We start from the raw sequence: 72,089 nt of genomic DNA, 5'->3' as shown, positions 1-72,089 counted from the left end.
ATCAGCTTAATGAGAGTAAGAATGTGACCAAACCATGTTTAAATAGTGATTTTCAATCTTGAAAATGTCAGGTATGGACTCAGCATCTCCAGTAACCCCTAAAAACATACTAACATTGTCCATTTTGCCCAAGCAGCTCCTATAATATGATCAATATAGGTGATTATGCTAATTTATGCTAATTAGCTGAATTACACAAATTGCCCAACATATGCAAATTAGCATCCGGCAGTTTCTGCATGCTGGGGACCCATACTATATATTTCTATCATAAAACTTTGGTGTACTCAACATTTCGGGGTTCACCTTTCTGTCCACCGGACTAAAATTAGCTATGTACCAAAAATGAAATTTTACCGTGACTCAAAGAGCTGTAAACAGTGTTGTAAGGCTGAGTGTACACAACCGCTTGGAGCTCCAGTGGAATTTTAATTTCACGACAAGAATTCTCGGTCTAACCGCCCATGTGCCGTTGAAACGGTGTAAATAGGCGACCCATCAGGCCAGCACTATAACTCTTGAGCGTGGTAAACAAAATCGGATATTCCAGGCAGTAAATGCTCCCGTTAAGAACCAAACCAGATTTTGTTCAAATCTACACACCTATGGCTACTGAAAAATGGTTAATTTAGCAAATGCTATTTTGCTAAAATGGTTAATTTAGCAAATGTTATTTTGAAGTGTTAAAAAACATCGTTGGTTTTAAGAATTTCTGAACAAAAGTGGTGATAATTGGGGGTGTTACGATACATCTGTCCTTTGTCAAATATGTTCCAAGTAGCCTATGCGTAATTCTGCTGCATAAAGTTGTATGTTTATGACATTCAAGCAAGGAAAACGATGATTTGAAGACATCTGTTTCGTTGGAAGGGCAAGGGGTAGCAACAGGGCAACACAGAGACAGGCCCGATGGCAGGGTTGTTATGAGAGTATTAAAATATGGGATAGCCTATTCTACGGCAAGACAGCGGGGGAAAGTTAAAATAAACACAGAAAAAGTTGGCATGCATTGTTTCGGTCCCCATGCACAGGGATTATTTGTCATATTATTAATCACATATGATTATTTGTGAAATTGTGCAAACAGGCGCAACACATTTGAAAAGGAAGGACTGGTAGCATGCAAGCTTACGAAAGATTGATTTAAGAACGTTATCACAGTGTGTGGCTGTGGCGCAAAGCAGCACGGGCGGAAGACATACGACAATTGGCAAGGGGAGGGTCATGTCTTTTTTAACAATTCTGTCGGAGGGTCATTGAACAATTTCTAGCAGGCAAGGGAGGGTCATGCAACTTTTGACTGAAGCACTCAAAATTCCTCCGGTGGCCCCTTCAATAAATAACGAACAGTCCCTAGATTGCTGCTGGGCTATATGTCTTGGTTCATGTCCGTTAACAACTCATTGCCGTCAAACGCGTAGCCTATCTCGCGGTTGCATCCATTACAAACAAACATGCAATGTGAACGTCTGGGATTGGGAAGAGCACTAAATGCTCTACTGAATAAGCACGAAGTCAAACCTTTAAATGAAAAACACTCTTTAATAATCAAAAAAATAAACCGCTAATGAAGTAAACTTGTGACCATCAAAAATCTTTATCGCCTGTAACTCCGTGATAACAGGACGTAACAGGAAGGCATTTGGCTGAGCAACGGAGGTTAATATGCTCTATATTTTGTCCAAATGATGTCTGTCTATCATCGTTGCACTCGGAGAAAACCAGAATGTTTAATTTGTCCTGCGTTTCTTTCTCGGCTGCAAACGGGATTCAATCGCAGTTAACCAAATATTTCTTTATTAGGGCAGGGCAGGCATATTTCTGGCTATTAAATTATTTCTAAACCAGTCTGCTAAAGTCTGTAGTGAAGTCTGTGTAGGGTTTTCCAGGCTCCATTTCTTTTTACGAGACACCCTGCTCACTTGAGCCATCTACCGGTTGTTTGGGTTGTTGCAGCGTCTCACTGGGAAAATACAAATTAAAGTTGTGTGATACCGCGTGATCCCACGCGCAGACCGCGAGTAAAGCTGGCCAAGTCGAAGCACTGCCCACTGTAAGAACCGTACATTCCTAGACGATGGAGAAGGCCCGTCTTGCAGTCCAGAACCTAGGACTGAGGAACGGCATCTCTACAAAAGACCGGCACACAATGAGGAAGTGTCCTGTGGCGGGTTGTGAGAGGGTTGTCAAAAGAATGTCCCAGCACATGCGCCTCATGCATAGTAGCATTAAAACCAAACGTGAACACACAAAAAAAGAATTGGCCCCCAAATTTAAAGAGTTTATAAATTGGCTTTCCTCTCCTGATAGCGGGGCAAAATAAAAAAAATCAGCCTACCAGCATGCCAAACAGGCAAGGATAATTGAATTTACTGCTGGAAGTCCCCTCAATAAACAAGGTCTCCGGGACCAATTCCTGGAGACCTACTGTATAAGAAATAAGTTCCTTCCAGGTACTATTCGATCTTACCTCTCCAGTTTAAAACACTGGATATCCTATCTCCTAACTTCAGTGGACCCAGAAGATAGACCCCAACTGGAAGACCTGAAAGAGATAGTCACACGATGGATCGCTTCCTACAGAAAAGCAAACCAAAAAAGAGTTCTGCAGAAAATGGATTCCGACATACAAAACCTACTCACGGCCGAGGACATAAACATATTCAAAAAGAGTAATGCGGCCATGGATGCAATAAAGGTTCTGGGTCTGGCTGCAACACACAAAAAAAAACAATCAGCCAGACTGAATATGTGTTGGTCCGTGATTTTTTAATGACCAGCATTATCCTACAAAATGCCAACAGGACTGGAGTCCTGGCCAACATGACGCACCAGGAACTCATGTCATCCCGAGACTTGGAGGGTGCTACCATAATCTTGGTTAACCCTTAAAGGAGTACCGTCACACCGGTGTGACGGCAATGTTGGGAAATTAACGTTCTAAAGAATAGCTGGGTTCATTGAATTCAACATAGAATTTTAGAACCTTCAATTGTTGCGGAACTTAGAATGTTCAAAAACCTACACCTTTAAGGAGCACAAAACGGCTCACATTGCAGGGCCTGCCAAGGTTGTGGTACAGTAAGCGAGGAGCTGAAGAGATGGCTGCATCTGTTTGCAGACATTTTTCGGCCACATGTCTCTCCTCAAGCCGATGCAGTGTTTTTGTCATGGCAGGGAAAGGCTCTGGAAAGCAGCCAAGTCGGCCGGGCAGTCCAGTCCATTTCGGAACAAGGCTGGACTGGCCAGCTCTGTAACATGCACGTTAATGCAGAAGACTGCAGTAACACAAATCCACCAAAACTGCCCTGAACAGTCAGCCAACTTGTCTGACCTAATGTGCTATCGGCAACAAACAGCGGCCAAGTTTTACAGGTTAGTATAAACTAAAAGGCACTGTAGTCCAATGATGACATTATCTACCAAGGCAATGAGTTACAAGACAGCAATGTATGTATCTTTATGTCTTACAGACTTGTCGAAAGGGAGAAGACAGCAGTAGAGGCATCAAAGGCCCTGTCTGGCTTGTTGTCTCTACCAGCTGATGATGAAGATGGTCCTAGATCAATAAACACACACACAATTGCAACAACTTAATGTGAGTGTAAGACTATTCCACACAGTTAAAGGAATTATCCGGAGAAAAATGCACTTTAGATCAATTTACGGATGATTGGGAGTGCATACATTGAGTTGACATCAAAATCATGTAATTCGGATGTGTTTTGAGAAAGTTCGATTTTACCGTTTTTAGTCAAAACTCGTTAGCCTGGAAGTGACCAGGGCATGTCATTTCGCCGCTACAAACGCTATTTTTATACCTCTTCTACAGTTCCAACCAACATTACACTTACGTGGTAGTGAGTAGAGGGTCCCTAAAGCCAAACCGAAGTATCCCGAGGTCTTTATGTGGTCGGATAGAGAGTCCAGAATGAATTTCATCAAGCCAGTACCTTTCTGGAAATGCTGCTGCAGCTGGCATCTTTAGGGGAAAGTCCGTAGGAGTCGATTGCATTTCATGTGACATTTCAAAATTCCAACCTGTTAGTAAGCTAGGGTTTGCTGTTGCATACAACTTCATTTCAATTTCGAAAGAAATACTGGACTATGTTTTTTTTTTTTGTGAATTTCCAGAGCGTGTTACTCCACACTCGGCAATCGACCAGAGCTCAACGTTGTATCCAAAAAAATATCAACGTTTATTTACACTTAACTCAGAATTTCAAGAAAGAAAAATAATAAAAAATAATTCAAAATAGCACAATGCTTTTAGCTCCAAACGATAGCACAGCAAACAAAATACTTTGTACATAGCCTCACAGCAAGCTAGTATTCACCCTCTTTCCCCGTACATGCCCCCTTTTAGGGGAAAGATGACTGATGTAATGGACGTAATGCTGCATCAAAGTGGGGAGCGAAAAAGGCTTATAGTATACTTACTAAATCTTGAAACAAACATGAATAAAAGGTACAAAATAAGGTTGGTGTAAGAGTTATCTGTGTGTTTATGGGATTAATGTGACCATGTTCCTATGTTTTGCTCTTTCCAGTTTACTAACAGGAGTGTCACGAATGTATCGATAGGCACTGCCCATGGCTGACTATAATTAAGTTCAGCAAGCTTAACTTTACATGTCATAACATCAACAAAACATAAGTCACACATTCATTCTATCACTTGTAATATGAACGTAGCCTATTTCCTACAACTAGGTGAGATAATTGGCTATGTTACACTGAAGTTCCACGGTTAGCTAGCTAGCAAGCTAACCGTTTTGCATTAGCCTGGCTAGCGCCACCACTTCTCAATGAGACGTGGTCTGGAAACCAAACGTTCATTTTCTCGTATTTGAAAAAAATGCCCAGATCCGTTTATTGGGTGCCACGGATGTCTATCAAATGCGTCTGTGCATAGCTCATCATCGTCTTGCTTTCCCCCTTGTTCTGTGATTGGTCCCCTATCTCAGGCGAAAATTTGCTCCATGGTCTCCAGGCTGCCTTAGCAGCGTGAATCAAATCGCGCGCAAGGCAGCATGGGAACACCCAGGCTAGTTTTGCATGGGATATTATGGTAAGTGTAGCTACATGCAAAATTTGTACAATACATGGGGTATTGCAAACGAATTAGGTTGGTAATGTACATAGTTTCGACATGAGTAAGTTACATAAACATAGTTCTTCATAACTGTCGTGTTAGTAAAATGATTGAATGTCCTGTGAATTAATAACTAGATGTAACGTCAACGTGTGATTACTAGCTGTCTTTCCCATTGGAATCAATGATATAATGTTAACATGTTTTCTGCTAAAATGGGTCGTAATGCAGATTAAATGTATCTTTATGATGATGCGCCGTTAGTAGGCTACGTAAATGCATGCTGCACACACGCTGTGCCGTCGTGTAAATCACGATTCAGTTATATTTGGTCGACTCTGTTCCATAAAATCCATTGTTCATCCAGTGTTTGCCTGTTAAAAACTTCGGCATTGATGTGTGTGGCAAGTGACAGTGCACCATAGACTGTAGGCCTATAAAATGGCAATGCACTCATGTTGAAAAGTTCCTTATTTTCAACTGAACTCAAAAATAATGAATATAGTATGAATATAATATTTTCTGTTTGTTATGCCCTTTATAATGTGTGTAGGCCTACATTTTGTGGATGCAGTTCTGCGGTATCATTTATTTCAGTTTATATCAGCTATATTTCTGAAGAATATATTGTGTTGCCTCAGGTCTGCTGCACATCTTTTGAAATTTGATTTGAAATAATCAAATAGACCTACGTCTTAAAGTTCAGTTAATAAAGTGTATTAAGATCGTCTTGGTAGTGTATAGGTCTAATTGAGTGCCTGTCACTTTAAGACGTTTGAGGGAACCCTATAATTGTAACACAGTTGAAAGGCTGCTGATGTGTGGATGCAATTCATAACGTTTTCTACATAGTTAAAATAAAGGTTTGTACTTCTCCTTGTGACAAGCACTTTTGAATTTTGGAAAACACTTTTCCATTTACATCGGGATTTTGCAAACATTCAGTGTCAGAGTCAATAAAATGAGCCCAGCATGCTAAATTCGACATCCAAACAGTATTCTAACGTTAGCTTTGAGATACTGCTTGATTTCATAACTTAACTTAGTTTAGTCTCTTCAATGTAGCCTACTATGTTGTGATAAGACCTTAGCAGAGTTCACTTTAATGCAGCGGTTTTGAACAAATTTGTCACGATGCTAAGCGGATTTAATAGCAATTTAGCCAGACGTCTTCTATGCAATGCTTCTATGTGGCAACAACAATCCTTTAACAATCGTGAATATTTTGTTAAATGCACATGCGGAGGAGTGGCAGCAGGCTACGAGAGAGAGCGGGGCGGGGCAAGAAAAGGCTGCGTGCGTAAAAAGCGCAGCTCAATGGCAATGCAAGGATTTGACCTTATATTTAATTTAAATTAAATTAAACATAGAATATTGATCTGTGGCGGCCGATTTTTATTTCGTGGCGCCCCGCCACAGATTAGTCAATGTATGGGAAACACTGGTTTGACAGCACTAATAAAAATACATTTTAATGACCCTGACTTGTTCTACATTCTTAATAGTACTCCTGGAAGGTATTTTTTGATTCATTAAAACTTAATATAAAGTGGTTTTGGGCCATTTAAAATCATGTAAGCTTATAGCTTAGCGTTGCGCGTTCGTAGACTGTGTGCTCCTCCGTCTGCTGACAGCCAGGGCGTCATTTCCTCCTGCGGGACAATCCGTGTGGGAGAAGTTGACAGATGGAGAGATACAACAACTTTGTCCTCGGGACAACATAGGCTATCAGTGATTAGCCTAAGACCCCGTTTACACGAGCATGTGTATTTTTATAAACAAAGACATTTCCCTACATTCCCTTTCATTTAGACGCAAACAGAGAATTCGCCCCGTAAAACGGTTATCCAAAAAAAAACGTATGCGTTTGGTTCTAAACTGTGGTAAACAGAGTTTTGGGCAGCCAACGTCACAGTATGCGACAGAAGTACACCAAATGTTTACATTTACATGTTCTCACGTGCGACTTTTCAGGGTTCTGATTGGTTAATGTGAGCTTGAGGCTATCGTTAGACTGCCACTGTGGTTTGGCGTGCTCATGACAGCATGTATGTACACGGGTTCGTGTAAACACATTTAAAAAAAAACGGTCTCGTCTACATGCAGTTTTATTTGCAAACGTAGATGGCCAGATATTCGTTTAGGAAAATACCCTGCTTCGTGTAAACGTAGACTAAATGCAGAACAACCATTGACCAATGGATCTCTAGGCTACTACTACTACTACAGGTTAGGTGGCGCGGGGCCCCGGCTCAGCTAACACCTACTTCAAATGACTCAAAATAACTTTTAAGTTTAAATGAATCAAGGACTTAATCAAGCACCAGGACTGCTATTAACCCGTTTACTGCCAACGGTGCATATATGCGCCCACAATAAGTGTGTTCTAGAATGCCAAGGGTGCATATGTGCGCCCAAGGAGCATCATCATTGCCAATTAAAACATCGTTACTGTGCTGTTGCTATGATAGTAAACATGTTCTAGACAGATCACGATTGGTATATATTTCACAAATATGCTAATTACGTCATTCACAAACTTCAAGAAACAAATTAGCATCAGCTAAATATCAAGCTATCTAGCTAGTACATAGAGAGAGTTTGCGATTGCGGTACCGTGAATTTATGACCATGGAGGAGAGTTTTAATTTCAACTGGGACAGTGACAGCGATGAGGAGTTTTTCGGATTTGGAGAGGAGGACTTGGGAGGGAGTCGAAGAAGGAGGAGCGGCCGGCGACTTCACTGGCTGTGGTGAGGGAGACGCCCCGCGGGAGTGGCTAGATGTGACAGACAAGACGGTGGCCACTGAGGGGGAGAGAAAGCGATCTGATGGGAGGATCCCTTTTGTACACACCAACCCACGACCTGGTCCGCAGAGAGTTTGGGATTGTAGTGATCCATACCTTTTTTTTAAAGCCTTTTTCAGCGATTGTGCTGTTGATCTCATGGTGGCTGAGACAAACCGCTATGCTGAGGCGTTAGCTTCCACCGAGCTAGAGTCACTCACGTTTACGTGATTATAAGCCAACTGATCGTTCTGAGATGGAGGCGTTTTTGGCCATTCAGATCATAGTGTTAATTTTGTCACCTATTTTTTATTTAGTCTTAGTCTTGTGACGAAATGTCCTTTTTAGTCTGTCATATTTAGTCATTCAAATATCATTTTTGTTAAGTTTTAGTCGACTAAAAGTCTCGTCATTTTAGTCTAGTTTTAGTCAAAAGAAAACTAAAGGTATCTTAGTCTTAGTCAGTTTTAGTCAACACATTTTAGTCTTTTTTTTATAACATTATTTCTGATTACCATTTGAGTCAAATAGTGTTTCACACATCTCAATTTTCCAACAATATTGTGTGTCCACAGGGCTACTCGTCTGTTATAATTACTCATTCTGATTTTTTGTCAGTCAGTATGTTTACATGCACAGGTAAGTCGAGCTACAGTTATAGCTCGGCTGGGATTTGACCATAGACAGTAAAAGATTTGACCGGACCACTGTCATATTCGTAGACCACTGTTTCTTAAAGTGTAGGTCCAGGGATCACTGGTGGTCCGCAAGCTATCCCAAGTAGTCCGCGAGCAGACGTGGTAAAATATAATATAGATGAGTTGTTTGCAATATTGAACCAACTTGTATGTAAAAACAGTTCTACAACACTGTCTATCATACAGTATGAATCCACACAATAAGCAAAGTGCAAAGACAATAAGCAAGGTGGTTCAGTGAGTAGGCCTATTGTGTAGACTAATTATAGGCTACTGTTGAAGTAGGTATAATCTTTTTTTGTTTTAGCTAGGGTTAGTTAAGTGGTCCTGAAACTGAAAAAGTTTGAGAAACACTGTCATAGGCCAAAGTATTAATGTTTTACTCCGCCTCGCTAGATGGCGATATGCGCCCAAACACAACACATTCCCCAAACAGACTCTCCATCTTAGCCATAGCTAACTTGCTAGCGAACTTTCCATATTAGCTTACTTGCTAGCAAACTTTGCATCATCAGTCTAACTAGTTAAATAGTTGACATTACATGATGAACATTTTCGTATGGACATTCTGGGGGATGTTAATTTGTATGAGAGAAGCTTCAACTTCTGGGTATGTAGCATTGTGGCATAAAGCTTAGGTAGTTAGCTTGCTAACTCTGGCAGAAATCTCCAGTGTTCTTGTTCCATGTAGTTTTGTGTTGCAGCCACAGGGTTGCAGCAACAGCACGTAGACTAGCCTACAGGAAAGCTGTTGCGTATGAACTCATTCGGAATATTTTGAAAACATAACAGCTAGATATTCTGTCTTCTCATTTTGTAGACGAAAATGAAGAGAGATTTTATCTTAGTTTTTATTTCATGCAAAACATTTTAGTCTCGTCTTTTTTCGTCAACAATAATGCATCTTAAGATATTCTTAGTCAGTGTTTCAGGACATTACTGCCGTCTCGTCATCGTCTCAGTCATGAAAAAAAAGGTCGTTGACGAACATATTTCCTCTCGTCTCGTCTGACGAAATTAACACTAGATCAGCATGGGTCTGACTAGAAAGCCTCAAATCTCAGATTAATGGAGCACCCAAAATTCACTGGGCTTGACACCAAATTTCGCTCGTGTAATGACACGCAACCTAGGGCTGGGATAAACGATTATTTTTTAAACGATTAATCTAGCGATTATTTTTTCGATGCATCGATTAATCTAACGATTCATTTTTTCAGTCCGATTCGATTTTGATTCGATTCGATTATCTCCCCATTAATTGACTAATAGCAACGCATACATGTTTATTTACATATCTGATTGAAAAAACATGAATTCTTTAACATTGCAATATATATGTTTATCACTTTTGAGTCTTGGAAAACACTTTTCCATTTACATCGGGATTTTGCAAACATTCAGAGTCAATAAATTGAGCCCTGCATGAGTAACGAATACAAGCAGCTGTAAGTAAGCATGCTAAGCTTGACATCCAAACAGTATTCTAACGTTAGCTTTGAGATATTGCTTGATTGCATACTGTAACTTAACTTAGTTTAGTCTCCTCAATGTACTATGTTGTGATAAGACCTTAGCAGAGTTTACTTTAACTTTAATGCAGCAGTTTTGAACAAATTTGCGCAGCATGGTCACGATGCTAAGCGGATTTAATAGCAATTTAGCCCACTGTGTTCTATGCAGTGCTTCTATGTGGCAACAACAATCCTTCAACAACAACCGTGAATATTTTGTTAAATGCACATGCAGAGGAGGAGCAGCGGGCTCGTTAGGAAAGAGAGCGGGCGGGGCGAGGAAAGGCTGTGTGAGTAAAACGTGCAGCTCAATGAAATTATTTTATCTTATCTTTCATTTAAATAGTACAACATAGAACATCAATGTGTGGTGGCCGGTTTTGTTTTCGTGTTGCCCAGCCACCGATTAGTCAAAGTATAGAAAACATTGAAGGTGTAAAATTAAAAATATTTAGCAGCACACGTTATGCTTGACGAATCGATGCTCATATTTTGCGTTGACGTCATCGATTACGTCGACGCGTTGTCCCAGCCCTAACGCAACCGCTTTCAGCTCTTGTCCTCCTGCATCCATTTCAATGACAACTCTCTGAGGTTGGAGAGGTCAGCCGGGTTATGATCCACTTTTTAAAATCCGCCCACTGAGTTTTCAGAGCGAGTAGCCTACTACCCCCACGAACACCTGTCCATTGACGAGTCCATGGTTTCATTTCGTGGAAGGGTGTTTTTTCGTCAATTTTGTCCTGTCAGACGCGACAAGTAATTACACATACCTGTGGCACGTTTATACTGGAGGGGCCTTCAACTACGATCGCTGTCTGGGTATTGGCCATAGTTCAGTTGTCGGTTTGCTAAGGGAAGCCAAGTTTTTGGGGAAGGTACACACTCTGTATACTGACAGCTACTACACCTCACCCGCTCTTTTCCAAGAGCTCCACTGGCAAAACACCGGCGCGTGTGGAACTGTTCGTGTGAACAGGAAAGGTATGCCCCCTCAACTCCATGGTCTGAAACTGCGGCCTTCAGATCCCCCTGTGTTTTTTGAAAAACGTCCACTTTTCGTGATGCTGGTACAGTCACCGTCCTCTCCACAGTGCACGATAATCTCGTTATCACCAAACGAGTGCGTAGCAAAGGGCCTGATGGCTACAGAACTTTGCGCAAGCCAAAGAGCGTGGAGGACTACAACCGCTTCATGGGAGGGGTAGATAGCGGAGACCAGCTATGCTCCTATTACAGCTACCAACACCGTGCAATGAAGTGGTACCATCGGTTGTTCCATCATATCCGAGAGGTCGCACTTCTTGCACAAAGAAAGTGTCAATACAATGCAGTCGGCTGGATTCTGCGAGCTTGTGCTGAAGGGGCTACTGAGACGGAGGCAAATTGAGCTCACTCCTCCTCCCAGGCCAATCAGCACATTGTTAGTGCCCGTGCGTCTCACTGGTCGACACTTTCTCGGACAACACGAGAAATCGCGTCCGGACTGCAAAGTCTGCTCCACGCGGAAGCGCAGTCCAGATGACGCACAAAGAGGGAGGAAGCAGACACCTTTCTTCTGCAAGACCTGTCCAGACCACCCTGCACTGTGCCCCACTGACTGCTTTGAGATGTACCATACAAAGCTTGTGTACAAACACTGGTAAGATGTTGTTTGTTTATTATAGTAGGCTATCTAGTATGCGTATCTAGCCTAGAAATCTAGACGCACCCTAGCGGCGGCAAATTAATTTGCTCAGCCTGTACGTCTAGTATCGAACCATAGGAATTTCTATTGGCTTAACACCGTGGATGTTCTCCAATCACAGCGCTCTATTTCGTTAGAGAGTCTTAAGGCAGGCTTAACAGGATAACGACATCCTGCGACGGTGAACAACAAGGAAGGTGGCTATGGCGAACGAAGAGCGGTTGTTTGAATCGACGTTGGCGTCAACTTTGGAGGAGTTGGACTTGTGCTTTTCTTTGAAAGTAGAGCAACACAATGCACTTAAGTCATTCCTTTCGAAGAAGGATGTATTTGCCGTTTTGCCGACCGGATACGGATATGGTCGTAGCGCTGGCCTATTGCATGCCTAGGCAGTTTGAAAGACAATTCTCTGCCCGCCCCTTGGATTAAGCAGGTGAATGATTCGATTCCAGACTATACATTTCAATGATATAGGATGGCCCGCCAGGCTAATGCGTATCTGCTAGTATCTGGTAAATTACATTAATTTTAATATGCACATGTTGATATGCATTTTCCTTGTTTCATACAACGTAATAATTACTACTATTGATTATATAAAAGTTATTTATGCACGTTAAATTACACTGCTAATAACTATAAATGTAGACATTTGCCAAAATGTTCCATTTTGTTTGAATTTTCTTCTCTAAATATAGTTTTTTTTTTCTTTTACAGAATCCTCCATCTCAGGCATCCACCACTACCAGCCTAGGTCGTCTAGGAGCACTTTCAATCAGTTCAAAGGATCAGTTCTTTCAATCAGTTCAAATTATCAGTTCTTTCAATCAGTTCAAATGATTAGTTCTTCCAATCAGTTACTGTTCATTTTTAGAAATCTATACAAAACTTGAACTGATATTTACTGTTTGTTTGTTCAAATCTCTACCAGTGTGGAGGTTTTACTGTTCGTTTTTAGAAATCTATACAAAACTTGAACTGGCTAGTAGCTGGCTAGCAAGTAGCTGGCTAGTAGTACACTAGTTTCCAAAAGATGTTCCGAGTTCTTTTTTGTTCACTTCAACAGTTATTACATGTAGCTGTATACTCAAATGAAACATGGATCTAATCCAATGTGTTTTCAAAGGCAAAATAGGAAATTAATCACAGAGAACATGAGCCACATAGGTTGCTCCCCGGGCACAATACTGGATGGATTCTCAATTGAATATCAAATGAACGAATGATACACGGACCCACGAGGACTGTTTTTTGATTGGTGTAAATTTGAAATAAACTTTAAATTAAATATTGGAAATAGAGGTTGAAATCTGTTTTTTTGTTTGACACAAACGGAATAATGAAATAACAAATTGTTTTCCCATTTTATTGTTTTTCGTTCTTAATTGAAATTCAAAAGAATGGTCCGTGTATCATTCGTTCATTTGATATTCAATTGAGAATCCAAAATGAAAAAAACGAAAAAAGGACTTGTTTTTTCATTATTTGTTTATGAATGTGATACAAACCAACAAATAATGCTTTGTTTTTCAGACTTTTGATTTCATGATCAGATCAAAAGTAGAACGTTTAAAAAACGGCCTCAGGGGTCCGTGTAAATCCGTGTACTTTCCGTTCATTCGTTTTTAGTAGTGAAACCAAAGAGAAAAAAACGAGAAACCACTTATTTTTTCGTTTCCCAGTAGTTGAGTTTGTATGATTCTAATTTGACCGATTCATTTAGCTATGTGAGGGACGTCTGGACCATTTATCAACAATAAGCTCGTATGGGCTGTTGTGGCTGTAAATAAGTCTATTGTTTGTCAGTCTAGTTATTAAGTTGATGTGAAGAGTCAACTTAGTGTTCAAAAACCTGCTAGCTAGCTATGTGATTAGCTTTTTGGTGAGATGGATAGCTCGCTGGTCCTTGCATGGTGAGAAAATACATGAAGTGATAGTAGCACTAGCTAGAATAGTTTACTTCAGTTGACACCAAACTGTGGCGATGATGGAGTGATAAAAACAATGTAGTTAAAAAGTGTTGTTAAGTTGATGTGAACAATATTTTTCTTCATAAACTTGCTATACTACGGCCTTTCGTTCGCTTTGATGCTAACTAGTTACGCTCGTCAGGCGCGCTGGAAGAGGCACTGAGGAAATATGAAGTGATAGAAGCTACAGTTTACACCAAACTGGCGATGATGGAGTGATAAAAAATAAGTGTGTTTAAATAAAACTTGATGTGTAGAGATTTAGAAAAAAAAAAACTTTCATGAATAACGGCAGTTAGCTTGAAGGTGAGATGAATATCTCTTTGGTCCTCAGGCGTGCTGGGAGAGGCGCTGGAAGATATAAAAGTAGCCTACAAATGACGCCAACACTGTGGCGATGATGGAGTGTAGTGAAGTTAAGTAACGTTAAAAGTTGATGTAAAGACTGTGAGATGGATAGCTGGCTGGTCCTCAGGCGCGTTCTAACGCCAAACGTTTAACGTTAGTTGGCATCTAGTGTTGTCTAAAAAAAAAAAAAGGCTTGAATGAAGCGGTATCAGAACCTTGCGCTAGGTGAAATGGATAGATAGCTAGCTCAATGTCTCAATGCACATTCAGAGTAGCTAGTAGCCCACATGTGTGATATATATCAAAAGTGCAGTTCTTTGTTGCTGTCTTTGGTTAGTTATTTGAATCAGTCACAGGTTAAGCTACGAATTTCTACGCTCAAATTACGGTGCGCTATATGAGATGGATGCGGTTACTGGGGCACTCTCATCACAGGAGCGCTCAATTAAGAGCGAATGTGCAGGCAAGAGTTTTGAGCTGAACTGCTAAAATGTTTGTAAACTACAGTGTACGCCTGTTTGAGTCGTGATTCACTCGGATCTTTCACCCGTATCTTTAAATTAACCCATGAGTCGCGAGTCTCTAGTATCATTAACTCGGATCAGTTGAGTCCTACTACAATTCAATCTAAAACGATAAACAGCGCCACACACAAACCTCTTGCAACATTAGCTAGCCTACTAGCCATCATAGCTGCCAAAAATGTAACAATTTCGTAGGTAGGATAACCACAACTCCACAAATCAACTCAAGCGACTGAGTGAGCAGGCAGTCTGAGATAACTGGTTAACTTCCCGCAGCCGGGTTAGTCGGATCAGCCGGCCGGTTAGGCTACATTGAGTACGAGTCGGCTACGGCTACGTTGTCATGAGTGGCTGTAGACGAGCGAGTAGCTCCTCCTCAAAGTGAAAAGCAATTCCACAACAAAAGCCATTCTTCACCTCTTAAATAACATTCAATGTTCTGCATGTAGCCTAGGCATACTTTAGATTTGGTGTATAGATGTAGCATATTAAAATGCAATTAGGTCGCGCAGACAGTCCGAAACATTGCACGCTCTTAATGGAGCTGATTTGTATACCCGGGTTAGTCGGATCGCTGGGCCGGGCGGTTACGTTATGTTGTTATGAGTGCGAGTCAGCCGAATCAGCCGGCTACGTTGTCATGAGTGGATCTGTAGACGAGCGAGTAACTCCTCGTCAAGGTGAAAAGCAAATCCACAACAAAAGCCATTCTTTCACTTCTGAAATAACATACAATGTTCTACACGTAGGCATAGCCTACTTTTAAATGCAATTAGGTCGCGAAGACAGTCCGAAACATTGCAAGCTCTGTATGGAGCTGCTCAGGCTAGCCGGGTCACTTGTTATGAGTGCGAGTCAGCCGAATCAGCCGGCTACGTTGTCATGAGTGGATCTTTAGAGGAGTGAGTAACTCCTCGTCGAGGTTAAAATAAAATCCACAACAAAAGCCATGCGTTCACTTCTGAAATAACATATATTCTGCACGCATAGCCTACTTTAAAATGCAATTAGGTCGCGAAGATAGTCCGAAACATTGCAAGCTCTGTATGGAGAGTAGGCTAGCCAGTCGGATCAGCCAAGCGGGCCGGTTACGTTGTTGTTATGAGTGCGAGTCAGCCGAATCAGCCGGCTACGTTGTCATGAGTGGATCTGTAGACGAGCAAGTAGCCTAGTTTCTACTCGTGTCAAGGTGATAATAATAATAGGCCTAATGAGAATAGTAGTAGTAGTAGTAGTAGTAATAATAATAATAATAACAATAATTTATTCACTGCAGGGCATTTCTACTTTCCTGTTTCTATGTCTACATTGAAAGTCAATTGCTTAGGCTAGGTTAAGACAATAAATAAACAGTCTGGCTCAAACTGCTTTCTTTCCCATGAGTGGGTGGAGGTTTTGATGCTATTATATTAGGCTATTTTATATTATATTATATTATATATGATATTATATTAGGCTACCTAACATGATATGATATATGTATAGCTATGATTAATAGGCTAATAATATTAGTTGCCTACTATTAGCTGCCTATAATACCTATTAGAATAGATTCCTAGTAGCCTACTATTAGTATAGTGGTAATAAACATTGTAGCAGAGTAGCATTAGACCTAGGCAAATTTTCTATCGTTAACAAAACAACAACAAATAATTAATTATTATAATATAGGCTACCCTCCCTGTCAATAAGATCAAAGTTTCTGAACATGAGCACCAAAAAGATGAACAATGTGTGGATGCACTTTGACCAGGAGAGCAAAACTCTAAAGGCTAAATGCAAGTACTGCAAAAACCTGGTTTCAAATCATGGAGGATCCACATCCAACATGAGAAGGCACTTAACGAAATGAAGCACCCCACTGCACTGCTTGAACGTAGGACTGAATTTCTTTGCAATTTAGCAATACTGACTCAAGTGACTCGTTCAACCCGGATCAGTTTAGTGAGTGACTCAGAATAACCCGGATCCTTAAAAGGAATCGAGTTTGACAGGCCTACTACAGTGTGGTCTAATTTATGTCTTTATGCAGATGTCGGCGTTTGTCCTGTTTAATGGCAGCAAGAGGGTCACTCTAAGACCAGAGGACATGACGACTGAGAAGTTTTTCAGGTATTTAAAAAAGGCATTGATGTGCGTCAGGGAAGTGAATATAAAATTGCTTATTTTTTAGCTTGTTTATACCTTACCAATTAGGGTGTGTCAGTGTGTGTGTGTGTGACCTTTATCTCTCCCTCAAACACACAGGTCCAAAAAGAGAGCGTGTATCTCACGGATGATGCCAATGTAGCGATTTTTCCAGAAGAACAAGGGTCCTTCTTCTGCTTGGACCTCCAAGATCGGGGGCACTATGAAGTGCATGGAGACAGGAGTGGAGCCATAGACCCTCCTGCCCCATCTGTCCGCTTTGCTTTCCAGCGCCCACATGCTGCCAGTGCTGCCTCCTCCAGTCGGTCAGTGACCAAGGCGTTCCAAAGGTAATCAAAGAAAACTTTTAGTTTTTCACTAACCTAAAATGTATCAAACCCAATCACCGACATATACACAGTGGCACCAAAAATGATTCGACCCTCTCATGAAATGTATTTTTTTGTTTGTTAAAGTAAAACACACACTGTGAAAGATTTTAAGATAAATCAAGCCAACCAGAACAATTCCAGTAGGTCAACTGTAGTAAGATGTTTCTAAACATATTTTAAAATAAAGGGGTAGCCTATAGAAAATAAGCCTGACTCCGCCAGATGGATTGCTTCGCATTTGCTCGGCATATCCATCTGGGAACATTCCGTTGAAGAACTTTTGGGACGGGGCGAAAATACTGGTTAGCTGATTGGATAAACCATGTGTCTATCACCACCTATGTTGGTGATAGACGGGCCAAATCAACCAATCAGATCAACAAAGTGTATGACATACTAACAGAGCGTCGTCGAAAATACAACCACAAGCTAGGCTAGGCTTCTTGTTTCATCACATCTAAACCCACCTCAAAACAAACGCTGATTGGCCGTTCGTTTGGCGAACGGCTCCACATTTTCTCCATCGCAAATAGCCAGACTGATCTGGGAGTAAAGTAAAATGGAGCTCGCAAGATTAGGATGGTCTTACAAGGCTAACAGAAAACAGCCATACAGTATATTTTTTTTGCTGTTGTAAAACGCTATGATCTATGTTCAGGAATGTCTTCATTGGTGAAGTGCTGGAGGGGAAGCTGGAGACCAGTAAAATGGTGACGGTCCGGTTTGGGGAATTTGAGGCCTGTGTGCCGTCAATTCTGGCCAAAGTCAGGGAGGCCCATGGAGAACAGGAAACCATGATTCTGACGGACAGTCAAGGAAATGAGATCCTTGACTCTGAGGGCACCAGGGGTGAATATGAGTCCATTCAAATAATTTTACCTACACCTACAATTGTTTTTGAAGATGTTAATTCTTATCACATTCTGGTATTTGTCATTCTCATTGCAGGATCATGGTTTTGGAAACAAAATTCCAGGAAGGTGTTTGCTGTGCCGGAGAATCAGTTGGGTCATCTACAGGCCAACAAGAGGAAGAGACTTAGGTAGCTGGACCATACTGATCGTTTTTATGTGTAGCGAAAGGCCCCAAAGAAAGCATCAGTCCTTTGGGCTGACTTGTGGAATTTCTAAATGTGAATCAAAAATGTTTTTCAGTCGGCGCGACGAAAGAGGTGGTTGAGGCAGCCCAGGAACTGAAGGAGGTAACGAAGGTCATCAAGGAGTTGAGTGGCGCGTCTGCACGGTCAACTGTCCTGGTGTTGGCCGAACCAGAAGTGACAACCATAAGGGCGGCATTTGGTTGTCTCATCTGCAAAGGTTGGTGATGTTTTTGTGCCTTTCTCACTCATTAAATTGATTGCATTGTCAGGGAATGAGATATATGATTCAACTGTTGGACTCCAAGACTACTTTTGGACTCCAACACTCAGTTCTACAATACAGTACTACAGTTCCACATGAAAGTTTGTGAACACCTTAGAATTATTTGGTGTTCTGCAAAAATGAGTCACTAAATCTGATCTCATCTTCTAACTCACCAGTATGACCAAACACAATGTGCTGAAGCTAATTGTGCAAAAGGAATTCTTGTCGGTCATATCTTTGTTCAAAACATTCATAAAACATCCAAAGTGCCAGTGGCAAAAATAAGTGAACCCTTGGAATTAATTACTGTTTAAGCCTCATTTGACAGTAATAGTCTCAACCAAGTGCCCGTTAACTGTGAATCAGATAATGAACAATGCCCAAGTGGTATTTATTTCTTTAATTCAGCCATATATTTAGAATGTCTGGTGTGAGTAGTTTTAAGGTTCATTCCATTCCATTCTCTATCGCTATTGAGGTCTGGGCTAGGACTGGGCCTCTCCGAAACGTTGATGTTCTTTATTTAAAGCAATTATGGATCCTCCCTGTCATTATCGTGTTTTCATATAAATAGACTTGGAGCAAAAAGTATCCTACCCTAAAAAAAGAGTCCTGTGAATAAATAAAACGAATAAAACAAATTATTCAATGTCTTTCACAGGTCTTGCTGTTAGACCAGTGTTTGCCACATGCTGCAGGAGCATTATTGGGTGCCAGAGGTGTGTCCGTGTGTGGACACAAGAAAGACCTTCATGTCCAAAGTGCCGGGCAGATGCAGTGGAGAGCTGCAGCCATGAGGTAGCAGGGCTGTCAGAGGCGTTGGCCCAGTTTGAAAAACTGTTTTAATAAATTCAGTTAAATTCAAGTTATTGTCTAATTTGCTTTTTTTGTCTAATCTGCATTACATGTAATGTTTTCACAAAAGCATTCTGTTTCCCTTTGATTTGGTGAAAAATTAACTGTAAGATAACAATCGCAATATTGAGATTATGATTATGAAATGTTAGGTATATGTAGTATAAAAGAAGACATGTCATTGTATTGCATTCAAACCAGCAGGGATGCTGAAACTAAGCACACATGGGACAAAGAACAGGTACTATGTACTTAATTAATTGTGGCGAGACATAAGGAAATTGAAACAGATCCACTTAGGGAAAAAAAATGCATTTATTGATTTCATGCAAACCTATTTGTTGCATTGATGAGGCACAACAGCGCGTCTTGAAAAAGACTGAGGTCATTATTGACCGCCCTGTCAAAGAGGACTGTTATGTCTGGGTATTCTTGCAAGAACACCTGCTCTGCCTGCTGTCGGTCTTCTTCTGAGGAAAAGGGGTCCGTCCCAAAGGCTGACGCCCAACTCAGGGAGGCTCCTAACTCGTCCTCATACATTCTTGCAGCCTCTGCCGCACTGCGGAGGAGCTCCATGGATATCCTTTGTGGACAACCACCAGCTGCAAGCGTGTTTGGTATTCTTCTGCCTAAAAGTCATGTGGGTAAAGAATCTTCAGTTTCACACACAATCAAGTGCTCCAAAGCAATAGTTGCAAGTGTCCTACCTGGTATTCTGTGGGCATTCCAGGACTGCACTGCTCTCTCAAGTCCAATTTGGCTCACTTGACACGTGAGGTTGGAGACACAGTATTTGGTGTTGTTGTCCTGCATGTCAAGACTGTCCGTATCAACTAGGTCGACCAGGGCTTCTTTTAATGGATAGTTCACCCTGGTGTTCACTTCGGGCCAAATTCGTTCCACACGGAGATTCTGTTTAACAGAAGTGAAGCGGTGAGCCAAAAAATTTTTTTTAAGTATTGTGATGTCTTTTCCTCTTTTTTTTTTTTTTTTTAAAGAAAAATACCTTTGATGATGTTGTTTGTTTGTATGGTAGCCTATTGGTGTTGAATCGGTGCTGGGACAGTTTCTCTTGAACGTAAAGAGACAAGAAGAATTCCCTTCCGTGGTCCACTCTGATTTGGTCCCACATACCATTGCTGGCAACAGCTGCTCTGTAATATAATAAAATTAACTTGTATTATACCAGTGTTGGGCAGTAGCTTCACTACGTGTAGCTTGGTGGTAGCTTCACTATTTCCAGAATCAGGTAACTTTTTAGTAGCTTAACATTTATTGATCAAGTAGCTTGACCACACAAGCTACAATTTTCTTGAGTACTTCTGTGGCTAAACACAGCGCAGCCATTCGTAAAGAAAATATCCCTGATATACTTCCATTAGTTGGCCTATATTTGGAATGGAAACTTCTTATTAATTACAGATTCAATCCAGAATTTAACACACACACATGTGCATGACATTTGGTTCAACTTAAACATGTGTGTCATGTAAAATTAGCGCAACTTAACAGTACAGAACTACTTTTGCTGTGTTTGTGTAACTTGGCTTGCTACATTTGACTGGGTGGTAGCTTTTGTGTAGCGAAGCTTTATTTATGGCAGAGTAACTGATAGCATAGCTCACTACAATTTCCAAGTAGCTTGCCCAACACTGCATTTACCTGTACACTTCATTGTAAATGACCAGGTTGTTCTTCACTGGCATTGTAACATTGGCTACAATTATGCTGCTGAAGCCATCAACAGCCAAAACATGTGTGACACCAAACATCCCCAGCTTCTCGTTTTGGTCCATGTGAAGCTTATGTCCCATGTATTCCGCATGGTATGGAATAGGATTTAGATTGCGTGCTCCCTAAAACAAAGAACATACAAATTTAACTAAAATACTGTAGGCCTAATCATGAAAATACTTGGCAAGCATGCCTGGTTCTGTGTAACTGGCATATACTTAGTATTGATCAAATATAGCACAGGATATCATACGACAGCCGATGATGACCTTTTGTTAAAACTGTTTTGTCACTGACTTTTTGTCTATATTAATCTTACCTGACGACGCAAGATATTATATGGCTGATGCACCTCCCTTAGTATCCTCCCGACACGTCCTTCGCCTGCCCTGATGCCCAGAGTTGACAGGTATCCAGTCATAAATTTACGTCCGTAAGACGGGCCCGTCTGTGAGGGGTGGGGTAGAAGAGTGAGGTTATGTTAAGGATTCGCAATGATAGTGTGTATGTGTGTGACAGGGAGGGTAGTTCCATCTTATGTTTATGTAATTTACAGTATACACCTGTAATTCATTATTTAGGGGAAAAAAATGCTGATTTAAGTTTACATTGGGGCCAATGTGTGTAAGTTCAGATGGACTAGTGTATGTACAGTAGGCTACCTATTTCTCTTTAATACCCCAGTACTGAAATCCCTGGTTCCTATTAAATTACAGGATTGATTTTAAAGCTAAATCACTTCATGGGATGAGGCCAAAGAAACATCTTACATGTTTTAGCAATTTTACTCAGATTTCTCAGATCACAGCAGAAACATCTGCACAACATACTGATCTACTTGAGTCATGTCGCTTTGCATTGAGTGAACCAGCTGTGTCAACTAACATCGTAGAGTTTTGAGTAAAACGACAAAGCCAACGTGTTTACAACATGGCCAGAAGCCTTGGAGTTTGTCAGAGATCAGATGGGAGGGATCTAAGCTACAGCGATTGTAGATGACTAGTTGCTAGGTAACGTTAAACAAATCTGACAGGTAGATAGCTAGACTAGCTATCCTTGCTAGCCCCCACTGTCACTACGTACTGTAGCTCGCAGCTTGCTCGCTTTACTCAGGGTTGATAGCGAAATAAATACATGTAGATAGATCCAAAGTCGCTGTCTAACTTTAGACTTTAGCTACACAAAATAGTTAAAATACAAACATACCTGGTTAATGGCAGACAACACCTCGCATCCCAAGCTCTCGTCTGAGACGAAGTTTCTCCTTCGGAGATTGTGCTCTGAACAAAACCTTCTCACTGTCATTAATGAGCAGCTTTGTGCACCGATTCGCTGTAGCTCAGTGGCAATTTCAGAATGGGTTTTCCCACTCTCAAACAGTTCTGTGATAAACTCTCTGTATTCCTGAAGAGCCATTTTACCGTTCTTTCAGTTTGTTGTCAGTCAGCACAGCTGGTGGTCTTCCTCACCTTGGCAACCAAGTTCCAAAAGAGACGTGCCCCCATGGCAAAACGAAAAAGAATGGGCAGATACCGTAATCCAAAATTTAGAATTTTCATTTAGGTGGAGAATCGAAAAATGAAAAAACGACCCATTATCCGTTTTTTCCATTTTGGTTTTTAAAACGGGAAACGGAAAAATAAGTGGTTTCTCGTTTTTTTCTCTTTGGTTTCACTTCTAAAAACGAATGAACAGAAAGTACACGGATTCGTGTAACGCTTATCAGTTCAATTTTCTATTCCAAAACTTTATAAATTGGAAAATGTATTGATTTCCTAACATTGTGTTTTTTTGTTCGCCAGGTAAATACGCGAGTAAGATTTTGGAGTCGTTTTTTTTATTTTGAGCTTGATAGAAAATTGGATAATTGAAAATATAGAAATTCGGAAAGGTTCTGTTGTATCTGCATGCGTCTCTAGGCTGCTGGCGAAGCCAACCCCTACAAACCCTCGCCGCTATTCCCTGATTAGTGGCTGCGCGCGTTTCCGTCGGCTTTAAAATGGGCGAATGTTTGGTATCTCAGCTCATGTATGTACATACAGGGGGGGGGGGGGTCTGTGGTTGTACACATTCTGTGGTTGTGGAATCTACACGTTCGGTGGTTGTACCGCTGCATTAAAAATAAAAGTCCCCACGTTACGTAGCTGGTCCAGCCAGTCAACAGAAAAGCTTGATGCTGAACCCTCGAGCAGTTTAAGCTCTCCCTGCTGCTCAATACGCTCCAATATGTGTGAGCCGAGCCGCCCCCCCCCCCCCAGGACTGCGAGCAATATTGCAACATTGTTGCATTAAAACCCTCAGTCATACAAAAACATTAAAGGGACACCAGGCAAGCCTGATGCTTTTTCTCTACGAAACTCCCCCTCGCTCGGTCTGAAGCTCTTTTCCTTTTCTTTGCATCTTCTGTCAAGGGTTTTCGCTGCTTCTTCGCCGGCTCTACCATTATACACACGTTTGCAACAACCGCTAGCATTTCGTTAGCCTCCCTCTGTGCTGTGGATGCAGGATGGAAACTGAAACTGCTTCGGTCGCCGGGTACGATACACTGAACTTGCAAGAGGGATATTCTTCCTACAGGCAGTAGGGGCGGGCGAGAGAGTCTTCATTCGCCCTGTAATAAGTCATTTAACCATATACAGACTTACGAAGATGAGTAATTAACACGAAAACATTGCCTGGTGTCCCTTTAAGGCATTTGGTAACAGTGAGGCATTTTGGTAACAAAAACATTTGAGGCATTTGGTAACAGTGGCTTCTGCAGCCAAATTTTTAACAGCATCTTGCATATTTTGCAGGATTGCCACCTGTGTGACTTTTGCTTGATTCACTACTGCTGCAAGTTCTGTCATTTTTTCTTCAATCATGCCACTGATCGTGCTCTCCACGCCCTTTAATTCGACTTTGAAGGTCTCCTCAATGTTTGCCAGGGTGGTCTTCACTGTTTCTGGGGTCTCAGCTTCCGATCTAAAAAGAAGATGAAATGTCAGTTTCACGACAGACCACAGTGTCAGAGACAATCCACATATCACAAGATAAAAAAAAGAACATGCACAAACACATATGGCTGATTGCACCCGAAATAGTCCAATCCCCCTGTTACACACCATCAGCTTTTTTTTTTTCAATAAACAACAAAACAAGACAGATGCCGCTTGCAAGTCCAACAATCTTGGTGAACTGGAGGTCACCGCCCATGAAGAATGGATTAAAAACATGTAAGCATGTTGGCCCAGGGCAAATAAAATAGTATGTTGCGCCTTAGCTAGACAGTTCAGCAGAAGGTTGGGGCTCAGTTATATTGAAAACATTCTTCAAGAATGCTACCACAGATGTTGTTTGCCTCTCCATAACATTTGCATCAGTTCATTTAATTACAAAGTGTAATATTCTAATTACAACAGACTTGTCATGAAGGGTCTGAATAATGTTGAGACAGTAATCATTAAAAGTGGTAATTCAGTGCCATTTTGGGTTTTGAATTTGAACAAACTTCTTACTATGTCAGTTGTGAAAAAGTATTGAAATCACTTTTTGATTGACTGGTTCTACAGGTGCTGCTGTACTACCCGCCTCACCTCCTTTTCTTTGATGAGTTTCGTGTAAGTTTGGAAATGTCTGTGTTCTTGATCGCGTAGATCTTGCGACTCGGAGTTTTCCAGAATTCCAAATCTGCATGGAAGACAGAAAAGGCACAAACACAATCAGTTCACAACATAATTTGAATAGACACACACTCACTTGCATTACATCTAAATAAACTAGTGCAATATGATATTATGTATGGCTTCAGTTTATTAATTAATTCATTGGGTTTTGCATCAATTCATTGATACACTTTGGTATCAATTTCACTTCCAAAGCATTTATGGAGCATTTAATACACATTTGTGTATAGTTTAAGAGTATATTCCCTGTAATATATGGGTCAAACCTTTTGTCTCAGCAGAATCAGAGATTGGTACCCCTTTAGAATCACACATGGTGAATGCATCTGAGGAGTTTATATACTCTTGCACAGTTGTTGCAATGGCCTGCACGCCAGTGCCCTTGTTGATGGTGACATGCACTGAGGCTGATGGGGAAGGGTGGAAGCTTTATTAGTTAAAGGAAACACATTATTAAATCCAGTGCCCTGTTGTTCAAGGTCATTGCGTGCTGTAGTGAGGAAAAAGAACGAGACAATTTGCCACAACATAGCCAGAATAGTGGACCAGCAGCTAAAACTCAGCTATCAGAGCATTTGAGTTTCAATTTTAGTTTATGTTCACAAATAAGTTAGCTTTAGCTGCTGGTCCCCCCACTGCAGCATGCAGTGACCTCAAACAGCAGGGCTATGGATCAGATAATGCCAGAGTTTCACTTTAAGTTAATATTGTAGACCTTAGCACTTAGCATAATGTGCCTATACCTACCCCACAAATCCAAGCATTACATTTAGTAGGCTACATCCATGTCATAGATGGGGGAAAAAAACAATACTCTTGTTTTAGTGACCCACTTACTGTATGTAGAAATGTCACCATCATCTTCCACATCAGCCAGGTAAATCTTCCTTCTAAAGCTCTTGTTCTTCCTGCCGGGGTTCTGAAATGTGGAGGACTGTTGTGCAGGAGGGCATCAGGCTGGTGGAATAAAGGTGGATGTGGAGGCTGGAGGTGTGAAATGGGACCTCGGTCCTGTATAAGGGGCGGAATTAAGGACTGCTTGCTGAAACTTCTCTGTGCCCCATACCCGAAAAGACCCTCGGTCTTGCCAGAGAATGTCTAATAAGGGGAGAACTGCCACTCTCGGAGAATCTCCGGTTTCTGAACTGGTTGCAGTTCCTTCTGTGGTTCCACATGAGGGCGCTCGTCCACGAGTGCAGAATGCATGGAGGTCTATGGAGCTGTATCCCTCAAAATCCACTTTTCTCAGGATATAATTTTTTTTCAAGTAATTTGAATATTGTATTCGAAAGGGGAGGCAAAGAAAATACACTTGGTTGAGTGTTATATTTTTTAAAGTCACTTAATTGTTCTAAAAAGCCTTTCGAACGTGTCAATGACGTCATTCATTAGCACAATGCTAGCGTGTTATGGGCAACAACGACCCAACCTGTAAGAAATCAAAAGGACATAAGTACTCGTTCATTTAACTTTTGACCTATAACCCATGTTGAAGTTATACAAACTACAATGAAATCTGAGATTTGTCAACGACAATTAGGTGAAAGAGACAAATTTAGCCGTCTAGCTCTATTGACTCCCATTCATTTTGCACTCATGGCGATCGCCCCCAGTGGAACTCTGGTGGAACTGCAACCAAAATTCGGTACAATGGGACTTAATACGGAGTGGCCAGGCTCTCCGTAGACGGGCTCTGGTCTCGCATTAACGGTGGGTTTCCACACAGCGAAACACCTCGCGATTTTCGGCCAGCGAAATTTCGCCTCGGGCGTGACGGCGAAACCGCTAACCTTTTGACTGCAGTGTAGCCAGTGGTGGCAAGCGAGCTAATTAGGCTAATCAGCTAATTCAAACGTTTAAGTACTTAATGAAGATATCCAGGGGTCTTTATGCCTCGACTAAGTTGATGTTGCCTATAAACAACAATTCATGTTCATAGAAACAACAAGGTCAATAAGACATAATATATTTCATACCTGTGTTGCAGCATGTAGCCTAGCTGTCTAGCTAGGTTTACAATGCAATCCAATGTCCTAAAACACTAGCATTTCGCCTGTCAGCTAGCTAAAAAGATTGAGTGCTTAAACTAACATATATAGTGGTCTATTTAGTGGTGTATGTGCTCTGACTTAGTTCGTGTGGCATATAAACCACAATTCGTGTTGATACAAGTGCCAATGTTCGTGTAGAAACATTTTAATCACATACAAATTTTTGTGTTACAGCTCAGGTAGTCTCCGCCATCTTGGTCAGACTTTTTTGTAACTCCCGCCTCCAAACACAAAGACGCGGACCTGATTGGTTCTCGAATGGTCCTCATTTAAATAAAGTTAAACTTTGGCCAACTTTGTTTCGCCTGCCTTGGCGATTCGCTTTCATTTCGCCCAACCAGGGCGAATTTAATCTCCATTCAACCTCAATGAGAGCGACGCGAAATTTCAGTGTGTGGAAACACACCGTAACAGTGTCTGGAAGGAGCCGTACAGGGTGGGGAAAAACGTCTCTCTGGTGAGGTCATCCTCCAAATAAATACTCTCCTCTTCCAACTATGGATAAACAAACACAATTTACACTACAACCATTGATATACATACAAATTGGCGCATAGATAGTCAATTGACCTGTCGCGAAGCGCCACCCTTAGAACGCTGATGAGCCAATGACAGTCCAGCCTCAACGGGACTCGGACATCAGCTCGGACAACTCCATAGGAAACAACAGGGAGTAGGCATAAAATGACAAATTAATGGTTATTTATGGAGTTTATTAACTCAAAAAACCCTGACGGATAACCATGGTCAAACGTTTTGCATAGGGGACGTGTAATACTGATAGCCGGTACCCCGAGAGGCTAGAAAACGGGGTATATTTTCATCAACAGTAGCCTACAGGACGTCTCTCGCGTTTGCAACAGCTTGACGTAATCCAACAACGTGGCACAGGTTCCCTGTTAAATCCCAAGATGAAAATGCTCATTAACCAACTACTATATTCTTACTCCATCAAATATTAACGCAACCTAACATATCTTAGTATCAATCTTCCACTAGCTAGCTAGCTAGCATTAACGTCAGTGGTTTTTGCACAGTGATTTGCAGGGCTACTCGCCACAACTGCTTGTCACCTTGTATGTATTCTAAAGTTTTGAATACACCCCTCCATAGCATAATTAAGTCCCTTTTGATAGCTTCTGGAGGAAAGTAAAATTTATCGATCAAAACGTCCTCAAAGCCTGCTTTCATATACTGTCAGCTGCCATTGTCCACAATGCATTTCTAATCAAGTCTGGTTTGTTTGTCCGAGTTTTCACACGGTAACAATGGGGGGGCGGGACTTAGCAACAGGTCAATTGTGAGAACTGGCTTCATAATTTCATCTATGGCGCCATTGTACAGATCAGGTCAACATTGAAGTTAGCTGTTGTTAGGCTAGCGTTAGCTCTTCATGGGTGCTGCCACTGAATTAATATAACGGTAGTGGAATTTTTTTGAACCACACTTTTCTCTTACTTACATACGTTATCATTACTTACTGTAAGCCATTAAAAGCCACAGCATGCAGAAACCTCATGTATCTAACATTATCATTCTATCGATAACGTCAAACGTTAACTAGCCATTACTAGCCAGAAAATGATGTTAATACTGTAACAATTTATAAACGTTCACGTTGCGCTTAAGGCCGGTCTTACCTGAAAGATTAACTCCACGCGTTTCCTGCTCAAATCCTTTGATGTTATTGTCAGTCTTTTATTATCATTATATAAATGAAATGTGCTAGCGATGGCAGTAATGTGCTAGCGATGGCAGTAATGTGCTAGTGATGGCAGTAATGTCATCTCCTGACGACTCCATTGTGTCTCGTCTCGTCCGTCCACGCAACATCCGGGTCAGACGACTGTGAACCGGACCTAATCCGGGCCAATCTGAAGAACCATAAATAAATGTATCGATGAATACTTTTTTGCTTGTTTATGATCAACATGTCCACTCTTGATCAATATGAGACAGTGTTTCCCATACATTGACTTATTTATGGCGGCCCACCACAATATCAACATTGACCACCACACAATGATTTTCCAGGTTGTACTAAATTGTGCTTAAATCTGGTTAGCATCATAAACACGCTGTGCTAATTTGTTAAAAACTTGTGTTCAAGTTAATTCTGCAAACCAACCACCACAAATGGAATTCAATTCTGTGGGAAACACTGTGAAAATGTAATCCGTATGCTCGTGGAAGAACGTGGTTATACCTGCAATCAAGTGAGGGAAGTCCTACAGAACCAGTATGGAGTCACAAGAGGAGCAAGTCTATCCTCCATATACAAATTTTGTCTGCAGTGTAATATCCACAGACACCATTACTCTGTTCTGGGAAAAGACAGTGTCAATGCTATTGTGGCATCATCTGTATGCAAAACTGGACCATATTGTGGAAGGAAAGTAATGACTGGTATGTTAAGAGCTGCTGGGTTCAAGCTTGGAGAGCGAAGTGTTAGGCAAGCGCTTGCAACAATGACACCTGGTTAAACCGCGGATCGGGCGGATGACGTGAAGAAATATAATATTTTAATTAAATTCGGGCGGGTGGCGGTTGAACCAATCAAATGAAAAAAATATATAGCCTATACATTGTTAAATTATGTTACCTACATCCGAAAAAAACGAGCACACTTTTAAATAGTCAAATTTTCATCAGGCAGTTTGGCCTAGTTGCTTCTATGCATGCTGCTTTGTTTATCTATCAGAGACAGTGTTGCGGAATTGGTGTATTCCGATGTTTCACTGAGAAACCCCTCACGCACGCACACACACACACACACACACTAAAGGTAACAAAGTTTAAATTAAGTAGCCTATCGTAGCCTACCAGCATGTTTTCCTCTCCAGTGTGCAATAAAAAAGAGTAGAATAGGCTACAGTGCAAGTTGACCGATGATTCATCTCCCATGATCGATCGCGTCTCATTGCAGAGCCTTGGTAGGCCACTAAGCAAATCTGCAACCTATGAGCCCAGCTGCCAGTATTGGAGGAGGCCTAAACATCTCGTAGATGAGACTGACTGGGTTATTTTGTTTCAATATTATATATAAAACACATAGTCATTGTAGCCTACCATTCAGGGAATAGGCATTTAAAAGGGAGACAGATTATGGAGTGATATGACTCAGAACTGACATCGGGCAATGGCAGTGCGAGATGTTCAGAACGTAAGAGCTAAAATTTCTACAAGCTCAGTAACATCCACAGCGGAAAAAAGAAGGTAAGAAAAATAGTCGGAAAACTTAGATGTGTAAGGCAAGCAAGCAAGTTTGGCGGTTGTTACTAAAAATGTGAACATGCACGTTGCACTGCTGTGCGGTGGGTTACAGTGCGTAAAGTAGCCTATAATGTGAATGACTTGTTATTTTATTAAGGATTTCTTTTTTTTGTGCAAAAAATAAAGTACAATAGGCATTAATTAGTAGGCTAAATAGCAGCATGTTGAAATGATGTGCCAAATTGCGTTTTTTATTACAATGATAAAATTGTAGGCTACAGGCCGATGTGCGTTTTATTTGGAGACTTTTGCGAGACAGAGACTGAGTTTGCTGCTGATATTCTGGGGATAGGCTACAACATAGCCAATGTAGGACTTTAGCCTTTTAATATATTTGCTGCATTGGATCAGTCTTTCTAGAACAGGCAAGAGCTTTCTAGCCTCATGTCAGCAGCACCGCATCACTCATATACATTAAAGGGGTGATAGAATGATGATATAGGGTATTTTGTGCTGGTCCTTAAGTTAAGGTCTCTGAATAGGGTGTGTAACATTGGTTGGGCTGAAAATGGCATATGTGCTGTTCTATGCGCCCTAATGAAAGCCTGGTTAAAAGCCCTAGAATGAAACGAGAGGTTTTCTTCCTTTTATGGTATGCTCATGAATATTTAGATGACCTGCGTGCTGATTGGTTGGTTTACAACGAGCGAAGCTCCGGAGCAAAGACGCAAACATGGCCGACAGCACTCACTGAAACAGCCAAGGTGGAAATACTATGGAGACATAGGTGTTGAACAGCATATTTGAGCCTGAATCAGAGGAAGAATCTGAAATAGAGGAGCAACCAGTCGCCCATAGATTGGAAATGACTACTTCAGAGTGGTAAGTTTTGTCATTTACTTGAGTTTACCACACGTAGCCCAGTTAGCTAGCTGTAATACTCGCACGTTAGTGTCGTAGACTAAGCTAAACATTGTATTAGGTTCGTTTTTAGCATTGTAAGCAACAGAAGTTATTAATTTGCACACAAACAAATGTTTTACAACTTGTACCCTTGTGCAATTTTTGTCAAGATGTCCAGTTAGAAGCTAGCTGAAAAGTTCGTAGCCAGTCGTGGGCAGTTCAGGCTATGCTGTAGTGAAAGGAGTGCTGCTTGCAAGGAAAGTACTCGTTTTAGTCAGTAAGTATATTCTCCTGGTGAATAGGTCATCTGATTAGGAGTTACATACATTATTGTAGTGGTAATATGGAATCTTACAACAGGACGTCCAGTTAGCTGGGCAGGAGCTCTGTGCAGTTCGTAGGCTATAATGTTTTGGCTGAAGTGAAACGAGTAGCCTACTGCTCGCGTCAATGAAAATATTACGTTTGTGTCAGTAGGTCTAATGTACTCGTGTAACTACTATCCTGCTGATTAAGTCATCTGATTATCGAGAGTTTTACGTTCTTTCCATGTAGTAATGTATGATCTTACAACGGGACGTCCAGTTAGCTGGGCAGGAGCTCTGTGCAGTTTGTAGCCTATGGCTGAAGTGAAACGAGGTCAACGAAAATATTACTAGGCGAATTTGTGTCAATTCAAAAACACTTATTTATCCCCAAGGGGCAATTTACATAGTACAAAGGAGTAGAGTACAATAATCAAAAATCCTATAAATATCACTGTTTAAAATACAGTAGGTACAGTCAGTGTAATGTAATCTTGTAACTATCCTGCTGACATCTGATTGAGATTATTACCTTCTTTCCATGTAGTAGCCTAATATGTGATCTTACAACTCTGGTAACTAAAACTGGAGACATTTGCTACTTTGTGCTACCTGCTCATTCAAAATTACGAAATAACAGCAGGGAAATTATGTTTGTTTTTACAGGTTATTAAAAGAATGACCCAGGTTCCTAAGGACAGGGTGTCCGCGCGGTAGTAAAAGGTAGTAAATAGAATCTACCAAAATTAAGGCCCTTGAAAGGTAGTAAAAGGTAATAAATGCAATTTGACTTGGTAGTAAATTTTTCATCACCACCTCAATATATGAGTTTATATTTTGCTTAATATTTGTGTCTACATGTTTTAACTTCATCTTGCCTAATTAAAAAATATATACGTGGTAACAGGACCTGAGTGAGTCGGAGTCGATAGCAATGACGTAGAAGTAAACTGTGTAGAGTTCCGTGGTTGACAGCCAACAAACAACATTTTCGCCTTTTTGCTTCAGTTGATATTACAGGGATACAAACAACACGCTTTTCGGTGTCTCCTTCACGTTGCTTTGGGCGACTTATATGAATCGTGCAGATCCGAAGAGTTTTTTAGGGGCCAGGGATGCAGGGATGCTTTTCGGCGACTCTCTCGTTTTTCACGTCATCTAGGCCCTACCGCAGGCTACCAGAGCTGCGTTTATCATATGGGCCTGCTGGTCTGGTGTCCGGTGCTTCTGTCACTCATCTAATAATATTTGTTCATGTAGCAAAGGAGCGGTAGATGTAGGCCTAGGCTAGCCTATCACTCGGATAGCAGCTAAAAAATATATAGGCTACACTCACTCCGTTAGGAGGCAACTCTCTCAGTTTACACTAGGCTACTTCAGCTGGAAGTTTTAACAACTGTGGACTTGACTAGTGTAGGCCTAAGCTTTCGTTCAGCTGACGGTAGCGCTGCCATCTGACTGTGATCATCCAGAACCGTGCAATAAAATTCCACCTATCCCATCAGTAACAAAGTTCGAACTAGTCACTGTAACCGACAACATTTTTTTTAACGTAACCTAGACCTAGTATCTAATGTTACGGAATTGCAAGAAAACGAGTGAAAACAATTCCTTACTTTTAACCACGCAAGTGCGCGTGTCATTTATTAAAACGGTAGAAAACTGAATCAAAGACGGAACTGTCCATCAACAAAAACAGCATGCAGTTTAAAAGTCCCGTTATTTCAAGTCCCAGACATTTAAAGGGACAGCGGTCACTCAAGACAGACCTACACCACAACTGAGTGATGAACGTGAAATTCTTTGAATAGCCTACAAAACACTGCATTTAGATGACAACTGCGTGAAGAACCACGCGAATCTAGTTAATGGCGAATTAAGTTTATGGCATTCACATTTAAATCATTCAATAGCCTATGAAAACTTGATCAGTTAAATTGTTCTCATAAAAGGAACAGCAAATTATACAAAATATTCCAAATAGGCTAGTTTTATTGCAGTGACAGAAAACTGCAACATATGAGTTTAAAACCATGTTAAATTTGAAAGCATCTAGCTAGTGACAGGAGGTTTTAGGGGGGGAAAGAAACTCTGTAACCTACTTGATTCCACAGTCAATGTTCAGTATTTGGCTTATAATTTAGCCTATAATATTGGCATTTGAATCCATGAAAACTAACCAAAATCTATCATTTCCTATCGACAACAGACCAGTAACGCATCGAATCGCATTGCTACACATTTTGAAGTATTGAAAATAATCAAATCATTGGCTTAAAGAATCTATATTTTATCAAATTGTGATTAAACTTGATTTACACTCCTAAATGGCATCCTTACCTACCTACCTAACTGTTGTTTTGGGAAGTATTTATCATGCAAGCATCGTGCATCCATGCTGAGTAATGCAATGAAATCATAGTTTTCAATTTTGCATTAAAGCAGTCCACTGATGTGCATGTTTTCACGGACTGCTTTGTGTCAAATGTGCAATAATACCATACCAATAATAATGGCTTTATATATCCATATAAATAGATTTCTGGGCCTATCCTTAGACTAGAGTTGTTTCGGTGGTGTTTGTTCTTCATTTTTCACCACACATGTTTGGTGTTTTAGCGTCATTTGTGCCAAGGTTATCATTCACCTTATTAGGGCTAAGGGCTGGTTAGGATAACTCAAGGGCTAGGGTTAAGGTAAGGACAACTGAAACTGAACTCCTCGACACTACAAAAAAACATTGTCATTGACAATGACCATACTTAATGATCACAATTAGAAATTATTAGTGTACCTAATATTTATGATTTATACCTTATAGCAAGTAGTAAGTGGTACCCCCCCCCCCCCCCCCCCCCAAAAAAAAAGGGCTGCTGCTTGATGTCGTGTTGGTAGTAAAAAATATTGTGGAGGTAGTAAAAAAGGTAGTAAAAAGTAGTAAATTCAACTCTATGATTCCTGCATATACCCTGGAGGAGCTGACCTGAATGACCATCATGGCCTCGATCCGTTGTGCCTCTATATTTGCAAAATGCAATGAATATTTACAGAGCTGACCATGGCCGTTTGAGAATCAGAGGAATGGAAAGGTGAGGACAATCTGATACAAGTGTTAGTAGTCACAGTATATAAATAAAATATTTTTAACCAATACACATTCATTATTGGTTCAGCATATTGCAAAAACATAGTTTGATCAACACCACAAAATGATGAACTTTTTTTTTTTTTAGAGGGTCTTTGATGATCTCGGGACAAGAAAGAGGACTTATATTGGATACTGTAATGCAGTGCATTGTAGGCTGTATACTGTACAATAAACAAATTGTATGGCCCTGAACATTGTGCTTTGTTTACAGTACTGATGATGATTTCGACACCAGTAGCATCAGGTCTAAGGCGGCCTGTTGTGTGTGAATCGATAAGTTCTTTTTAGTGCCTATACTGTTGCACATTTTGATTTGTTGTTTGTAATAAAAATATATATTTTATTAAACTTACAAATTGTTTGGCAAGTCTGTACATAGTTTCTCCTTGGCTGACTTCTGTTGTGGGGACTCAGCATTCTCATTGAAGTGCATGGCTGCTAGATAAAACCTAAACCAAACAACAGAAATGTTGTAACACAAGTGAAAGTCACTTTTGCATGCACACACCAAGCTGTTAACTCACAGCAAAAGCATTTGCTAATATTCTAAGCCCCGCAAGATGCCACACTTGGAGCATCTGTTTGGCATGCTGCTGTTCTTGTAATGTTCTAAAATAAGAACGTGCAAATAAATCCATTGTATCTAGACAACACGGTTTTCAACATATCGACTAGATATCATTTGAATTGATAACGTTAAGTTGTTTCCACTTCTGACATCAAAAACGTATGTGTTATATGGGTATGGGTTATATTACAGCTTAGCAACCAAACTATCGTGTTACTCAGCTTCAGTTAGCTATCTTGCTGAGAACATAACCTGTCAGAGATCTCGACAAACATGCATAGTAAAATGTAGGTTAACATGACAACACAGTTTTTATCCGAATGACACACGAAAATTAAATAGCCTTGCCAATGAAGTAAATCACACATTCTACTTGCTAGATACACGTTAGCATGACTGCTTAGCGACAAAATAATACTTAAAGCATGCGGTTGTGATGACCTTACGGTCGGAACAGCCCCTCGTTTCAGTAACAGCAGCTTAGCAAATCCTGCTTAACTGTAGGCTATAAGGTTTTGAAAACTGCCTTTGGTGAAATGTTTTGCAAATTAATAACGGAGTGTCGAACTTTGCAGGGATCTTCTGGTAGAAAAACATTATCCATGCCCCTCGAACTTTTGAATCCTTGGGAAGACTATGGAAAGTCTCAGCTTTCTTTGTAGCATAAGTTTCAGCCTGGAACACTGCATTTACGACCGTGGCTCATTTTCGATATCCTTGAAGAACTGTCTGCTTTATAATTCCTGTGGAAGAAAACGAGCAGGCAGCTAAACTAGTGTTTATCTCATCTTCGCTCTCCATTCACGTTCCTGGGCTCAGAGCACCAGTGGGCTGTTCTGTATGTAAATTTTGAGGCGTGACAAATGTACAGGCCAGAGCCGGTACCACCTGCGAGTTTGCGTAAACTCGCAGCTTCGTTGGGATTCGCCCGTTTTATGGCGGGAGTTTCGAATTGTGAGATTTGCATAGGAAGGAGATGTCGGTGGAGTTTTGAAGTTCTCTGTATGTCCATTTCACCCACTGAACTATCGCTATTCATCTATGACAAAGTAAACTCGGTTTTGCATTCTATGACCCCTTTAAAACAACCAGCGGATGGCGGGCGGGTACGGTTTTGAAAATTGGTCAAAAAACGTTGGTGCGGATGGATGGCGGATGGATGATAACTTTTGCTATGCGGTTACGGTTGAAATAATAGCCTATCCGTGCATCTCTAATAGGTCTGCAGTACAAATGTTTTTTTTTTAATTGTAGCTGAAACGAGTACAAAGGATCTTTAATCTCTTCATTGAATTCATTGTCAGAACAGGAGCACAGAGGATGCCATCTCTATGGCACTTCACTCTGCCCTGTCCCACCTTGACAATATCAACACCTGTATGTAAGAATGCTGTTCATTGACTTCAGCTCAGCGTTCAACACCATCATCCCCTCCAAACTGATCACCAAACTCAGTGAACTGGGCATCAATACCTCCCTCTGTAACTGGATTCTGGACTACTTGTATTGCATTCATTGTGTCTACACTTGAGATAAATAAGTTTGTTTTTTCTTTTATCACATACACATATATTGGTAGATGTTTTTTCTTTACCTTGACATGTTTCGACGTATACTTCCATCTTCATCAGAAGGTCACACGGTGGAGTAGTGTGAAGCGTTTTTATCAGCTGATGTTGTTACGGAGGTGTGATCCACCTGTCAGTTTTTTGACAGGTGGACCACACCTCCAATTTTCGCATGTCCAAATTTCCGTCAAGGATTCCCGGGACACTGTAAGACCGGGGTACATGAAACTTGGTGGGCATGTAACCCCACATGGATAGCATGGAACCTCCTTTTTTTGTTTTGATCTGTAGCCCCCCCGCTGGACTGGACCCCCCGAAAGGAGGGTAGGGCAGACACAGTTTTCTGTGAATATCTCGAGAACCGTAGGGTTTAGGAGGACCATTTTTTTTTGTATGTTGATCTCAAAGGGCCATGTCAACCCATTCCATAACCACTCATTTCATGTATAGCGCCACCTAGTTAAACACAAAAAAGTAAAAATGAGGTGTTGTAATCGCAGGTATCTGTGACCTAACATAGTCAAAACTGCACGAAATTGGAAGAGTAGGATCATTATGACATCCTCTGAATGCACGCCAGGTTTCGTGGAATTCCGTTGATGGGGGGCCACACAATAAATTAATTTATGTTACTATACACCAACTGACCTCTAGGTGGCCGGAGACAGTTTTCTGTGAATATCTCGAGAACCGTAGGGCCTAGGAGGTCCACCTTTTTTTGTATGTTGGTCTTAAGGGGTCATGTCAACCTATCCCATTACCACTTATTTCATGTATAGCGCCACCTAGTTAAAAATTAAAAAGCAAAACATTAAGTGTTTTCATCACAATATCTCTGGCTGACATGGTCAAAACTGCACGAAATTGAAAGTGTAGGATAATAATGTATGTGTACATTTAGTGACCGTACACCAACAAGGATTCCCGGGACACTGAAAGACCGGGGTACACGAAACTTGGTGGGCATGTAACCCCACATGGATAGCATGGAACCATCGCTTTTCGTTTTGATCTGTAGCCCCCCCCGCTGGACTGGACCCCCCGAAAGGAGGGTAGGGCAGACACAGTTTTCTGTGAATATCTTGAGAACCGTAGGGCCTAGGATGACCAATTTTTTGCGTATGTTTGCCTCCAGGGGTCATGTAAACCCATTCCATATGCACACATGTGCATAAACAGATACACACGCACACACATACATTCACAGTAATCCTACGTATGACACATACATTCACAGTAATCCTACGTATGACACATACTCACACAGTAGACATATATACACATGCATGCACATGCACACACACAGGCACATAAACAGGTAAACACACAAGCACATGCACGCACACACCCACACACACATAAACATGTACACGCACACATGCACACAATTCAAGAATTTCTCAGAATTATGAACAGGCAAGATGGGGGTGGGGTTGTATAAAATGTATATTACATGTGAAATCTATGAACTAATCATGTTTTGGTACTTGTCTAGCAGATACCAGTGAGAATTGAGTGTGCATAATGCAATTCAGTGAGACAGTTAGAATCATATATGCCTTTCAGCGTGACTTATTTTTGTGGAAAACATGTGCTGGACTGGGCGGCGGTCATATTTTGTACCGCTCTGTTATTAAACTAGGAAAACACTAGAGTTACACTTAGTTCATAATTAGAAGCTCATAGTTCTGAATAAAAAAGTTCATTACTCTACATAGTTTAATGTTGGGAGTAAGTTTTATGTCTTATGAGGACATTTAGACATTTAGTAAGGGGAGGATGTAGCCCCATGGGAATTTAGGGTATTTCCTAAAACCACTATTTTTATTTTGGTTATTTTCTTGTAAAATGTACATTTTATGTTGTTAAGAATGTGTTAAAAAATGTTTACATATATAAAAAATTACGATGGTTAAAATTCACTTACCTGGAAGAAAGATCCAATCAGGAGTCAGGGTGAGAGGTCGCGAAGAAGCAGGAAGATGTACGTTGGGAGCATAGATATATATACTGACTAGAATCTGAGCAAAGATCTAACGAAAATAAAATCACCATAAATCGTCAAAATCTCCAGCAATTATCTAGTTTTTGGGTTGCTCCAACTGACAGGCATGTATTTATGGTCGAGTCTAGAGAAAACTAAGCTTTTGACGATAATAAAGATACATTTTACCCGTCTAGCCCCATAGACTCCCATTCATTCTGCACTAGCTAGATTGATACAATGAAAGTAAACAGGCTCTGGTTGAGGCCACATACCTCTCGTCTCGTTTACTCGTATAAGTTGTAATCTTACCAGAAGTTGCTGTAGATCTGTAGAACATTTACTTCCGTGCTTTAACGTGGTCTGCTACTTCATACGCCAGTTGTTACTTTTTTAATCATGGGCCAATGCTATGGGCAAACGAGATGTAGCTTAATTCACAAATGACAAAGCCATGAGAAAAGTGATTTTCTTACGTTTCAACAACAACGAAACCGAGTTTGCCATCATTGTGAGAAGTTCCCAAATTTGTCGCTAATCGCTAAAAAGGTTTTCTGTCGCTGGGGATGGCCAAACGTCGCTAAATAGGTAACACTGACAATGCGGGAGAACTAGTTTAGAGCTTCAGATCCCCGCTACAAGATGGCGGCGGTGTTGACGCATGCTGAGAAGCCGAAGGCGACATCTAGTCAGTATATATATCTATGCGTTGGGAGAACGACATGAGAAGAAGGAGGAGAGAGGCATGAGTGAGAACTGCGCACTGCATGGTTGCTTTAGAAGTTGCTAAAAAGTAGTTCATGCTTATTGGTGTAAATGTGCTTGTAGACTGCATGAACAGTGAGTCTTAGAGAGACATTTTGCAGTAAGTTTGCGTGCTTTATGCAACTTGTGTGGAGAACTCGGATAGAGTTTTCACCGAGGAGAAAACGGAAAGCTAGTCAGCTCGACTTAGCCAAGAGGAGTTTCAAAAGACTGTGCCAGCGAGTAGCCTGCTCGGCCGCCCTGTGTGCACAGTTGGAACGAGCTCCGATCTCCGGGATCACCTGCTTTGCTTTGACGACTTCACCAGCCCGCCAGAACTGCGTGGCCACGGCGAAGATGACATTGACCAGCACTACGGTAGTGAGTTTTCTCTTGTTTGCTGCGCCACGGCGCGAAACGGCCATTTTGTTTAAGGTCTCTCCGCTCCCCAGCAACTCTACAGGCCTGCATCATTCCTAACGTCTCTCTACAAACGACGAGTTGTTGGGTACCCATTTCATTCATAAGTGAATTCATTTAGTTAGATGCCGGCTTAGGTTTAGGTCAGGGATGTCAAAGTCAAATACATTAGAGGGCCAAAAAAACAAAAGCCAAGCCAAGGGCCGGACTGGTTCAATGTTTATTAAAACATATTAAAATGACTGCACGTAACTTATTGAACCAAGACGTGTACTGTATTTTTTTTAATGATTAATTGGGTGCGCAGCTGAGGGAATGTGTCGGGGATGAAACGTGCAAACTCAGCAGCACCCACTCTCTCATATTTTCCCCTCAGTGTTTCATTGCACTGGAACTCAATCAACTCCATTTGGAGGTTTGGTGGTGCGCTTTCCACGTCAACTCCAAAAGGATTGGCGAGCAGTTCAAACTTGCTTTTTTTGAGCTTCAAAGTCAGCAAATCGGCGTCGGAAGTCGGCGGCAAGTACGTTCAGTTTATCAGCAAACTGTGCACTCGGGAACACAGCGGTAGAGAGCTTCTCTTTCATCGTCTGGCAGCTGGGAAAGTGGCTCAAGTTTTCTTTCCGCATCTGCGTCTCCCACAGACTCAGCTTGGTTTTAAATGCCTTAACTGGCAGTGATTTAAACCTTTAGCTCTAATGAAGTTAACTGCACGCGTTAGGATGCTCATTACATGCTCCATTTTCAAGGCTTTGCCACATAACGACTCCTGGTGTATTATGCAGTGATAAGCTGTCAGCTCACCTGTGACGTTTTCGGCCCGCATCCTCTCACGTATTCTTGCCACCAATCCACTCCTGTGTCCACACATCGCCGGTGCTCAGTCTGTTGTCAATCCCACGAGCTTTCCCCAAGGCAGCCCCATCTCATTTACACACCTGGATACCTCTTCATACAGATCTTGTCCTGTAGTTGTGTCATGCATAGGACGTAATTCCAACAACTCTTCTGTTATGCTCAGGCTGGAGTCCACTCCACGAATGAAAATTGATAGCTGAGCAATGTTAGTTATGTCGGTGCTCTCATCTACAGCAAGGGAGTATGCAATGAAATATTTTCCCTTTTCCACAAGCTGTTCTTGTAAATGGTGGAACGCTGGTCTACACGTTCGGGAACGGGGTTTCTGCTCAGGCTCACGTTTGCAAATAGCTGCCTTTTGTCTGGGCACAAAGTGTCACTAACTTTAAGCATACAGTTTTTGATTAACTCTCCCTCTGTAAATGGCCGGGCTGATTTTGCAACTTCGTGTGCCACAATAAAACTACTGTAGCCTTGACAGCAGCCTCACTTTGTGATGTGGCTTTTGTGAACAGAGCCTGCCGGGACTTAAGACTTCGTTTTAATTCTTCCACCTTCTGTGGCCTTTGTTCCGTGTCCATATTCTTGTCTTTATCTTTGTTTCGTTTCATAGTGCCTTCTTAGATTATATTCTTTCATTACAGACACACTTTCTCCACACAGAAGACACACAGGTTTGCCTTTTATCTCTGTGAGCATGTACTCTGCCTCCCATCTGGCTTGAAACCCCCTGTTCTCACCGTCCACCTTCCGTTTAGCCATTATTGGGGAGGGGGGTAGCTGAAAGTTGACATCTGCCCTGACTGAATACTGATGAATAATGAAGCCGAGGCCCACTTGCGGCGCCGCAGTGAGTTTGCGGGCTACCGTTGCATTGTGGGGAATGGAGTATTGATGCGTGCAAAACAGCAGCCGGCGGCTGTGGCCTGCGGGCCGGTTCTAATAGTAATCAAATATCATCCCAGGGGCCGTAGATAATTTATTCGCGGGCCGGATCCGGCCTGCGGGCCTTGACTTTGACATGTCTGGTTTAGGTTATTGAAACTGAAAGTGTGCTTGAAATATTGTTGGACTGAACTCTGAATTGTGTGAATGCATTGCATTGGAAAAAGAGCTGAAAAGCATTCATTTGAATTTATCTTTTATATTTCCTGTGTATATGTGTAAATATTACATTTTCAGTAAATAGTTAAAACGTACTTCTTGGATTTATGTCATTGGGTATTTTGATACTGATAGCCTATTGTTGATGGTAAGTAATGGTTAGAACATTGTCAGTAGTTTAATTCGAAGTCATATTGATGCATATGATATTTCATTTGTTATTGATTACCCTGGTAATATCTATAGCTATTTAAAAGGTTAAAATAGTGATGTAACTTTAAAAGCCCAATTTCATTTAAAGATACAGAAGACATTTGCACACATTTAGAGTTGCTTTAATTTAGCTTTATACTAGCCTTATAGTTACTTTATTGACATTTGCATAAGTGGTAGAGGTTAATGGGAGCTAATTTGCTATAGCCTATATATATTGCTAATGCTTACAGGTAATAATTAGAATCAGAAGAATTCGGGAGCGCACTCCAAACTAATAGCTAAATACGCTAGGGGGCGCTACACACTGATTGTTTTGTTCAATGCATAGCATTTGCAATAATAAAGGGTTTAACCCAGTGCTTTATAGTTAAAGGTAATAGGGTATGGAATTCTCAAAACACTGGCCATTTTTTTTTTTGGGGGGGGGGGGGGGGTCCTATCACATCATATGAAACCGCACAACGTAACCTTTCCAATGATAATAGTCACTAGTCTGACACCGGCTAACCGCCCACCCCCCCGCGACTCACTCATTTTCACATTTTCTACAGGAAACACTGATAAAGAGAAACTTAATAGCCTACCAGGTACGCCTACCAGGTGTACGCCTACCAGGTATGTGGCGTTCAAGTTCAATAATTTATTGCCATGTCAACATAGTTGATTGGAATTTGTCTTACAGTGCAGCAGTAATTTGTGTTACTGACTTACCACTGACAGGAGTGGGAATTCGTCCACTGTATCTTCATGTCTTGCATGCAGTGGTTGCATTGCATCTTTGAATGCAGCAGGCCTCTATGCATCATCTATCTCACAGTTTGTTTTTGTTTGTTATTCTTTATTATTTTCAGAATTTCAGATTTTAACTTAGTCATGTTGTCGCTCTGTTTGCTAGTGTACAGTCATTGGTTCCAGTAATAGAATTGTGCGCATGCGTCTGCACAACGCTTCTGACGTGGTTTCAGCTAAGCAAGCAGCAAATCCATTCGTTCTTTTCAATTTGGCAACTGACAGAGGTGGATCGTGTTTCTGTGGTAAGTGAAATTATTTCAAGTTACTTTTTTCAGTGCATTCCTATACATACATTTTAAATATGAAACTATCATAACCCACTGATGACTCTGGGTGAAGTTGTAATTTAAATATAGTTATAGGTTGTAGGTTGTTTTCACATTAATGTTAGTGTGGATTCATGCATTAACTGAAAATGCTAATTCTGAAGGCACCGCTAAAGGCAAAGCTATCAAAGCTAAGTTAGTGAAGACAACTGCCAAGTCTGATTCAGCATGAATTTGACAAAAGTCAACCAAATTAAGTGTCCTGGGAGTATTTAAGGCAGTCTTGAAGTCTGTTAAACTAAACTTGTCAACATGTTAGCAACAGTGCCATAGCAACAACATCTACTGTAGTATAAAGCTGAGAGCTCAGTAAATATGTTATCATTTATGCTAAAACTTAGCAGCTGCTGTGAAGCTAAACCACAGATCAAAACACAGACAATCTTGCTCACTCGTCACCTAGCGTACCCAGCCCAAAACCACTTACCTGGTAGAGACAAAATTTCTCCAGGAGATATGGCCATCCAACAGCTTGGAAGTCAAATGCTGTGAACTAGCAAAAGTGACCTGTTGTACCTGGAATTGCATTTTTTTTGTTACATGCTACTGCCCTGTCAACACACCCATGTGGGGCCCATATGGGTTGGACATGGGCTGGTGAGTGGGCCCCATGTGGGCTGCCCAGCTGGGCCCAGTTAATTTTGTCCGGGGGTTCCATGGTGGCCCCATGTGGACAAGCCCAGATGGGCTGAAGGTGGGCTTCATATGGGCCCTAGCTAAAACCCACATGGGCAACCCAGGTTTCTCCCATCTGGGGCCCACACACTGGGCCCCATGTGGGCTTCACATGGGCCCTAGCTAAAACCCACATGGGCAACCCAGGTTTCTCCCATCTGGGGCCCACACTAGCTGGGTTCCTGCTATTCTAGGGTAAAATTCATTTTGGGGGCTTATTTTAGTCCGCTCATACAGTTCTTTAACCGTTAGTTGTTCATATGTTTGTTACACAGCCAATCCGGGTCTATTGAACCCACCACATTATAAGGCTTTTACATCAATACAGGCATAACAATGTATGTAAAAATACTTGACAGATGTTCACTTTAGCTCAATTACCAATGATAGACATAATTTATGGTTATTTGCTATTTACCCCTGTGAAATCAGATTTATGATCATATCATCAGTCTTGTCTTTTGTGAGAAAACAAGTAAATTCAATTATAAAAAGGTAAATAGAAACAACATTTGTATCATTATTGGTGCTCATTTCTTAGAACTTAATCAGAACAGGTGAAAGTGCTTGAAATGTAAGTTTTGTAACTTTGTGTGGGGACAGCAGATGCAGAAAGACAACATTCCCGCACACAGACACCTACATACAGACATGCACACATACAGACGCACAGACACACACAGCAGGTCCATTTAGGATGAGGACACAGTTTAGGTACAGAACACCTACAATTATTACACTCGGATCCAGTAGACCCGAACACCTCATATGTAATAGTTGTGTGTAGTGGGGGTGTACTGTGTCATTGAAAGTAGGTTATTTTCTATATTCTTCACAGAAAATGAGCCAAGGCCAATGAGTTTGAGTTAGAAGAAATAATAAATAGCATAATTTTCAAACATTGAAAACGGGTCCCACAGACCCGAACACCTTACAAGTGTTAAACAAGCTATAATAACAAAGAAACTAGTAATATAATTCATTACCTTTTTATTTATGCAAAATTAAGGAAACATGTTTTTGCTTTTGACATAATTAGTTACATTCAACCTCCAATGAGCCTGAAGTCTGAAGCCCTTGTTGAGAGGTTGCCTGTCGGGCCTGTCTATTACCCCCTCGGTCCCTAGCACCAATGAGCCACTTGGAGACCGCCTTCTCGGCATCTTTTCGGGTGATATGGCTGGTCATGGTGTTTTTCTTTAAACCTCCTGCAAGAAACAAATATAAGGTCACTTACTTCAAACTTATGTGCTAACAGAACCCTCAGCCTGGACTGTAACTATGTTAAGAAAAGCGCTATATGAATGAAGATTATTTTTAAAACTACACACATACTCTTGAACACACAAGTTAGGCAACTGAGATACGTGCAAGTACACTGCCCAGCCAGGACAACAAAAATGGACCTGTTATTGTGACACCTTTCTAGTATCAGTACATAGGGCTGGGACGGTATGGATGTTTTCTTACCGTGGGTTGGAAAGCAAGAAATTACCGCGATTTCGGGGTACACCGTTTTTAACCCCCCCCCCCCCCCCCCTAAAATAAATAAATAAATAAATAAAATAAAATACATTTAAAAATAAATTAAACTTTAGACAGCTGCAGGAACTTCAAAGATCACTGGACCAAATACTTCAGACATGAAAGTAATAAGCAGTTTATCAACAAGGCTATCGCGATTTTAGAACTGTTACATTCATGGCGTTTACAACTGTTACAACAGTAGGCTACCGCACATTTTAATGGCTGCGTCAGGTTGTAACAAAGGTAGGTCCTAGGCAATAAACAGTTTTGAATCAGTTTATTGGGAATAAACCGAATATGTGTGTGTCTTGTAAACACCTTATTCTGATTGAAATAAACTGAAAAAGGCCATTTACTAATAAACCATTTGCACATGCACACCCTAGCAAATGCCTGTTTTAAACGGAATATTGGGTCATGAAAACACCTTAAACGTAACATTCTCCCAGAAGTAAGAGTGTTGTAGTCCTGCGCATGCTCAATTCGCACAGAATTAGAATAAAATGAACCAACTGTCTCTCACACACTTTCCTAATAATGGCGAAAAAACACACACTTTTGGAAAGACAAGGAGACAAACTTATATCTTGCAATCATGCAAATGTTATGGAGTTCATCGACAGGAGAAAATGACATTATAGCAACGTTTTTAAAAAGATATGTAAAAAACGTAATGGGATTGGCTATCGCCGTAAGCCTGAACAAGTGAAATACAGGTGGAAGACCCTTTGGAATTCCACCAGCGGAGATTTACATCGTTGGGAGCCTATTTGTAGGCTGCGTGGCTGACTTATTCGGAACTAGATGTACCGCAGAGCGGTACAAAATATGACCTCCGCCCAGTCCAGCACATTTTTTCCACAAAAATAAATCACGCTGAAAGGCCTATATGATTCTAACTGTCTCACTAAATTGCATTATCCACACTCAATTCTCACTGGTATCTGTTAGACAACAAGTACCAAAACATGATTAGTGCATAGATTTCACATGTAAAATTCATTTTATACAACCCCACCTCCATCTTGCCTGTTCATAATTCTGAGAAATTCTTGAATTGTGTGCATGTACATGTTTATGTTATGTGTGTGGGTATGTGTGTGTGTGTGTGTGTGCGTGCTTGTGTGTGTGCCTGCGTATGTGCCTGTGCATGCAATCGTACATATGTCTACTGTGTGAGTATGTGTCATACGTATGATTACTGTGAATGTATGTGTGTGTGTGTGTATCTTTTTGTGCACATGTGTGCACATGAAATGGGTTAACATGACCCCTGGAGGCAAACATACGGAAAAAATGGTCATCCTAGGCCCTAAAGTTCTCAAGATATTCACAGAGAACTGTGTCTGCCCTATCCTCCTTTCGGGGGGTCCAGTCCAGCGGGGGGGCTACAGATCAAAACGAAAAACGACGGTTCCATGCTATCCATGTGGGGTTACATGCCCACAAGTGTCCCGGGAATCCTTGACGGAAATTTGGGCATGCGAAAAAAAAAAAAAAAAAATCTGACTAAACCTATATGACCGCCGCTTCGCTGCGCGGCGGTCCTAATAACAGTGTAAAGCAAGAACAACTATGTGGTGACACTGTTGCAGTGAGATTTATTTTGGAATTTAGGAAGACACATTTCGCGGAAACATGTGCTACGGAGAGCAAAGAAAAACATGAGCAATTTGAATAGCCTATGCTTTAAGTAAGGCTGAAGTAAAACTCGGATGCTAAACCTGTATTATTTAGGCAATTAATCCCACGTATCCCTTTAGTTTTAGGCTTATGTGTATTGACCTTGGCAAGCTTGTTCGTTGTTGCACTCTCGGTGTTGCATTATGCTATCTTTTACAATACATGTTATGAGTGACATTGCCGTTTCTCTTACTACTTTGGGATTTAAAGGGACACCAGGCAAGCTTGATGCTTTTTCTCTACGAAACTCCCCCTCGCTCGGTCTGAAGCTCTTTTCCTTTTCTTTGTATCTTCCGTCAAGGGTTTTCGCTGTTTTTTCGCCGGCTCTGCCATTATACACACGTTTGTAACAATCGCTAGCGTTTAGTTAGCCTGCCTGTGCTGTGGATGCAGGATGTAATTGATCCTGCTTCAGTCGGCGGGTAGGATACACTGAACTTGCAAGCGGGATATTCTTCCTACAGACAGTAGGGGCGGACGAGAGAGTCTTCATTCGCCCTAATGAGTCATTTAACCATATACCGACTTACGAAGATGATTAATTAACATGAAAACGTTGCCTGGTGTCCCTTGAAATGAAGGTCATTGAAGACCCTCTCACTCTCTGCTAGTAACGTTCTTAGATCAGTGCCTATCAGAGCACTGTTGTAGAGGTTTGAAAGTGGCTCGGGCAAATTTAGCTGCAAAGTTTTCGGCATATACCTATCTGAATGACCCTCAATTAGTGACAAAATAGCAGTCCCCTTGCTATTTTTGGCCTCCATGTCACACTCATAAAGCTTGTTGAATAGCTCCATATATTCGGCTTCTGTAGGAACTATGCTGGGTGATGGTATATTGATTACAGGCCTATGTGGCACAAAAATACTCGACATTGTACTGCACCTTGCCGGTCTTACTAGGCGGGGCCCAGGCACAGGGCATGTCCGTGCAGGACACGTCTTTTTGTTCAACGGCAGCTAAGAGGGCATACATGAGGGCAGCTGCATGTGAACAAGCTTCACCCAGTCCCGCCTTGCAGGTGCAGTGGGCCGCAAGAATGGTCCCATCCTCATGGACCACGATCCATGGCTGTGTGGGGGTTGTGTTGACAGCTTGAGAGTGAAGTGAGGAAGTAAGATCAATTAGTTTAGCAAAATTTGCAATGTTAAGACATCTGATTTGTTTTAACATCCACTAAACAGAATACTGGAAATCCTGGGTAAGGACATGCCATCCACTACACAACAGATTATTGCCAAGCCTATCCTTGCACTGTTTACTTTTGCACTATTGAACTTACTCTACCATAGCACTTTACCATGGTCAGTATCACAGGATCAGTCCCTATCAGGCCTTGTAATCACTTCAGTAATCAAATCAAATCGGTTGTTTTAATTTCCACTGGGGAGTCTAAAGTCTATCTATCTATTTCTACTCTTGAGAGAGTTGACAAGCTGCACATTGCTTGGGGTAGCAGCGACGCCTGTGCTTTTCCTCCCCAAAACATGAAAACGTCAACAACTACCATCCAAAACGTCATGTTTTGCATTAGGCTAAGCATGAATTAGGCGAAGTCTTCTAGTTTATGATACCATACTGTAGCTGTAGGATTGAGCGAGGCTCTGAAAGATGATACAACTCAATAGTGGAGTGCTCGCGTTGAAGTTGAAGTTACATTATTTTTTTGTAAGACTTTTTTTTTTCCAAAAAGGTCGATGTGATAAACACATTAACGTTGACAGCACTTTCAAGTAGTTTGCAGACCATGGTACTGAATCTTTAGCTTAGCCTCATTCTAGCTAACCAGTGACAAGTTAAGAGTATCAGCTAGCCTACAGCTGATGTAGATATCGGTGAGCAGCTGTTTACAAAGTTGATAAAAAAGAGTAGGCCTACTTTTGACAAGAAAGTTCTTCTTCTTGAAGAGACATATTTTCGGGTCAAGGACCCAGCCCGCAACAAAATACCTATACGCCTCCGTGCTCTTAAAAGCTTTAAGCGATGCTCCGGTGTACGATGATGGATGATGTATGAGGTAAATGTAAATATTGTGGAAATGGATGTCAGGCAGTGTGTTGGTGGACAAAACTGATTTAAAAAACTCTCCCGGTACTGTATATGGATCACACCCAATACACTCAATTTTCCCCTCGTATCTCCGATTTTTCTCGCTGTTTAGATGTGACAGACTCATGTTTAGGCGATAGTTAACGTCTGACAGCTGAGCTGACAGGGAAGGGGCATTGGAAGCCGCAAGTAGGTATTCAAAATGGCAGAGTTCTGAGTGGGTACCTAGAGCGGATGACGTAACAATTAACGTGACGTGAGTGATAACCATCTCGCTGCAGCCTGCGGGAAGGCGGGGCTTGACATCAAGCCCAGCCCACATCCAAGTCAGCCATGTTTTTTTATATTACGTCACGCAGTTTAAAATGGCTGGCGGCGACTCCGGCGAGAGGGAGGCTGTCAGCAGAGAGCGAGCCGGGACTGAGCGAGCTGCTACATTCTACAAACCAGCAACTTACTGCAAAACACGTTTTATTGTGTAATTCAACACGTAAACTGTGGATTCAAACCAGTGCAACAACTCGAAACAGCACCAGCGTTTCCATAAGAACGCCGTTGTCACACTACTCGTTCGTCAGATAGGAACTAGCTAGCTGGCTAGCTAGCCAGCAAAGTTAACCACCCAGATGGCAAGAGGCTGGCGGCGGCCCAACGGTTTCGCTGCCGCAGGCGGACCGCTGAGTTTTTGCACATCGGTTCTACCACTGTCTGCTGGGCTGGGCCGACAAGTAGCCTATCTACCGGTGGTCCGATATCTGCGTGCTATCTGGGCAGTAGCCTATATTTGAGATGAGGATATGTCTAGCTTGATCTAACCAGTTAACGTTACACAACGCATGCTTCTGGTTCACCTGTTGTTAATAAAGCAAAATCGCCCCTTGTAGGCTACATTTGGTTGTAATGGAGAATTATTGCTGTTAAACTAGTCCATGATAATGAAACAACACACCATTCTACTTTTGAGGGCTAAAATAAATTAAATATGGCTCGTTTTCCATTTGAACACATTGTCATCAATATTTAAAATGACCATTTTTTTTAATGTGCATAGGCAACAAACCGGTTTCAAAACCGGAAATCAAATGAACGAAAAAGTACACGAACCCAATTACAGTAACTAGCCTAGGCCTACATGAAAAAATCACTGTTGTTGCATGAAATGTAATTTGTGTTTAGCCTACATCATCAGTTTCTATCATCTAATATGAAACAATATACTATATAATTCGCTACCGGGCTGTCGGTAGTAAAGCCAAAGCGTATGGGGAGTGACGTAGGCAAAGAAAACATGGGTTGGAATGTGAAGAAAACTGAGTTGGATGTGGGCGGGGCTTGATGTCAAGCCTCGCCTTCCCACAGGCTGCAGCGAGGTGTACTTGGAATTCTGTCCTGGTATGGTAACGTGACCAGTCAGGATAAAAAAAAACAGCTAGAGAAAGTAGTGCGCAGAGCCTTCAAGATCATTGGCTGCAGTCTGCCTACCATAGCCTCACAATATGACACCAGAATCATCAAGGAGGCTAGCAACATCCCTACTGACCCCTTCCATCCAGCATATCACCTGTTCATTCTTTTGCTATCAAGAAAGAGAGGTACAGAAGCATCACCAGGATCACGCTTCAAAGATAGCACCTTCCTCCAAACAATACGGCACTTAAACATGGCTGTATGTGCTGTATTCTTATAGTTTGGACTGAACTAACAGACTGCCACCATTATGGTATTATGCTCTTTTCGTCTGGTGGGGTAGACCCCCCCCACACACACACACACACTGGATGTCCCACTGCACTAGAGACCTCCCATTTGGCACTATGAACTGTTCCTACTGCACTCTGCCTCCTGCACCAAGCACTTTATGGACTGGTTCACAACTTGTTACATACATTTTGTGTTTTATGTAATATGCAATATATGTTGTGATATGTGTGAGCACACCAAGACAAATACCCATCAACTGCTGTTGAAATTGTTATAATAAAAATTGAGCTGCATTGTAGCCTATATAGGCAAATCCATTTAACAGCGCTATAACTCAAGTGTAGGACAGATTTGAACTGAGAATGTATGACATTTACAGGTATGCAATTGGTTCCATTCACATTTGTTTATGTAATGTAGTTTTGCTCAAATGTAACCTATACTAATTAGCAACCCTAAATAGTGGTGAAAAAAATGATGTACATGACCTCTACCCACACTTCCACAATATTTCATGGTAATATTGGCTGTAGTTAAACCTACTTACAATCAATCAACCTATGTAAAACGTAGCTACACTGTAAAAAATTGAATTACGCTTTGTTCAAGTAATTACATGTTCACAATTGAATGGACAGGAAATAGGAATTATTATTAACGAACAGAAAAATCCACATCAAACTGATAGGTTGCATCTCAGTGATGTGTGAATATACAATAGTGAATATTCCGAATTGAAAATACTTAATTGCCACAGGTGTTTATTCAGCGCATGCGCTTGCTGGCCAACACACGGGGTTTCTTTTCCTCTCAGCATTCGCAAGGGCTGGGCAACGTGCTTCTCTCCCGGTTGAAGTTTTCTCCACTTGACTTGCAGGATGGCCAAACTTTGAAAAGGTACGTGTTTAACAGGCTTTAAGCATGTATTCCTCATTGTGTCCTACTCAAGAAATGATTTAACATGTCTGTGCGTTTTTATTAATTTAAGATTTCGATTGACTAGGTGCTAGTTTTGACGCAGTGTTTGCTATTGGGCTAGCTCATATGGCATTCGCGTTAGCTAACTTTCGAGCGACGGTCGGACCATATTGACTGTTTCTTTCTCCCATTTACAAACTGTCAGCGCATCTGTGGTACAGTAGGCTATGGTCCTCTTCTTTAACCAGTGCGGTATTTCTGATTTCAGTGTGCACAATGATCATGCGTCATGTAATGTTCACAAGTTGAGTGCATTAGTCCTGTGCCACGGGTGCCTGTCTATCTGGCACTAGCCATGTAATTTACCAGACCAGATAGAGCTCGGCATATGGCAGATTTGAATTCAGCACACCCAAATTGACAATGTATGACTGTTTGCCGACTTTGTCTCACAAATGCCTTTGGGTGTCACAATCCTGGATTTCAGTACCAGTGTAATAGTCGTGTTCAGAGAATGGATAAATTACACTGTGTCTCTTTTATAAGTACTATGTCACCTGGCTAGCTTTGGTGTGTTCACCTGCCATTGTGGGATTGGCAAATGTGATTGGTCATGCCATAGGTCCTGCTGTAATTTGCAAATTCACTTATTGGAGCTCACTGCTTTCTTTCTTTCTGTTTACATGTTTCAGATAGGAACACCAAATCTCCGATGTTCTGCAAGTACTGCGGTTTTTCCTCAGACCAGGACAATCTTGTCAGACACCAGGAGCTTCACCACAGGAGACCCCACCACTGGCCTTGTGTTCATTCCAACTGTCCTTGTGTGTTTAAAACTCGAGGAGCCTTAAAGTCACACCTTTCAAGACATCATCACAAAGGTGCACTTGTTCATGATCAGTCTAATTTCACCTTCAAATGTGAATGTTGTGATTTTCAGGAAATATGTTCTGAAAGGGACTTTTTTAAACACCTAGGAAATCATCTTAAAATTCAGGAAACCGTTCAGTGTCCCTTTTTAGGTTGTGACTTTAAAACAAATGCTTACAAAACATTCAGTTCACATAAAAGCAGAAAACATAAGCAGTATAGTACAAAAGACTTTAGAACTGTGATTCAGCCGTTTGCTGTAACTGCAGCTGGAAGTATTGATGCTGCTGCTTCAACTTTAATTCAACAAGAATCGAGTCATGTGTTGGAGGAACATGCAGTAGAACATTTTGATGGTACAACAGTTGAGAACAAACTTGCAAGTCTTTTACTGTCTATGCAAACTGTCTTGCATGTCTCACGAAGTGCAGTTCAAACAATAATTGAGGGTCTACGTGATGTATTGATTTGCTCCAAATCCAACGCATTTCAGGCAGTTTCAGAGGTTCTGGCAAAACACAACCTTTCATCAGAGAACACACTAGTTAAGGAGATAGTTGACTCTGTTTTTGCTTCCAATCAATTACTGTCAACAATTTCTGAAAAGGGCTGCCTATCTACTGACTACAGAAGAAACTTGTATTTTGCACAGCATTTTCCTTTGATTGAGGCAGTGGAATATCGATACACTCAAGATAGTAGAAACACGTTTGTTTATGTACCATTGACTTTGGTGCTTGAAAACTTGCTGAGACGCCCAGATTATTCAAGTGCATTAGTTCTGAGTCAAGAGCACTTGCCTGGTGTTTACAGGACTTTCCAGGATGGACAGTACTTTAGGCAGCGCAATGTTTCCCTTGGTGAAGAGACAGAAATCAGTATAGCCCTTTATATTGATGAATTTGAACTGTGCAACCCGTTGGGAACATCACGCAAGATCCACAAAGTAGTTGGAGTGTACTGGGTCATCCTAAACTTACCAGTGAAGTTCAGGGCAGGTTTGACATCCATTCAGTTGGGAGCTTTAGGAAAGAGTGTTGATGTCAGGAAGTTTGGTTATGAGAGTTTTTTAGAGCCCCTTATAAAGGATCTTAAGCTGGTAGGTCAACATGGGGTCTTTGTGGAGAACTTGAAGACGACTGTTAATGTGAAGCTGTTTTGTGTCTGTGCAGACAATCTCGGAGCACATAGTTTAGCGGGATTCCAGGAAAGCTTTATTGTGGATAAGTTCTGCCGTTTTTGCTTAGTGAGTCATAGAGAAATAGCAACTGTTAAATCAGGGGATTTTGTTTTGAGAACTGTTGAACAGCACAATGAGTTTGTGGACGAGCTTAAGCGAAATGCAACACTTAAGAGCGTAAATGGTGTTAAACGTGAGTGTGTTTTGAGTAAGCATTTGTCTAACTTTCATCCTGTAACAGGTTTCCCCCCTGATGTCTTGCACGATACTTTTGAAGGCATTGTTCCGCTCGAATTAGCATTGTGCCTTTCAGACTTAATTTCTAAAGGCTTTTTCACTTTGGACCGACTTAACCACAGCATCAGATCATTCCCCTATAAATACACAGATAAAGTCAACAAGCCTAAGGTCATCGCTAAATCAGCCCTTTCAAAGAAGTCTGTTGGGGGGAATGGGCATGAAAACTGGGCGCTGCTGCGGCTGCTTCCTCTCATGGTTGGTTGGCTCGTCCCAGAGAGTGAACCATCATGGGAAATATTAATGGACTTGAAGGAGATTGTTCAAATAGCTGTTTCTGACAAATTCACAGAAGAAACATTAAGTTATCTGGCATTTAAGTTATCAGATCATCACTTACTACTTAAAGCCACGTTTCCTGATTTTGTCTTAAAACCAAAACATCACATAATTGAGCATTATCCACACCTCATACGCTGTTATGGTCCATTAGTGGAACTATGGACCATGAGGTTCGAATCAAAGCACAGCGTCTTTAAAACAGTCGCTCGGGATGTACATAACACAAAGAATGTACTGCTTTCCTTGGCTGCAAAGCATCAGCAGTTAATGGCATACAATTTGGCTGGAGAAAGCCTCTTTAAGTCTGACTTGTACATCGACAAAGTTGTAGCTGTTCATGTGGGAACTTTGGACAGTGCACAGAGATCTGCGGTGTTAAGAAAATTGCCACATGTTGACACGGTTTCTATTACTCGTAAACTCGAACTGTTTGGAACAGAATATTCTCAAGGTATGATTGTCACAGCTGGCCATTGCAATGGGCAACCAGAGTTTTTCAAAATTTTGAGCATCATTGTCCATTGTGGCAAAGTATTATTCTTGTCAAAGAAGCTCGTTCCCTGGTACTTTGAGCATTATAGGTCTTTTCAAGTAGAGGACAGTGTCTATGGTGAAATCATGGTTGTTGATGTCAATCAATTGAATCATTTCTATCCTTTGGCAGCTTACCTTGTTGGGGGAAAGCTCTGGGTGACGCTGAGGACGCATTGTTAGACGGATCATGGTGAGTCTTGCGTTATTCCCAAACTTGTCTCATAAATTCCAATTCTATAAATGTGTTTGTATTGTGTAATGTATTGCACTGCTTCATAAAATAAAGGGAACACCTAAACAATGAAATGCAACTCTCAATCAATCATACTTCTGTGATAACCAGCCTGTCCAGTTAAGAAGCAATATGCATTGTGAATTGATTTTGCTTACTGTTTTCCTTTCTGGCTGAGTTTTTCGTCATATGTGCATTATGACACCTGAAGGTATTATGAGGTGGTGTCTCAATTTGCTCAGTGACTGCAACTCCTCTCATCCCAGTCAATTTGCTCAGTGACTGCATCTCATCCCAGCCCCATGAGTATCTGAGATGAGTTGCACTACCTGAGCAAATTCAATGGGTGACAGACACTGCCTCGTGGTTAGTAAAGCGGTGTGAAACTGTCCTAAATGCACATGTGACCAAATACTCAAACAGATGGTCTGAGACTCCACCTGGCAACAATTTTTTGGGGCGTATTTTAGTAATTGCCAGTACTTTCTGTCTATTGCCTGTTAAATATGACCAAAAGTAGGCAAATGGATTCACAATGAGTTGCTTTGTTACTGGACAGGCTGTTATCTGACATATGATTGACTTGGAAGTTGCATTTTGTTGCTTTGGTGTGACCCTTATTTTTTTGAGCAGTGTATTTTCCTTAACCTGAACGTTTCCTGTTCCATAGGTACTGTTGCTTAGAGTTGTACTATCTGCTGATGAAGCAAGGCGTGTCCAACTTCCAGACTTGCCAGAGTCTGTGGATGCGCTTGTGGATTTCCTTAAAGAAAAACTACAACTTCAGGGGGATTTCCAATTGCAATTTGAGGACCCTGAATTCCAAAATGCCCGTTGCAATTTGTCAGAGATATCAGAACTTCCACCTCAACGTGCAGTTCTACACATTAAGTGGAAAGGGCATTCAGCTTATGAAGATCACTTGGATCTATCGCAGTCCCTTGGATCCATCTCGTCACTCGACACTGCAAGTCTAAGCTCCTCCAAAGGAGCCTCACCTGCAACTTCACCCAGCCCCTCACCCACCTCCACAAGAAATTTGCGCAGTGCGTCAGAGTGGCCCTCTCCATTCCCTATCCCTGCTCTGTCTCTTGATGTTGAGCTGAAGTTAAGAAAAGGCAATGAGGCATATGAGAAGACCAAGAAAAGCATTGATGTTACAAGAGACATTAAGACAGACATTCTTGACAAAATTGCCCATGCTGCCTTTGATATAAAAGCGTACCCTGAGCCTCACGAAGTAGAATCCATTGCAGTTGCTTTGATCACCAAATACCCATGCCTCAGAGATGTTGATGGCAACGGTTATGATGGCTGGCTTGGCAGTATCCGGAACAAGTTCAGCAACTTCAGAGCAAAACTGCGGCTGGCAGGTTGCAGTGACGTTTCCCTCAACAGCAAAAGGAAGGCCAATGTAGAGACTGGACCATACACACTGAAGAAGGCCAAGCGTGGGGAGATCAACCATTTTCCTGAACATCCAAATCAGCAGGATGATTCCTCACTTGAACAGCAAAGAAAGCTCTTGGTGGATGCATCAAAGACAGCCAAAATAGATGAGAAATTCGTAAGAGAAACGATGGAGATTACCTTTTCCCTGAGGAGAAGGGAGATTGTTGATGACAAGCCGATGGTGATAGAAGTGCAAGACAGATGGCCTGCTTTATTTTTCAAGGAGCAGGTAAGAATTTACAAATTTGATACGGCTGTAGACATCTGGTTACATTTCCTTATGCTGAGAACCCTTCTATTGTTTGACCTGTTCCTTTTTGTGTATGTTGCTTTGGGTATTTGACAGATTGATGCTGAGTTTTTTCGCATCACAAACAAGATGCTGTTGAGGACCTTTAGAGCTGCAGTGGACAATTACACTCCCAAACTACTTCGTCTGTACCGTGCCCGAAATGCAGCCTTTGGAAAGGCTATGGATGATGTCATGGCGAAGCTTGATGATGAGGTATGTTGTGGTGGAAATTCTTAGCTTTTTGGAAGACTGCTCAAACCAGGCCAGGCTTTTTTTTATTTTAAACTGATCATATTAAAAACAAAGAACATATGTTGCACTGCTTCAAAAACATAAAAGGAACAGCAAAGCAATGCAACTCCCAGGTCAGCCATACACCTATGTCAGCCTGTCCAGCTAGAAAGAAACAATTGTTGTGAAAGGGTCTTTGTGCAAATTTAACAGGCAATGGGTAGAAATTAGAGGTACTAACAAAAAAAACAGCCCACAGTTATTCTGTTGTGGTGGCCACAGACCGCTTCTTTCTTTCTGGCAGATGATTTTACCGAGAGGCGGTGTCGATCACTCACTGAATTTGCTCCGGTAGTGCTGCTCATCCAAGATGGCACATCGTGTGCTGTTGAACATCAAAATTGTCACATCCACCATTGGCGCCCTATGCTCTTCACAAATGTTGTTGGCAGCATTACCTGTGATATAAGCAAATTACTCCCCGGACCTCATGCCCTCTTCATGAAGTCTGTTTCGGACCATTTAGAGCAGAAACATTCACGGTAGTGGCCTGCAAAGCTAGTTTTGCAGGGCTCTGGCAATGTTCTTCCTGTGCCATATGTTGCAAGGAAGAAGATCGCAATCTTGCTGCTAGGTTGTAAACTGTCTGTCCTCAACGTCCCCTGGTGTGCGGTCACGTCCCCTGGCATCTCCTCCATACTCTGCACACTACTGATGGGTACTGCACACATTAAAGGAGAAGTTCGGTGTGAAATTGACCTTAGCTGTACTGAAAGATGTTGCCGAGTACTTACATGTGTCCAATAGGCACCTTCGCTCACCCCCTAGCATTCCGAATTACGCCGTTTTTAGCCAAGTAGCTGTGGGGGGCATAGCGTAGCCTATGCAGCTAAATCACTATTTTTACACAATTAAAAGGGTTCCAAGACCCTCAGAAGTCTACCAATGCAGTGTGGAGTTACTTTTTAATGGTGTAAAAATAGCGATTTAGTTGCATAGGCTACGCTATGCCCCCACAGCTACTCGGCTAAAAACGGCGTAATTTGGAATGCTAGGGGGTGAGCGAAGGTGCCTATTGGACACATGTGAGTACTCGGCAACATCTTTCAGTACAGCTAAGGTCAATTTCACACCGAACTTCTCCTTTAATGAGCCATCTTGGATGAGTACCATTAGCTGAGCAAATTCAGTGGATGATCCACTGCCTCATGATGCCATCAGGGATATGAAACTGTCAGGATGCACATGACCAAAAAAGATCATCTGTGAATGCCACAGAGGAATAACTATTTTTGGGGCATTATTTGGTTATTACCTCTAAATTCTATCCATTGCCTGTTATATTTGCACAACAGAAGGCAAAATAAATTCACATTGTGTTGCTTCCCAACTGGACAGGCTGATATCATAGATTGACTTGATCATGATTCACTTAGTTTTATTGCTTTGTTTTTGGTGTCCCATTTATGTTTCTGGAACAGTGTAGTTGCTGGGGGACATTTTTAATTAATATGGGAGTAGGAAAAAAATGAATGAGTAAAAATATTTTTACTATTAGAAAGTGTTTGAATTATTATGACTAAACTGTTTTTTCCTGCTTTTTTGGCATAGACCTCTGACATCCTCAGGCACCGCAAAGATGCTGCTCTTAGAGGACTTCCGGTATTTCTCCGTGAGGACCCTACGGAACTTTTCAAAGAATGCCTTGTAAGTAGTCATTAGCATCAAACAGGAACTACGCTTTTTCCAACAAATCATATAATGACTTACAGTGCCTTTTTTATGTTTCATACTGTGTACACTATACTCATGCACACTCAGACTGAAAGTATGCTGACATACATGTAGGACAGAGTAATAGAATACAACAGAGAATAAAAATAGAGTATTAGTGTAAGATGAGGTAATGAATAGAAGAGGGGGTGGGTGTCTTTGTTGATTCACCTGTGGCACCTCTCTGAGGGCAACAGTTCAAACATCTCTGTGTCATTGATCAGCTGGGGGGGTTAATGCATAGAAATTCAACGTAAAACATGCAGTGGTATTAGGGAGGGTAGAGTGGCACAGACTGAATAAGTGAGTGTGCGTGTATGTGGTGGTGGTACTGCCATTTCTCCTGGCATCCCCCCCCCATGCTCTGGACACTGATAGTGGACACGACAAATCTTCTTGCCACACATTGATGTGTCATCTTTGAGAACCAATAGCTGAGCAACCTCAGTGGATGATACTCTGCCTCATTTAACCTACATTGTAGGTAGGCTACAGGGGTGTGAATACACGTGACCAAAAATCAGACGGAAAGTATTTGGGTGGGGGTTGGAATGGTCTGTGGATGCCTGCAGAAAAAAAAAAGTATTTCTGGGGCGTAGTTTGGTTATTACCTACAATTACTGCTCATTGGTTGTTAAATTTACAAAACTGCAGGCAAAATGAATTCACAATGAGTGCTTCCTTTCTGGTATGATTGACGGGGAGTTGCATTGCTTTGGGTTTGGTGTTCCCTTTATTTTTTGGAGCAGTGTATAATACTAGTGTTGTGTAGTGTCATGTAATGGGACCCAGCCCCATGAGTTTTGTCATGAGTAGATGGGGGCAGAGCAGATTTGCAAAGTCAATGTGAGGTGTAAAAATCCTTTTTTTGTGCTTTTGTTTTCTGCAGGAGACCGATGCAGATGATGTGGCTCTCCAGGGCGTGGCTGTGGGCATTCTTTATGTTCTCAAAGACTGTGGTCCAGGGACATCTACGCAAGTGCAAAACATTGCCATCATCCTCGAAGAGAGAGTTGTTTTGGAAGATATCCCAGATACTCCAACTGCTCTGGCATACCTTTTTGGCTTCCTTTATGCCCTGAATATCTCCTACCCAAAGGCTCTGAAGTATACCTTCGATACTTTGCAAAATGTCTTCATGGAGATTGGTCCAAAATGCACACAGCGTGTACGATCTCTGAAAAACAAACTGGCACTGTAAGACTGACGACGAGGCTGTATTTTGAAATGCGTGTTGGTTACATCAAGTTCCAATGATGGCCCATGTTCTCACGGTGTTGGAGTATGGCTATGTTTCTGAGGAAACAAATGTGGATGACATTTTAACAAACTTGCACTGTAAGACTGAAGACGAGGCTGTGTTTTGAAATGCGTGTTGGTAACATCAAGATCCCTTGATGGGGGTCAGCTCTATGTTCTCACAGCCCAATGGTCCCACAGCTTATTCTTGCTGCTCCATTTTCCCACATTTTAAGAAATTATTCAAATATAAGCCCACAATTCCATGCTGCCACATTTCCGAGTAAACTGAGAGCATGTGCCTTTCTCTCCGCCATGGAACATATGGCCTAAATTTGAATAAAATCTTAGAAATGTGGGAAATGGAGCAGCAGGAATATGCAGTGGGACCAGTGGGCCTAAAAATGTTAAAAGTCTTAGTGATGTGGGACCAATGGGCTGTGGGAACATAGACACGCACCCCCTTGATGGCCCATGTTCCCACGGTGTTGGAGTATGGCTATGTTTCTGAGGGAAAAATATGGATGACATTTTACCAAATTTGCACTTAGAGTGAATACAAGGTTGTATTTTGAAGTGCATACCGACCAATGTTCTCATTGTTAGCGTATGGCTGTTTCAGAGAAAAATGTGTTTTTTTTTTTTGTTGTTTTTTTTATGGGTTTTATTTTGACCTCAAGGAATTTTTTATTGCAAGCTCCGTTTACTTACCAGACATGTTGAACCTTATGGTATTTAGGTTGTGCAGGCCCATGTTCTGAATCAGCCATTGTGTATTTAGGCTGTGTAGGGTCAATCAGTATCTACCGTTAGAGGGGCCGTGTCAAACATGCAGCTTGTGTTTCAGAGCAAGTAGATCAGAATGACATGACACCCCAATACAACTGCACTTGTTATTGCGGCTTGGCCTGTGAAACCAAACTACTGAAGGGCCATATTTTGATTTAGACATTAAACCCCATTTAACCTCTTGCTTAAAAAGACAAAAAATAGGTATAACTCAGGGGGCATGCTCTTAAATTGTATGAATACTTGTGATTTTGTTCAACAGTACTTGTTGAAATAAAAAAAAATCAAAGTGTGAAGTTTGTTGTACATTATTGAAATTTTGTTATTGTGTAGAACAATGACAAAAGAAATGTATACTTGACTGATAAATTTTAATTACCGCAATTGCCTTTTTGTAGTACTGTGAATGTCACTGTTCAGCAAAAAGACTAATCCGTGTTGGTAGAATGAGGAATTGAAAATTGACTTAATTAATTAAGAATTCTTAATAAACATTACAGTGTTATCATAGTTGAGATTATCATGGGAACATCGTTGGCAAAACATGCCGACTGTTCAGCAAACAGATTAATCCCTGTTGGTACAATGAGGAATTGAAAATTGACTTAAATAAGAATACTTAACTATGATAACACTGTAATGTTTATTGAGATTATCATGGGAACATCATTGGCAAATCATAAAATTCTGAATGCAGACGGTTGCCTGCAAATTTTCAATATCCTCAACTATTTTTTTTTTACAGTGTACCTATATGACCTCATACCTGTTGTTTTACTGTTAATTCATCATAAAAACCAAAACCCCACTATATACTGTATTTTCAGAGATGTTGAGATGAGATGTTATGGCACATTTGATTCATGCTTGTTTTTTTGTGACAGCTCATCACTGATCTCTTTCATGTCTTTACAATTCAAGGTCTGCTGTGGTAAACAATGGAATGTGGGATCAGGTGGGTGTTGACCACGGCAAATAATTCTACTTGACACTCTTCATTCAGGAAATTCTTGCACCCCACAGACATTGTCAGGACAAACCACCATACTACCAAAGCACAAAAAAAACCCCATAAACTTCCCTCAGTTGCATTTTCTTTCATTGTAACAATACATTTAATTACAGGAAAAGGAATACCCAATCAACTAGCAAGAGATGGGTGTCTGAAAAAAGTCCCAGAGGGGCTACTACCTCACGCACCTGACCTTTATGACAGGGAATTGGGAAACCCCTTAACAAGAGGGAACAGACCCATTCCGAAGTGAAGAGAAGTTGAGTGTTCAACGTCTTTTTGGGCAGACATACCCTGATATGTCATATCTGTACAACAGTGTTGTTAACAGGGATGTTAAACCTTTTAATGATGCATTGATCCAACATATAAACTTGACTAAATCACACATCTAGTACACCTATGCATGTACAGCATTCATAGCTTTATTTTAGAGATAATGTATAGAACGGCAGTCATTACTGGGAAAAAAGGGTCTTACTGGGCGAACCAAACACGAAGCGGAGGGGTCTTGCTTTAGCCTAGAAATCTAGACGCACCCTAGCGGCGGCAAATTAATTTGCTCAGCTTGTACGTCTAGTATCGAACCATAGGAATTTCTATTGGCTTAACACCGTGGATGACGGCCAATCACAGCGCTCTATTTCGTTAGAGAGTCTTAAGGCGGGCTTAACAGGATAATGACATCCTGCGACGGTGAACAACAAGGAAGGTGGCTATGGCAAACGAAGAGCGGTTGTTTGAATCGGCGTTGGCGTCAACTTTGGAGGAGTTGGACTTGTGCTTTTCTTTGAAAGTAGATCAACACAATGCACTTAAGTCATTCCTTTCGAAGAAGGATGTATTTGCCGTTTTGCCGACCGGATACGGATATGGTCGTAGCGCTGGCCTATTGCATGCTTAGGCAGTTTGAAAGACAATTCTCTGCCCGCCCCTTGGATTAAGCGAGGTGAATGATTCGATGCCAGACTATACATGTCAATGATATAGGATGGCCCGCCAGGCTAGTCTTGCTTTGCACTGAAGGGACGTATTTTCCCAATAATGACCATCGTTCCATACATATCCCCTTGTTATACAGCTACTTGACAAAACAGAGAAACTTCACGTAACATGTTTTTTTTATTTTTTTTTATTTATTCATTACAATTGAACTACCATTTTTCTTGACCTCTCCTGAGAAACAAAGTTTGCCAAAAGCTACTTGCCAAAATGTAAACATAAACTTCACCCAATGTGCCTTTTAAAAGTATTTGTTTCTTACTGTTTTGCTTTTCTGCTGATAAATAAAAACATTCTTTGGAACACAGCTTACGTGATTCAGGCAAAAAGGTATTTTTTCTGGTCAATTATACAGCAATGGTATTATTCACAGATACAATTATTCAAAAAAATCTGACCTCCGAACATTGGCCAATCAAGTGAACAGAGTATTTTTTGAAGAGCACCACTAACAACAAGAAAATAGTGTTTATTCCACCCTTATGATGACCTCCAAAGCATTCAAGGCCTCAGACAGGCCAGACACCTCCACAATATTCAGTGCAAAGTGGTCTGCCCGACACCTTACACACTGCGTAGAGGTGTGCAGTGCGTGTTCGATGCATACTTTGCATTCTATTATGGCTCTGCAGCATTTTGCCAATACTGGTTCCTTCACTGGCCCTGCAAGACAGAGATGACAAGTACTTAGACACAAAGTTGCACCTGAAATTATTCAAACCCTTTTTGCAAATTATTTTTAAGCAAAACATGAATACTGGTACTCTCTGAGCAATATACTGTATACCAAGAGATGCAGCCAAAATGCAGTGGCTAAATAATTTGACACTGCAGTAGTCATTTTTGAAGTGGCATTTTGGCTGCATCTTGATATCCACGCAACAGGTCTGGAAGTGCTTTTGAGGAATATTAGAATATACTGTACTTTGATAGCCTCCAGTTCACTTACTTAAGATTTGTATGGATTGTTTTAAATATTTTATCTTAGGATTTCCAAATGTATGAATGAATCAATCTTCCCCTTCATATGCTGCAAGTTTCTGTGCCAGAGAAAGCAAAGAAAATCCCCAAAGTTCTTCGATTCATATACATGGTTTTGGCTCAGGATTCTTTTCTGATTGGGCCTATGCAATAGTAGTGTGTCAGGAGGAGGAAGAAAGAAGCATACACAGAAAAGTCCACCGTCTAAAGTCAAGCTTGGAAATGGTTAGGTGATTCTTCTGTGGAATTATTAAACAAAACTTGATCTTTTTGGGCTAACTGGCTTGGTCTGGAGGGTGAAAAAGTGATGAAGAAGTGCACTATGTCAAAAGCAAAGCGTGAGTGATGCACTAGGGCTGTTGTGCTCCCTCTAGCACAGGAAACCAGTAGCATGTGAGGGAGAGAATGGATCTATTCAAATATTTTGAAATATTTATGAAAACCTATCACCCATAGAAACCCTAATACAGTCAACCCCTCATGGTCTTTTCCCATGACAAATGGGTTACTATTCCTCAGGAACGAGACTAAGCCCTGGTGTGTAGCTAACATTTCCAGTAGGCCATAACAGTAAAACAGGGCTCTTCTTAGTACAAAAGACATTTGTCATGAAGGGTTTGAATGATGTTGATACTGCAGTAGTGATTAGGGCAGCCGTGGCCTACTGGTTAGCGCTTCGGACTTATAACCGGAGGGTTGCCGGTTCGAACCCCGACCAGTAGGCACGGCTGAAGTGCCCTTGAGCAAGGCACCTAACACCTCACTGCTCCCTGAGCGCCGCTGTTGTTGCAGGCAGCTCAGACAGGTTTTTTATAGCTTGAGTCACATCCTGGAGCGACTGGGCAGCCATCACGACCTCTTCTATTTTATCATAAACTTCTTGAAGGCCTGTTGCTTCGTCATCTTTTCAGCTAAAAACAAGAACAACATTACAGTTTTTTTCAATCGCTAACAAGCGCTTACCCATACTTCAGATACTTTTTCTAAACTCTTAACACAGACTCACACCTACAAAACACAATTGGCCAAATGGATACTTTTCTTCTCAAAAACACATTTTGTTCAATATATACTAACTCTTAATTTCAAAACAGAACACATACTATATTGCTTACAGTGAACAAAATATCCATGAAACACACAAGAGCATTCTGAACAAAAACAACAGCAAAAAGCCCAGATAAAAAGGGAGGAACTAAAAAAAGCACAAATTTACTGTATCTAATCTCTGCGATCTTCAGAGTTAGGCCACATGTTTTCATCAACATCGCATCTGATATTATCCAAGGCGATTCACCTGAGATAAAACCATTTGGTAGCAGAAGCAGAGGTTTTGATAGTGTATCTAAGGTTTGGAATATTGTGTTTGCTAGTGTGGGATGTTGTGTGTTAACATTCGTAAATACTACAAAAACAATCCATAGTTTTGTTGGGAGGTATAGCTTGTCTGTTAAGAAAATGTAAGCATTGTGGAAATGTGTTCACTGACTGCATATTGTGTGAAAACGACATGAAATGTGTGAATGGTATGGCCACAAAAGACCGATGCTGTGCTAATTGTGTTTAGAGTTTTGAAAATGTGACAACTGGTTAGACATATGCTTGTTAGCGACTGAAAAAAACTGTAGCTTTGAGTAAATAGTTCTATAGACTAATTATATTGACAGTTCATTTGTTTAGGGGTACTTACGTTGATCTCCTTCTTTTCTCACTCCTCATATCGGCAAACTGCTGCTCTGGCACTGCAAGAACTTTCCTTGCATTTTGCTTCCAATAGATAGAGCCTATAGAGAGGAAACAATTACTAACTTAGTATTTCAGATAGATAGATCTATGGATGGATAGGCAGTCAGACAAGAAAAACATCCACAATACTACAGATATAAAAAATAAATGTTGTACTATCTATGATTTAAATGACCCAGTACTTTTTGGAGGGACCAATGTAAACAACACAATATTCAAACCTTCAAAAGGGGCGCCCAGCTTGCAAAAGTTTAAGAACCCCTGATCTAGACTACAAAGACAAAGATTTTTTTTTAACCTCTGGTTTCCTCCGAATCAAGGATCTAATTTCCGTGTCCATCTGTCAGGACCAAGGGGTCATAGGCGCCCAGGGCATCAAGGGGTCATAGGCGCCCAGGGGATCAAGGGGTCATAGGCACCCAGGGGATCTTGGACTTTTGCCAGAACGCCCTGCACACTGGCATCACCCTCCATAAACCTGATGACGATCATTCTGCTGGGCTGAAGTTTTCCATGTACTAATTCGGCCATGAACACAGATCTAGAATATATTCTAAGGGGTGATGTATTAGTAGATACAAAAACTGGACTAATGTTAACGACAACATATGGAGAACAATTTCACAGCCAAATATAGCTGCAAGCAGCAATGCGGGGGCCTAGCAGTGGGCTATAGCAAGTTTGTTACTTTTTTACAGCGCCCCTAGAGGCCAAATTACACGAATGTCCTTGTGCGTTCTCACAATCAGCTACCATGTCCCTCTACCAAGTTTGGACTTCATACACCAAAGTGTTGCTGAGATGTGAGCTCACTTTCTTTATTACAGCACCCCTAGAGGCCAAATGAGACCAATTTCCTAGTGCGTCCTCACAATCAGATACGAAGTCCCTGTACCCAGTTTGGACTTCATACATTAAAATGTCTCCGAGATGTTAGCCCACTTCCTGTTTTGCGGCTTCATCGCCATATTTGATTGGCTGTCATGGGCCAATAAAGTGGAATTTGAAAAATCTGACAAGTATCGTTTGTGCGGATCATCTCCACCAAGTTCCATGAAAATCAGATGAAATTTGTGACCGCTTAAACTTTTTGTAGAGTTTAGGCTAAATCCAATATGGCGGAGGTCCAATATGGCGGAAAGTGACGGGATAGGGGTCATTGAACTTAGGCCGGTCCAGGGATTCCAACGGTGCCTGATATGTGAAAATCGGACGCACTGTTCAATGGTCACATGCGTGAATGCAATCCAGGTTCGACCTATTGGTGGTGCTAGAGTGTTGGGCATAGAGTTCTGGAAATGATGGGACAGTGCTGAATCAGTGTGCCAAATTTCATAACTTTAGACCCAGCGGTTCAATTTTCGGCCAAATTTTGACCCGTTGGTGGCGCTAGACGGCTGGGTTTAGAGATCCGTAAATGAGCGTGAGTGGTCAGTGGAGTGTCCCGAAACTTTCTGCCAAATTTCAGCACTTTTTAGCCAGGCGTTCTATGGGCTGCCATAGACTCCAATGGCGGAAGTATAATAATAGGAAAAGCTAGTAACTCAATGGGTGCCTTCGCAGCTTCGCTGCTAGGCCCCCAATTAGTTTAACTGGCAACATGATTGTGTACATAAAAGAGCATCATCTAAATCATCAGTAAAGATCTGGATTTGTTCATTACTTATTTTTTCCACAGCAATATTGGATTTCTGCTATCTTTGAGGCTTAGAAAGTACCCCTGTCTATGACAACTATACCATACAAATTGTGGGTCTGGCTCGTCAGGCTACCTCATATTGTGCTCGAGGCACCAAATCTATTGTGCTAAAATGCACCTCATAATTTGTGCTCGAGGCACCAAATCTATTGTGCTAAATTGCACCTCATATTGTGCTCGAGGCACCAAATCTATTGTGCTAAAATGCACCTCATATTGTGCTCGAGGCACCAAATCTATTGTGCTCGTTTCCTAAGGGGGACACAGCCATGTTGGAGGCATCTGTTAGGAACACAGTCGGTGGTGACACCTAAAAACTCCCTGTTGGAGTTTCTAAGTGCAGTTTAGTGTCCCAAATTCTACTATAATTCTAATGATTTTGTACAACCACATGTATAGTTTGACGCTGGGTGCTTTGTAATAATAATTATTATTATTATAATGGCCCTGCTCAAATTCATCTTTATTGTGTGGCTACTGTGTAAAACAAAAAAAAAGTCATTCTGGGGGGTATTCCATCAACCTAACCAATGAAGGCGGTGCTTAACAGAAATAGCCTGGCTTGAACTAGCGTAGACTTTCATATGGGGCTGAAGCCGTTCCATTAACTCAAGTTAGCGGCATCTTGGCCTCGTTTATTCAAGCGAGGATAAGGTCAGCTTCATCTCTGCTCGTGCACGCGGTAGAACAGTAGACCAAAACAGTAGATTGACGAAAAGAGGATATATGTCGTAAAATGTAGACAATACTAGACGATTTGTGTTCGATTTGGCAATCGCCATCTACAGAATTTTCCTCAAGTCATCAAATTTAACATCGAGAGAAAAAAATTGATTGCAGAAATTGGAGAATAATGAAAACATACTTAAAACAACAATGCTAATGGTTTGAAATCAATTGCGAGTTTGATTGGCTTCACTGTTGAACACATAGACTATACAGTCTATGCTTGAACAAAACGAGTGAATGAATAAATAGTATAAACTCAAAAACAACTTTGGCATATATTCAAAACTATCTATAGCCTACGTTCTTAGAGTTCACTCCAAATTATTGTCTCGGTGTAGGTGGTCATAAAATAAATTAGTATCAACATAATAGCCTATTGTCTCCCATAAGTCCCAAAGTGTTTGAAATATAATTATCTGAAATGCAATGGCTTTCAATTTGTCATTTATGCCTAGTATTTAATCTGTGTAGCACACAGTTGATTTGACATTCATGAACAATCGTCGACACATGAAGCAGTTTTAATTATTAGCTGCCTATAGGCTTACAGGCTACAGAATTATCCTTTGGCTTGCATCAGATACACTACAAAAATGAATTCTAACCAAGTGTTATTGATCTTATATTAAGATTAAAAAATCTATTTGGTATTGTTTTTAGTATGAAAAGACTTACCTAGCGCCCTCTCAAAAGATCATTTTCACTTAATTTAAGAAGACTTTAACTTATTTTAAGGAATCCTATCAAGACAAATTTGCTTGTTTTCAAGATGAGATGTCTTAAAATAAGTCAATTTTTTTTTAAATTAAGTCAAATGATTTCACAAGAAAGCGCTAGGTAAGTCTCTTTATACTGAAAACAATACCAACTATATCTTGATATTTATTATTAATTTTATTAATAACACTTGGTTAGATTTTGTTAGATAAGCAGTTTTTGCAGTGTATGATATAGCCCACTGGAAAGCATATTACTGTCACTGAACAGCCTACAAAATGTGCATGACCCTTAATCAACAGTAGACATATGTCTTTCATTAAAGTGTATAACTAAAAATGCCATTATCAAGGTGATAAGCTATGTAGCCTTAATACTTCGTATGGGAAGCGAACCTGTGATATGCCGTCTCGCTGCACGTTACACCTAGCCTAGAAATCTAGACGCACCCTAGCGGTAGCAAATGTAATTTGCTGCCCGGGCTAGTCTAGCAACTCTCCGTTGGCTTGCGAGCTGGAAAAATTCAACTTCGATAGGGCCAATCACATCGTGTATATAGACGTTAGGCGGGCTTAACATAATGATTGATGGCAGAGTTGCAACGGTTCGGCTTGAATTCCCTGCTACTTGACAACAAAGAAGATGGATGTTGCTGTTGGCGAACAGCGTGACAGCTTATTTTAAGTTGGCAAAAGCTTGAACTAGCCAACTAGTTCCGCTGGTGGGAAAACGCATGGGACTCATGAGTTGTAGCGCTGTCCTATTGCGTGCAGAGGGAAATTGAAAGACAACCGATTATCCCTCCCCTTGGATTGTGCACTGCCAATGGTGAGCCCCCAGAGCCTACATTTTAATGTGGATCTGGTTCATCAGGCTACGTTACACCACCACCAAACGTAAATGACGCAGAGTAGCAAGATTCCTAGAACCACGTGCATGTGAAGTTAAAACATTTTAAGTAGACTTCCGGTTGAGACGCTGACAAGATGGCAGCATGAGGAACCAGCTCCCGAATAATTAAATGTAGTATGCGTCCTTAATTTGAGAATTATGAATGAGTAATACGTTATTGCATTAAAACATACTGACACCACTAGCATGATTCTGCAAGAATTGCGAGATTTTCGCCGGGATAATAAGACACAACTAGAAGGCATAAAGGAGGAAATAACCAAAACGAACATTAGACTGGACGAGGCAGAAGAAAGAATTGGTAAAGCTGAGGACAGAATTCAAAATACAGAAGACATAATCTTAGAAATGATAAAACTCCAAGCGCAGATGGAAGCTAAGATAACTGATCAAGAGAGCCGATCAAGACGCGAGAATATCCGCATTTATGGGATACCAGAGGAAGCCGAGAATGAATTCCCGTCTATGATCGAGTTTATTGAAAAGTTGCTCGGTGACAATCTGGACATTATAAACACCAAAAGCCTTCAAATTGAGAGGGCACACCGGGCGCTTGGAACTAAGCCACCTTCTACTGCTTCACCGAGATCCATCCTGGTGAAGTTCGCCAGTTATAGAGTCAAAGAAACTATTCTGCGCAATACATGGCAAAAGAAGGGATTGACCTGGCAAGGCCAAAAAGTGAACGTGGACAACGACTACCCGCCACGCATAATCCAAAAGAGGAAAGAATATGCCGAGGTCAGGAGAATTTTGAAGGACCGAGGCATCAAATTCCACATGATGTTCCCGGCAAGACTGCAAGTAAAGTATACAGATGGACCCAAGATCTACGAGACTGTTGAGGAGGCGACGCGCGACATGCACGAGAGGGGCTTCCCAGTCGAGATTATCAAACCCCCTGGGACACTGATGGAGCGACTACGGCAGCTAACCTGGCAGAAACAACCTCGACGAGCAGTTGGTAAAGTTCCCACATACAGGGCGAAATTACACGCATTTAGAAGGGAGTCCTCTCCCGCAAACACAGACGGTGGTAGTCAGTAATAATGAGATTACCTATCCATCTCACTGGAACGGTGAGTTATGTTTGATTAATAGACAATGATGCTGATAAACATGCAAGGACGTTTACTTAATTGTTGGCTTAGTGTCTGTCGAATTTAAACATGATTCGGGCCAACTTTGGAAACTGGACCCTTTTTGCTCTGCCACTCACGAGGGCCCTCCTTCTCTGTGTCGAGAGGGGGGCTTTCCCTTAAACCCACCTATTAACATTTGGTGGAGGGTCATGAGACAGACCCATAATGTGGAAGATATTATATTGAATTGTTCTTTTTTCCTGATTGTTATATTTTTCAAATGTTTATCTGTTAGCTTATTACAGTCGTTATTTACTGTAAAGGGGAAGCTTTTCACTTACACAGAGTATATGTCAGAGGATATAACTTAAATGCAAAGCATTCGAATAGCCTCTTATAATGTAAATGGAATACACAGTCCTGTTAAGAGGGGGAAAATTTTGTCACAATTGAAGAAGGATAGAGTGCAGATAGCTTTTCTACAAGAAACCCACCTGAATAGTTCAGAACATGCCAAATTGAACAGAATGGGTTTTAAACATGTATACTCCTCGTCTCATGTATCGGGACGTAGAAGGGGGGTGGCAATATTACTGGCAAGGGGGCTGAATTATGAGCATTTATCAAGGGTTTCAGATACAGAGGGCAGGTTTGTCATGACAATAGGAAAGCTGGCGGGAACAGTTATCACTCTCCTGAATGTGTACTCCCCCCCCAGATAGCAATTGGGAATTCTACAGGAAAATATTTGATCTAATGGCTACAAAAACACAGGGAATGGTTATCTGCGGAGGGGATTTTAATATACATCTAAATCCTAAATTAGATGTCTCACGGGGCAATTCGGAGCCAAAACTTATAAGCAAGAGAACAAATGCATTAATGAAAGAAATGGGGATAGTGGATGTCTGGAGAGAGCTTTTCCCCACCAGGCGTGACTACACATACTACTCCACATCGCATGCAGTGTATACGAGAATTGATTACTTTTTTACTTTCAGTAGGGACTTACACATGGTAGAACAATGTTGCATTGGTTCCATGACTCTGTCTGACCATAGCCCTATATACCTAACTTTAAACCTTATTGGAGAACGAAGAGAAACATTGTGGAGACTAAATTCAACCATCCTGAACAATACAGGCATAAAAGAAAGTCTGAAACAGGAGATTAATACCTATTTAGAAATAAATGATAATGGAGAAGTAACGCCTGATATTCTCTGGGACACGCTTAAGGCGGTTATGAGAGGCAAAATTATCTCCATTACATCACATATGAAAAAACTCAGAGTACAAAAGTTACGAGACCTGGAAAGTGAATTAAAACAGTTACAAAGAGTTCATAGTAGTGTCACAGTCGGGCATGATTTATTGTATAAGTTCTGAATATTATGTGATGCTTGGTTATCTCTCTAGTTTGGAGTGGGTGTGTCTGTTCCAATTGACTGTCACGTCGGCCCTGGACTGCTGTTGACTATTCCGCCGTAATGGGTTGAATTGGCTGATTGGACTGGGGGACTC

At 41.3% G+C, this 72,089-nt stretch overlaps 1 protein-coding gene across 1 annotated transcript; it reads right to left on the bottom strand.

Moving 5' to 3' along the window:
* Positions 1–19,567: 19,567 nt before the first annotated feature.
* Positions 19,568–53,395, bottom strand: LOC143123987 (uncharacterized). Its single transcript, XM_076285244.1, has 12 exons — positions 53,365–53,395; positions 47,746–47,940; positions 44,749–44,844; positions 25,028–25,168; positions 24,672–24,765; positions 23,928–24,060; positions 22,303–22,428; positions 21,416–21,544; positions 21,025–21,218; positions 20,369–20,516; positions 20,070–20,274; positions 19,568–19,991 (listed from the first exon to the last, which is right to left on the bottom strand). The coding sequence occupies exons 1-12, from the start codon at positions 53,393–53,395 to the stop codon at positions 19,687–19,689; spliced, it is 1,797 nt and encodes a 598-aa protein (XP_076141359.1). The 3' UTR covers positions 19,568–19,686.
* Positions 53,396–72,089: the final 18,694 nt, after the last annotated feature.

Source organism: Alosa pseudoharengus, unplaced genomic scaffold (genome assembly GCF_046254945.1).
Source record: "Alosa pseudoharengus isolate Yale_2024_CS ecotype anadromous, Long Island Sound unplaced genomic scaffold, YU_APseudo_1.1 YU_APseudo_1.1_scf_15, whole genome shotgun sequence".
NCBI lineage: Eukaryota > Metazoa > Chordata > Actinopteri > Clupeiformes > Clupeidae > Alosa > Alosa pseudoharengus.
Note: the sequence above shows the minus strand (reverse complement) of the source record. Positions and strands in the feature narration are given on the sequence as shown.

Coding starts and splice junctions, on each gene's coding strand:
- LOC143123987 (XM_076285244.1), bottom strand. CDS start 53,395: ATGGATGTCAAACCTGCCCTGAACTTCACTG. Junction 25,169..44,748: donor TGGTGCTAGGGACCGAGGGG/GTAATAGACAGG, acceptor CTTCCCCATCAG/CCTCAGTGCATGTCACCATC. Junction 21,219..21,415: donor ATAATATCTTGCGTCGTCAG/GTAAGATTAATA, acceptor TCTTTGTTTTAG/GGAGCACGCAATCTAAATCC.